General features: G+C 48.6%; 1 protein-coding gene across 1 annotated transcript; it reads right to left on the bottom strand.

The window, feature by feature from the left end:
- Positions 1 to 12,855: 12,855 nt before the first annotated feature.
- LOC119919753 (tesmin-like) lies at positions 12,856 to 57,466 on the bottom strand. Its single transcript, XM_038740421.1, has 10 exons — positions 57,441 to 57,466; positions 46,942 to 47,426; positions 45,446 to 45,604; positions 42,490 to 42,612; positions 39,390 to 39,528; positions 38,393 to 38,466; positions 37,013 to 37,101; positions 22,153 to 22,255; positions 14,382 to 14,539; positions 12,856 to 13,131 (listed from the first exon to the last, which is right to left on the bottom strand). Exons 2-10 carry the CDS (start codon positions 47,356 to 47,358, stop codon positions 12,969 to 12,971), a joined length of 1,425 nt encoding a protein of 474 aa, XP_038596349.1. The 5' UTR covers positions 47,359 to 47,426; positions 57,441 to 57,466; the 3' UTR covers positions 12,856 to 12,968.
- Between the last annotated feature and the right edge of the window lie 14,385 nt (positions 57,467 to 71,851).

The following is a 71,851-nucleotide window of genomic DNA, read 5'->3' as shown; positions in this document are numbered from 1 at the left end:
TATCCCGACTGGATTACTGCATCAGCCTCCTTTCTGACCTCCCAACCTCCTGCCTCTCCCCACTTCAGTCCATACTTCACTCTGCTGCCAGCTTATCTTTCTACAGGAACGTTCAGGGCATGTCACCCCCCTCCTCAAAAATCTCTAGTGGTTGCCTATCCACCTCTCTATCAAACAAAAACACCTCAATATTGGCTTCAAAGTTCCCCATCACCTTGCCTCTTCTTACCTCATCTCCCTTCTCTCCTTTTACAGCCCGGCCCACACACTAAGCTCCTCTGGTGCTAACCTTCTCACAGTGCCTCAGTCTCACCTACCATGCTGCTGACCCCTGGCCCATGTCCTACCTCTGGCCTGGAATGCCCTCCCTCCTCAAATCTGCCAAACAATCACTCTTCTCCCCTTCAGAGCCCTACTGAAGGCGCACCTCCTTCAAGAAGCCTTCCCAGACTAAACCCCTTTTTCCTCAGCTTCCCCACCCTTCTGTGTCACCTCGACTTGCTCTGTTTGCTCTTCCCCACTCTCCCCGCCCTAATTCTATTCATTTATAGATGCCTGTTCACTTGTTTTGTTGTCTGTCTCCCCCTTCTCGACTGTAAGCCCCATGTGGGCAGGGATTGTCTCTATTGCTGAATTGTACTTTCCAAGCGCTTAGTACAGTGCTCTGCACACAGTAAGTGCTCAATAAATACGATTGAATGAATGGTAGCTCCCAGGGGAGTGGGTACTCCCCTCCATGTCTGAGAGTGGTAGTTCCTACGGGAGGGGCAACCCCCACTACATTGCAACTGCCATGGCAGAGAGGCGGCCATTTTCTTCCCCTTCCCTAGTTCCCTGTGCCAGGATCAGGGTGTTGGCTGTATAACCACAGGAGAAGCAGCGGGACTCAGTGGAAACAGCCTGGGCTTTGGAGTCGGAGGTCGTGGGTTCAAATTCCGGCTCCGCCAACTGTCAGCTGTGTGACTTTGGGTAAGTCACTTAACTTCTCTGGGCCTCAGTTCCCTCATCTGTAAAATGGGGATTAAAACTGTGAGCCCCCTGTGGGACAACCTGATCACCTTGTAACCTCCCCAGCGCTTAGAACAGTGCTTTGCACATAGTAAGCGCTTAACAAATACCATCATTAGTATTATTGTTATTAACCCCTCCACCGGGTGACCAAGGCCCTGGTTTGTACATTATTACATTTCAAAAGCCGCCCGGCTTCTCAGGCTATTTACTCCTTTCCTCTGGCCTCTTTACTCCCAAGCCCCCCCTTTCTAGACTGTGAGCCTGCTGTTAGGTAGGGACCGTCCCTATATGTTGTCAACTTGTACTTCCCAAGTGCTTAGTACAGTGCTCTGCACACAGTAAGCGCTCAATAAATACGATTGAATGAATGAATGAAGCCCACTGAGACAATTCAGCCTTCTCCTCAGGATTGCCCTGAACACTGAACTCTTCACTCTCCACGCCCCAGGAACAATTCAGCTATCGTTCTAGTTACTGGCCTTTTTCCACTCAACGGCCCAAGAGCAATTCAAACATCATCATCATCATCATCATCATCATCAATCGTATTTATTGAGCGCTTACAATGTGCAGAGCACTGTACTAAGCGCTTGGGAAGTACAAATTGGCAACATATAGAGACAGTCCCTACCCAACAGTGGGCTCACAGTCTAAAAGGGGGAGACAGAGACCAAACATACTAACAAAATAAAATAAATAGAATAGATATGTACAAATAAATTAAATAAATAAATAGAGTTAAAAAATATGTACAAACATATATACATATATACAGGTGCTGTGGGGAAAGGAGGGAGGTAAGATGGGGGGATGGAGAGGGGGACGAGGGGGAGAGGAAGGAAGGGGCTCAGGCTGGGAAGGCCTCCTGTAGGAGGTGAGCTCTCAGCAGGGCCTTGAAGGGAGGAAGAGAGCTAGCTTGGCAGATGGGCAGAGGGAGGGCATTCCAGGCCCGGGGGAGGACGTGGGCCAGGGGTCGATGGCGGGACAGGCGGGAGCGAGGTACGGTGAGGAGATCAGCGGTGGAGGAGCGGAGGGTGCGGACTGGGCTGTAGAAGGAGAGAAGGGAGGTGAGGTAGGAGGGGGCGAGGTGATGGACAGCCTTGAAGCCCAGGGTGAGGAGTTTCTGCCTGATGCGCAGATTGATTGGTAGCCACTGGAAATTTTTGAGGAGGGCAGTGATATGCTCAGAGCGTTTCTGGACAAAGATAATCCGGGCAGCAGCATGAAGTATGGATTGAAGTGGAGAGAGACACGAGGATGGGAGATCGGAGAGGAGGCTGATGCAGTAGTCCAGACGGGATAGGATGAGATCTCCTTTGGGTAACACTGGATTAAGTTCTTAGAGAGAAGCAGCGTGGCTCAGTGGAAAGAGCCCGGGCTTTGGAGTCAGAGGTCATGGGCTCAAATCCCAGTTCTGCCAATTGTCAGCTGTGTGACTTTGGGCAAGTCACTTAACTTCTCTGTGCCTCAGTAACCTCATCTGTCAAATGGGAATTAAGACTGTGAGCCCCCCATGGGACAACCTGATCACCTTGTAACCTCCCCAGCACTTAGAACAGTGCTTTGCACGTAGTAAGCACTTAATAAATGCCATTATTATTATTATTATTATTATTATTATTATCATTTATTTTACTTGTACATATCTATTCTATTTATTTTATTTTGTTAATATGTTTGGTTTTTTTCTCTGTCTCCCCCTTCTAGACTGTGAGTCCACTGTTGGGTAGGGACTGTCTCTATATGTTGCCAACTTGTACTTCCCAAGCGCTTAGTACAGTGCTCTGCACACAGTAAGCGCTCAATAATTACGATTGATTGATTGATTGATTATTATTGCTGTCATTTATTAAATTGTAATTGCTGTTGGTTACCTCACTGACCTCAGCATGACCCTTCAATCCCCTCCACCCCCAACTCCTCGCAGCCTATCCCAGTCCTCTCTATCCACCTCATCTCCCCTCCTGCCCTCTGTCACCCAACTCCTCCCCTCCCCTTGCATCACCCCCATCCCTCCTCCCCACCCCATCCCTGTAATCTCTCTGTCCCAGCACCAGCCCTCATCCCCTCTCCCCGCGGGGCCCCCCACAATTCCTCCCCCTCCCCCTGTGTGGACCCCCTTCAACTCAATCCCATCCAACCCTTCCCCCCTTCCCCGCCCCATCACTGTCCTTCTGGCCCAACACCACCCCTTGTACCCCTCCCCTCAAGCCGGCCCCCATCAACTCACTCCCATCCAAATACCCCCCACCCCTTGCGCTGCCCCCTACCCCCTGCAAGCCCCCCTCCACAGCTGCTGCCAAGTTTGTCCTATGGAACACCTGCTCCATCATGGGGAAGCTCCCCTTCATCCTTGACCTGTCCCTGTCACTCCTCCTCCTCGCTATCACTGAAACCTGGTTCTCCCCAGACAACACGGTGTTCCCTACTGCTTTCTCCAGAGGAGTCTCATCTTCTCCCACTCCCCCAGACTCACTGGGAAAGGAGGAGGTGTTGGCTTCCTTCTTGCGCCCCAGTGCCGCTTTCACACCATTCCACCTCCCCCATTCCTTTCTTTCCCTTCTTTGAAGCCTATATCATCTGCCTCTACCACCCACTCCATCATCATCATCATCAATTGTATTTATTGAGCGCTTCCTGTGTGCAGAGCACTGTACTAAGCGCTTGGGAAGTACAAATTGGCAACATATAGAGACAGTCCCTACCCAACAGTGGGCTCACAGATTCTAGAAGCTGTCATCTACCACCTCCCAGGTCCCACTCCTAACTCCTTTAACCATTTTGATCCCTTTCTAACATTCCTTCTCTCTTTCTCCATGCCCTCTTTGATCCTTAGGGACTTCAATGTTCATTCATTCATTCATATTTATTGAGTGCTTGGAAAGTACAGCACTGTACTAAGCGCTTGGAAAGTACAATTTGGCAACAGATAGAGACAATCCCTACCCAACAATGGGCTCACAGTCTAGAAGGGCATCCATATCCATATAGATGTTCCTGCTGACCATCCTGCTGCCTGCCTTCTATCACTCCTTAACTCCACTGACCTCCTGCCCCACCCCGCTTCACCCACACATCAACTTGGACACACACTCAATTTCATCATCTTACCACTGCACAATCTCTGCTCTCACCAACTCTGAAATCCTTCTGACACAAACTCCTCACTTGCCCCCCTCCCACATACCTCATCCCCATAAATCTGTATTATTCCCCCACAGAGACCTCTGATCCCTGGACCCCATCCAATTTTCTCAACTCATCATGCCCCACTTAGCCTCCATACCCAAACTATCCACCCTTGATGACCAAATAGATGTTCTCAACACCATTCACTCTACTGAACTCAACTCACTCGCTCTTCTGTCCCTTCATCGATCTTGTACCACTAACCCACAGCCCTGAGTCACCTGCATGGTCTGCCTCCCTGACTCTTGTACTTGAGCCTCAGAGCGCTGCTGGCAGAAATCTAATATCAGGCCAATTTTGTCCACTTTAAGTTTATTCTTGCATGCTTTAACTCTGTCCTCACCTTTTCCAGGCAAAACTATTTCCCTACCCTTATTGACGCCCAGGCCCATCACACTCACCAGTTGCTCCAGACATTTAACTCCCTCCTCAGTCCCCTTGTCCCCCTGCCTTCCCCCTCCCTTGCCCCCAGTGGCCTGACCACCTACTTTATTAAGAAAATTGACACCATCAGGTGTGAGCTCCCTAAAATCACCCCTGCCCCTCCCTCAGTCCCTCCCCCTTCCGGCACCCTCTTCCACTCTCCCATCCTTCCCAGCAGTTTCTCTAGAGGAGAGCTCCTGCCTCCTCTCAAAAGCCACCCCCTCCACATGGACATCGGACCCCATTCCTTTGCACCTTATCAAAACTCTCACCCCCTCCCTATTTCCCTCCCTAACAGTCATCCTCAACCGTTCGCTCTCCAATGGCTTCTTCCTCACTGCTTTCAAACATACCCATTTCTCCCTTATCCTTCCTTTGACCCCACAGCTCCCTCCAGTTTCTGCCCCATCTCTCTCCTACCGTTCCTCTCAAAATCCCTTGAGCGAGTTGTCTACATACGCTGTCTCAAATTCCAATCCTCCAATTCTCTCCTTGACCCCCTCCAATCTGGCTTCCATCCCCTTTACTCCACAGAAACTGCCCTCTCAAAGGTCACCAGTGATCTCCTTGCCAAATCCAATGGCCTCTACTCCATCCTAATCCTCCTCGATCTCTCAGCTGCCTTCGACACTGTCGATCACCCCCTTCTCCTGGAAACATTATCCAACCTTGGCTTCACTGACTCTGCCCTCTCTTGGTTCTCCTCTTGTCTCTCTGGCTGCTCATTCTCAGTCTCCTTCACAGGCGCCTCCTCTGTCTCCCATCCCCAAACTGTGGGGAGGGTCCCTCAAGATTCAGTTCCGGGTCCCCTTCTATTCTCCATCTACACCCACTCCCTTGGAGAACTCATTCGCTCCTGTGGCTTCAACTACTACCTCTATGTGGATGATACCCAAATCTACATCTCCAACCCTGATCTCTCTCCCTCTCTGCAGTCTCACATTTCCTTCTGCCTTCAAGACTTCTCTACTTGGATGTCCTCCCATCACCTCAAACTTAATATGTCTAAAACAGAACTTCTTATCTTCCCATCCAAACCCCGTCCTCCTCCTGACTTTTCCTTCACTGTACATGGCACCACCATGCTTCCTGTCTCACAAGCTGGTAACCTTGGTGTTATTCTTGACTCCTCTCTGTCATTCAACCCACATATTCTATCTGTCACCAAATCCTGTCTGTCCCACCTTCACAACACCGCTAAAATCTACTCTTTCCTCTCCCTCCATACTGCTGCCATGTTAACAGAATCATTCATCCTATCCCATCTGAATTATCGCATCAGCCTCCTTGCTGACCTTTGAGCCTCCTGTCTCTCCCCATTCCAGTCCATACTTCACTCTGCTGCCTGGATCATTTTTCTACAAAAACGTTCTGGACACGTCACCCTACTCCTCAAAAAAACTCCAGTGGTTGCCCATCCACCTCCGTATTATACAAAAACTCCTCTCCATTGGCTTTAAAGCAGTCCATCATCTTACCCCCTCCTACCTTAACTCGCTTCTCTCCTTCTACAACCCAGCCCACACATTTCGCTCCTCTAGTGCTAACCCTCTTACTGTGCCTCTCATCATCATCATCATCAATCGTATTTATTGAGCGCTTACTGTGTGCAGAGCACTGTACTAAGCGCTTGGGAAGTACAAGTTGGCAACACATAGAGACAGTCCCTACCCAACAGTGGGCTCACAGTCTAAAAGGGGGAGACAGAGAACAAAACCAAAAAGGGGAAAAAGGTTCCCCTTTTAGACTGTGAGCCCACTGTTGGGTAGGGACTGTCTCTATGTGATGCCAATTTGTACTTCCCAAGCGCTTAGTACAGTGCTCTGCACATAGTAAGCACTCAATAAATACGATTGATTGATTGATTGATTGAAAACCAAACATACTAACAAAATAAAATAAATAAAATAGATATGTACAAGTAAAATAAATAGAGTAATAAATATGTACAAACATATATACATATATACAGGTGCTGTGGGGAAGGGAAGGAGGTAAGATGGGGGGATGGAGAGGGGGATGAGGGGGAGAGGAAGGAAGGGGCTCAGTCTGGAAAGGCTCTCTCGCCTTTCCCGCCTCTGTACCCTCACCCACCATGTTACCCCGGCCTGGAACACCTTCCTTCCCTAAATCTGATAGGCCATAGCATTCCCCACGTTCAGTGCCCTTCTAAAATCACACTGTGGTGAGCCCACAGTAAGCTGCCTTTTTTAGTGACTGACCATGATCCCATGAACAACAAGAGGGAAGAGACTTTGTGAAGCCACTGATAGACTCTACCTGAGGCAAGTGATTGCTGGCCTATGGGGGCAGAGCATGGAGGGAGGCATGGCTTTCTCTCCCTGTTCTACCCAGTAATGGGCCTGGACCAATCAATGACTGCCATAGAGAGCCACAACTGTGATGCCTAAGCCAGATAAAAGGCGGTTATTTTGAATCGCACAGAGGCACCCAAAGGGGGCACCTGGAGGCACACAGAAAGCAGGAGTGCATTTGAAAGCAGCAGGAGAGCAGCACTTGGAAGCAGAAAGAAGCATTGGCAGAACATGCTCCTTTGACCACAGACTGGTATTGGACCCTTGGTGGAGTGGGGTGAGTGAGTGTGTGTATGTGTCACTCCCTTGCACACTGGTAAAACTAAGTAAAAATTTTTTCGCATTAACCTTGGTGATCAGAGGTGTGGTTTGAACTCTACTGCGTGTCACCGAGGCTCCCCTGGCCCAGGAAGGTCCTGGTTGGTACAAACCGGGGGCTTGCGACGCCCACCTCTCCAACAATCCTTCCCCAATTAGTTCCCAGCACACAAAATGATAGCCTCATCTGCCATCTCCAGCACCTAAGCACTAAGCATGAGAAGCAGCGTGGCTCAGTGGAAAGAGCCCAAGGCCCCAGGCTTTGGAGTCAGAGGTCATGGGTTCAAATCCCGGCTCCACCACTGGTCAGCTGTGTGACTTAGGGCAAGTCACTTAACTTCTCTGTGCCTCAGTTCCCTCATCTGTCAAATGGGGATGAAGACTGTGAGCCCCCCGTGGGACAAACCTGATCACCTTGTAACCTCCCCAGCGCTTAGAACAGTGCTTTGCACATAGTAAGCGCTTAATAAATGCCATCATTATTATTATTATTATTTAAACCCAACCTAAGCACTGTGTGTGTGTGTGCGTGTGTGTGTGTACTATTCAATTTCACACTCCGTGACTTGGTTTGGTTTCCCCATTCGTGACTATTTTCATGTCTGTCACCCTCATTACAGTGTAAGTACCTTGTGTGCAGGGAATGTGTCACTTCTCTACTGGGTACTTCCCAGCTCTTAGTACAGTGCACTGCAACCAGTAGAATGCTCAATAACTACTATGACCAATGTAGGAAGGACCACATCTTTCAGGTCATATGTCTGTAAAAACTGTCCCCTTGCTGGCCTGCACTATTTATTTCATCTGGTGCCTGCTGCTGTTTCCCTTTCTCCTTCTCTGAGGTTTGATTTTCCAAAAGGCTATGTTCTAAGAGAGTCACCCCATTCCTAACTGGGCGATCTGTTCCTTGTCCCACTTATGGTGCGCATGAGACTTGATTGTGCCCCTTGGGATCGGTTCAACCTTCATAATATAGCTAAAATCTGCCCTTTCCTCTCTATCCAAACTGCTCTCACGTTAATCCAAATACTGATCCTATCCCGCCTTGATTACTGTATCAGCCTCCTAGCTGACCTCCCTGCTTCCTGCCTCTCCCCACTCCAGTCCATACTTCATTCTGCTGCCTGGATAATTTTTCTACAAAAACCTACTGGCCATGCTTCTCCACTCCTCAAAAACGTCCAGTGGTTGCCCATCCACCTCCGCATCAAACAGAAACTCCTATCAGCTTCAAATCACTCAGTCCCTTTGCCCCCTCCTACCTCACCTCACTGCTCTCGTACTGCAACCCTGCCAGCATTCATTCATTCAATCGTATTTATTGAGCACTTACTGTGTGCAGAGCACTGTACTAAGCGCTTGGGAAGTACAAGTGAACAACATATAGAGACGGTCCCTACCCAACAACGGGCTCACAGTCTAGAAGGTGGTGAGAGACAACAAAACAAAACATGTAGACAGGTGTCAAAGTCATCGGAATAAACAGAATTAAAGCTAAATGCACATCATTAACAAAATAAATAGAATAGTAAATATGTACAAGTAAAATAGAGTAATAAATCTGTACAAATATATACAAGTGCTGTGGGGAGGGCCAGGAGGTAGGGTTGGGGGGATGGGGAGGAGGAGAGGAAACAGGGTGCTCAGTGTGGGAAGGCCTCCTGGAGGAGGAGAGCTCTCAGTAGGGCTTTGAAGGGAGGAAGAGCACTAGCTTGGCAGATGTGTGGAGGGAGGGCATTCCAGGCCAGTGGAAGGACGTGGGCCAGGGGTCGACAGCGGGACAGACGAGGACAAGGCACAGTGAGGAGGTTAGCGGAAGAGGAGCGGAGGGTGCGGGCTAGGTTGTAGAAGAAGGGAGGTGAGGTAGGAGGGGGTGAGGTGATGGACAGCCTTGAAGCCGAGAGCGAGGAGTTTTTGCTTGATTCGTAGGTTGACAGGCAGCCACTGGAGATTTTTGAGGGGAGTAACATGCTCAGAGCGCGCTTCACTCCTCTAATGCCACTAATCTCCAATCCTCTAATCTTCACTCCAGCACACTTCACTCCTCTAATGCCAACCTTCTCACTGTACCTCGATCTCGTCACCAACCTTTCCTTGCCCACATCTTGCCTCTGGCCTGGAATGCACTCCCTCTTCATATCTGACAGACCAGCCCGTTGTTGGGTAGGGATTGTCTATACTTGTTGCCGAATTGTACTTTCCGAGCACTTAATACAGCGCTCTGCACACAGTAAGCGCTCAATAAATATGATTGAATGAATGAACCACCACTCTCCCCTCCTTCAAAGCCTTACACCTCCTCCAAAAGACCTTCCCTGACTAAGCCTTCCTTTCCTCTTCTACTCCCTTCTGAATTGCTCTGACTTACTCCTTTTGCTCTTCCCCCTCCCAGCCCCACAGCATTTATGTTGTACAAAGCCATAATATAATTTATTTCTATTAATATCTGTGTCCTCCTCTAGACTATAACCTCATCGTGGGCAGGGAATGTGTCTGTCACACTGTATTCATTCATTCAATCGTATTTATTGAGCACTTACTGTGTGCAGAGCACTGTACTAAGCGCTTGGGAAGTACAAGTTGGCAACATATGGAGACAGTCCCTACCCAACAACCGGCTCACAGTCTAGAAGCAGGAGACAGGCAACAAAACAAAACATGTAGACAGGTGTCGTCAGAACAAATAGAATTAAAGCTAAATGCACATCATTAACAAAATAAATAGAATAGTAAATATGTACACCCCCTCCAGGAGGCCTTCCCAGACTGAGCCCCTTCCTTCTGCTCCCCCTCCTCCCCCTCCCCATTCCCCCCGCCTTACCTCCTTCCCTTCCCCACAGCACCTGTATATATGTACATATGTTTGTACGTATTTATTACTGTATTTATTTATTTATTTATTTATTTTACTTGTACATATCTATTCTATTTATTTTATTTTGTTAGTATGTTTGGTTTTGTTCTCTGTCTCCCCCTTTTAGACTGTGAGCCCACTGTTGTGTAGGGACTGTCTCTATATGTTGCCAATTTGTACTTCCCAAGCGCTTAGTACAGTGCTCTGCACATAGTAAGCGCTCAATAAATACGATTGATGATGATTTATTTTACTTGTACATATTTATTCGATTTATTTTATTTTGTTAATATGTTTTGTTGTCTGTCTCCCCCCTTCTAGACTGTGAGCCCACTGTTGGGTAGGGACCGTCTCTATATGTTGCCAACTTGTACTTCCCAAGCACTTAGTACAGTGCTCTGCACACAGTAAGCACTCAATAAATACGATTGAATGAATGAATAAATGAAAAAGGGGGCTCAGTCCGGGAAGGCCTCCTGGAGGATGTGAGCTCTCAGTAGGGCTTTGAAGGGAGGAAGAGAGCTAGCTTGGCAGATGAGTGGAGGGAAGGCATTCAAGGCCAGGGGGAGGATTGTTGTTGTGTTGTACTCTCCCAAGCGCTCTGCACACGGTAAGTGCTCAACAAATATAATTGACTGACTAGGGGCCAGGTTGTGTGAACAAACAGAATAAGGTGACAGGATTTCACATAGAAAGGGCCTCCTGGGGGTTGTCCTGGAAGGTTAGGGACAGAGGGAGAACTAGCATTGTTTCACTAGAATTTGTTAGTTGTTGGATGGCTTTACCCAGAAAAAAGCATGTTTATAACAGAGTTTTAAACCACATCTTCTATCTTTTCTGGAAACACAAAGAAATGAACTTGTGACAACTTCCGTATTATCTAACACTTTTATTTCAATCATAGCCATAAAATTGAAACATCTGAACTTTACAAGCGGTGGGTGGATTACTATGTCCCCTCGTATCTCTAGCCTCTTGAGAGGCTCTACGGGAAACCAGGGCGATGCTTTCCCAGGGACGTTTGATTTCCCTTGCCATTCCCCATGCTCTTGGGGTGGGAGCTGGTGCCTCGCAGTTGCAGGGAACCGCTGAAACCCGGAGGAATGCCAAACTGAGTTTGATATTGCCTCAGCATCACCTTACCTGGTCCCGGAAGAGAACGGAGTTATTCCAGTTAGGGGCTTGGACCATGTTTTTCTATTTGAGGCCATTAGCCACTTGAACCGCATTTCTTTCTCCTACGGAACTTTAACAAGCTACTTCCATTAACCAATCCCACTTGCTTGCTGGTGCCAATCTATGTGCTTCCAACAGCAATAATGCATATCAAAAACAATGATTAAATGACTTGGGAAAATGTAACCCTTTTCCAAATACGTGCAGAGATTCCAATCAAGAATCAGCTGCTGGAACGAGTGTGATTCCAAGCCACAGTTCCCTGGAGGAGTTGCCATTAGTATCTGCAGACTTTGGAAGGTGCCCTATAAGATCAACCCCCATGGCAGTGCTGACCTAGACATTAGGGAGGGACCTCACCCAATTTCTCGAGCTAGGGCAGGGAGCAAATGAGGTGGAGCGAGAGCAGAGCTGTTTTCTGGGGTGGGAGAACCGGGCAGTCACCCAAGACCACCGATATTAAGGGTGGGTCCTGTACTTCCTGTTCCTTCGGGGACAATTAGCTGGACTCAACGTCCCTCAGGCTTGACTTGAACTTGGACCAGAACTACTGCAGAGGCAACCCCCACTGCTGGTCTGGCCACCTGGGGGTTGGGGGGAGGTGGGTGGTGGCTCACCCAAGGCAACCACAGATCTAGAATCGGTTCTGGGCTGGAGATGGGGGAGGTCAGAATGGTAGGAAAAGAGGGATGGAGGGGTGATGGTCCAACTGGGGAAAATCGCTGGTGGGACCCGCCCACCCCCAGGACCAAGGTGTCATCGGCCCGACAGGGCCAATGATGAGCCAGCATTTCAAAGTGGAGCTGCTGGGACTCCTATTGATAGGGAAGTTTCAGAACCAGGGAATGAACACAGATGAATGAATTGGACCATTTGCAAGGCCATTTTCCCACAGGCTTGAGAGGCAAACAGAACCTCAAGATCTCCTGTGAGCTCTGGGTATCTTCTGGCTCCAGAGGGAAGCTCTGGCCACACGCGCTCCAGATCAGCCAAGAGCCAGCCTTGCTCCGTACCCCATCCAAAACCCTTTCCTGGATCTTGGCTTAGGGTCCACTTCCAAGGACCCTGCTCCTAGGGAGTCAACAGCCCGCCAGAGCTAAGAGGCTGTGGCAGTCCCGGAGGAGCCTCCGAGGTGCTCCTGTGGCCACAGGAGCTGTGGCAAGAGAGGAGAGCAGTGGTCTGGGCCACGGTCTTGAGAGACTTGGTCCAATCACGTGACTGCCAGCCGGGACCGAGCGCCTTGCAGACTGGCCAGCCGGCCCGAGCACAGATAGCACCCGCTGGGCTTCGTTCCCTGAGTGGCCCCGTTGGTCAGCGGCCATTCCAATGGGTCTGACCAGGAGTGTAGAGAGTGACTGAGCCCATCTCCCTCCAGAACCCTGGGGGGCTGGCGGGTGGCCCAGTCTGGAGACCGTCCGGGAGGCGCTCCTCCCCATTGAGGAAAGCCTTCCTCTGCTGAGACTCTCTGGGAGGAGGCCTCGAGAGCTGCCAGAGGGCAGGAAATCCGAGCACAGTGCTCCGCCCCGGGAATTATGCCCCTGAGGCCTTTGGGGCAGGGCTTGTCTGAGAATCATGTGAAACTAACAACTTATCAAATATCATCAGGCTTTCTGATCTCTGATGTCCTCTTCACCATAAACCGTATTCGCCTCTCCACCACTCCAAACCTTCGGGGGACTCAGCTACATATGGAAGATCTGCGATACACATTTCCCAAACTCCTCCAGGATCAACTGCTCTGCTACATGCTTTGGGTAGTTTGCTTCCTCAGCCTCTTGCCCCCGGGCCAGAAGTCGAACACAGGTGGTTTCCACTGCTTCCCAGGAGATGCACAGTGGGGGTGACCTGTCAGAAACCAACTGGTTACATGGCTGGCATTTGAAACACACACATGAGGAAAAAATGCCTAGAACACCGACCAGATGAGCGATTCCTGCAAGCGCACATGTCTGACGCTGAGTTCCTGAAACTCAACGAGGAGAGTGGCACCTCACAGAAAAGATTTTCCTTTCCCCTTGAGGCACTGGGTACCAGGAAGTCTGCAGGCTTCCTGGCAGCCCCCTAGCAGGTTGGAAACATCCTAGGAATCGCCCATCTGTGAAAGGACCAGAAAACTCAAAACTCAGAAAAACCCTATTGTACAGAGCAATGCTAGCTGACTTAACATGTCCTCTGGCTGCTAAACCAGCTCTCTTGGGCAGGATTTATATTAATGTCTGTTCCTCACCCTCCACCCCCCCAGATTATAAGATCGTTGTGGGCAGGGAGTATGTTTGTTTATTGTTATATTGTATTCTCCCAAGCATTTAGTACAGTGCTCTGCACACAGTAAGTTCTCAATAAATATGATTGACTGACTCACTCACTCTCCTAAAATCTGGGTTCCTCCAGAGATGCCTAGCCAGATGTTTTTGAGGTCGATCCCCCCCGCTAGATTGAGAGCAAGGAATCGTGCCTACTCTACTGTACGCTCTCTCCCCAGTGCCTAGGACAGTGTTCTGCACAACAGTAAGCACTCAAGAAATAACCACCGATTGCCAGACCTAGGTCCTGGGAGGTTTGCTTCCTTGCAGTGGCTTTAATGAGGTAACAGAAGGTTTGCTCCAGAGAGGCCCCCTGCTCTGCATGAACTGCACCCTAGCACTACGGCCTTGGGTCATAATTGAGGTAGCTGGGCACTTGGGGCAGGGGGTGGCTGCCAAACCCTGGTGGAGTCACCTGCCCCGGGCGATGGCCTCGGTAGAAAGGGATTACTGGGGACGCCAGAAGACGGTGAAACGAGCATGCTCCATGTGACCTAGAAGGGGCTAAAAGGGAGCTTCCCTCAGCCGGCCGCATCCACGAAGACATCCCTGAAAGAGGGACAGCAGTCAGCTCTGCCCAAGGACAGACAGACACACAGACAAAGAGACAGACCCAACGCGCGGGAACCGAAGGACTGTACATCGGAGGACAAAGCACGTTCACATGGCAAAGAGTTTGTTGGGTGGCCAGCAAAGGCCAGTGGAATGCCAGACTGGGCAGGTCCCCTGAATCCCAGGTCAGGCCACTTCAACCTTCTTCCTTGATCTGAGCAAATATTTCAAGGTGCCTACCCGTGATTTTCATCTTTGGAAAGTTCTGCAGTCTCGGGTGATGAACTAAGATTGCTGCCTTCGTAACTCATAGTCGCTGCAGAGTTTGAATTGTTGGTGAGTACTTTTTGTGGGGGACTGCTATTGTCATGTTTGCCACCAGTGTACGTAGTTTTGGCCTAACAACACAAAATAACAGAATTAACTGAAAAAGTTGAGGTTCTTTTTTTTCCTTCAAAAACAAACAGAATCAATTTTGCATCCTCAGTTTTATCGGATTTGGGTGGTGGGAAGAGGAAAAGGTGAAAGGAGAAGAGTTCTATCAAACTAGCTGAGATCCCTGAACATTAATGGAATTTTATTGTTCCCTTCTCCCCCACTCCGCCCCCAGCCATCTTCTCTCTTCTCTCCCTACCCCTTCGCACCTCTCCCTGGCAGCTGTCAACTTCACAGCAGGCCAGGTTACATTTGTTCTAAACCTGACCTCTGATGCTTGGCTGAGCAGGAGAAACGCTGTCCCCCCTCCCCCCACCTGCCCAATGACACCTGAGCTCCAATTGACCCCTGCTCCTGCCCAGGCATCAGTGGATCCAACTATGGTATTTACTGAGAGCTCACTGTGGGCAGAGCTTACTGGCTACTTTGGGAAGGACCCAAGCAGCAGCAGCAGCAGCAGGGCAACTGAGGCCTTCTCAACTTGTAGAATGTGAACTGCCGGAACTGCGGCTGGGAATTCTGTGCCTGCTGGTCCTTTCTTTCATATTTCTGGTTGCTTTTCCTCCTAGATCTGTCACCAACCCCCATCCCTCCACTCCTTCTTCTTAGATCGGGAACCCCTAGGGGGTCAGGGGCTCTCCTCAAAGACTTCCCATGGTTATCCATTTATCTTCTCAAACAGGAATTCCTGACCCCTGGTTCACCACCAGTTCTGTCCATTACGCTGCAGCACAACACCCCTCGGCAATTCTTTACATCCAACTGCCGCCTTCCTGCCGTGCTCGCCCCGCCAGGGCCTCGTGCATGCTGGGCTGTGCAGGATTTCAGCAGTAACAGGGTGCAGCCTCTCCAGAATTTAGAATTTTGGGGAGCTTTGGACATGACTTGACTCTCAATGCTCTGGATGGCAGCACCTTTGCCACTGGACCTGTTGGACTCTGAACTTTTATGCTGTTTTGGGTTTATTTTACTTCACCTTTCCTTTCGTGTCTGACACCAAATCCTTTTCCACCACATTTTCAGATTGGGAGCCCCTGGGGGGCCAGGGATTGTCTCTTTCTCGTGCCTGGGTAATTGGCTTTTCTCAGAGCTAAGTACCGTGCTCTGCACACAGTGAGCACTTAAAAAAGACTGTTGCTGCTGCTGCTGCTGCTGCTGCTGCTACTACTACTACTACTACTACTACATCATCCTTCCACCTCATCTGTTACTTCCCAAATCACAATCTTCATTCCTTCCAAACTCACTCCTAACTATAGCCCACTCTCATCTCGCCTGCCTCCAAACTGTTTTTCTTTTTTCTTTTTTATGGTATTTGTTAAGCGCTAACTATGTGCCAGGCACTGTATTAAGTGCTGCGGTAGACACGAGCAAATCAGGTTGGACACAGTTCATATTCCACATGGGGCTCGCAGTCTTTATTCCCATTTTACCGATGAGGTAAATCCTCCTCACCTGCCTTCCCTTCCCCACACCCCCTCTCTGCAAAAATTTTCCATTCCCCCCCAGAGACCTCCGGTCCTTCAACCCTCTCCAATTTTCCAAAGTCATCATTTCCAATTTGGTTTCTGTATCCAACCTACCTTCTCTTGACTCCTTCAACTCCACCCTCTCCTCCAAACTCAACTCTCTCACTCCCCTCTCCCATTGCTGATCTCAGACTACCAACCCGCAGGCCTGGATCACCTACACAGTCCACTTCCTCTGCTTTTATGCTTGAGCTGTGGGGCACTGCTGGAGGAAATGCAGACATCAGGCCAATGGCCTCCATCTCAAACTCATCTTCACCTGCTATAACTCCGCCCTATCTTCCATGCAGCAACAACACTTCTCCAGCCTTATTGACTCCCACTCCCATTGCCCATGCCAGCTGTTTCAGACTTTTAGCTAATAATAATAATAACGATGGTATTTGTTAAGCGCTTACTATGTGCCAAGCACTGTTCTAGGCACTGGAATAGACACAAGGTAATCAGGTTGTCCCACGTGGGGCTCACGGTCTTCATCCCCATTTTAAAGATGAGGTAACGGAGGCACAGAGAAGTTAAGTGGCTTACCCAAGGTCATACAGCAGACAAGTAGCAGAGCTGCAATTAGAACCCACGTCCTCTGACTCCCAAGCCTGGGCTCTTTCCACTAAGCCATGCTGCTTCTCTCCTCAAACCCCTGTCCCCTTGCCTCTCCCATCTCTTGCCCCGAGTGAACTTTTCACCTATTTCATTGACAAAATTGAAACCATCCTCATTTTACTGATGAAAAAACTGACCCCAGAGAGATTCTGATTTACCCAAGGTCAAATGGCAGATAAGCGCCAAACCTTTCCCAACACCCTGAGTCATATCAACCCAACAGCCACCTTTATCACTTACATATGTATATCAAGTTTTGCAGCTAGTCAAGCAATCAATGGTATTCAGTGCTTTCTGTGTTCTAAGCACTTGGGAGAGTCCAATTCAATAGAGTTAGTAGGGACAATTCCTTCCCATAAGGAGCTTACAGACTAGAAAGGGAGACAGACATTAAAATCAATTACAGATAGGGGAACTGAGATAGTACCCAAACCCTGACTTTCCCATCATTGTAGACAGCACCACCATCCTTCCTGTCTCCCAAGCCCATTACCTTGGCAATATCCTTAACTCCTCTCTCTCATTCAACCCACATATTCAATCCATCACTAAATCCTGTCAGTTTGACCTTCACAACATCACTGAAATCCAGTGCCTGGCACACAGTAAGCGCTTAACAAATACTATCATAAGTAAAATCCACCCTTTTCCTCTCCATCCAAACTGCTACAACTTTAATCCAAGCAGTTATCCTATCCAGGCTTGATTACTGTATCAGCCTCTTTGCTGACCTACCTGCCTCCCATCTCTCTCCCCACTTCAGTCCATACTTCACTCTGCTGCCCAGATCATTTTTCTACATTCGGACCACGTTTCACCACTCCTCAAGGACCTCCAGTGACCATCCACCTCTGCATCAAACAGAAACTCCTCACCATCGGTTTCAAAGCACTCTTTGCACATAGTAAGCGCTTAACAAATACCATCATTATTATCATTATTATCACCTTGCCCCCACCTGCGTCACCTCGCTACTCTCCTACTGCAACCCAGCTTGCCCACTTGGCTCCTCTAATGCCAACTTCTCACTGTATCTTGATCTCTTCTATCTCACCCTCTCACCCACATCCTGCCTCTGGCCTGGAACGCCCTCCCTCCTCATGTCCAACAATTACTTCACCCAACTCAAAGCCTTACTGAAGGTACATCTCCTCAAAGAGGCCTTCCCTAGCTAAACCCTCCTTTTCTCTTCTCCAATTCCCTTCTGTGTTGCCTTGACTTGCTCCCTTTATTCATTCCCTCTCCCAGACCCACAGCACTTTTGTAATAATAATAATGGCATTTGTTAAGTGCTTACTATGTGCCAAGTACTGTTCTAAGCACTGAGCACTGTTCTAAGTACATATCTGTATTTTTATTTATTCATATTAATGTCTGTTTCCACCTCTAGACTGTAAGCTTGTTGTGGACAGGGAATGTGTCTGTTATACTCTTATACTGTACTCTCCCAAGTGTTTTGCATAGTGCTTTGTACACAGTAAGCGCTCAATAAATATGAGCCCACTGTGGGGTAGGGACCGTCTCTATATGTTGCCAACTTGTACTTCCCAAGCGCTTAGTACAGTGCTCTGCACACAGTAAGCGCTCAATAAATACGATTGATGGATTGATTGATTGATTGGCTGACTGACACCTCCTCCAAGAGGCCTTCCCTGACTAAGCCCTCATTTCCTTTTCTCTCACTCCTTTTTGCGTTGCTCTGACTTATTCCCTTTATTCATCCCTCCCTCCCAGACCCACAGCACTTATGTCCATATCTGTAATTTTATTTAATTACATTAATGTCTGTCTCCCTTTCTAGACTGTAAACTACATGAGTAAACTCCTTGAGTAAACTCCAGAGAAACAGCATGGCTCAGTGTAAAGAGCATGGGCTTAGGAGTCAGGGGACATGGGTTCTAATCCTGCCTCTGCCACTTGTCTGCTGTGTGACCTTGGGCAAGCCACTTAACTTCTCTGTGCCTCAGTGACCTCATCTGTAAAATGGGGATTAAGACAGTGAGCCCCATGTGGGACAACCTGATTACCTTGTATCTACCCCAGCACTTAGAACAGTGCTTGGCACATAGTAAGCGCTTAACAAATACCATAATTATTATTATTATTATTGTGGGCAGGGAATGTGCCTGTTATATTGTACTCTTCCAAGCTCTTAGTACAGTGCTCTGCATACAGTAAGCACTCAATAAATATGACTGACTGACTGACTGGTGTGGGGCTGGTGGTGGGGTGACTATCGAGTGCTTACAGGGTACAGATCAAGTGAATACATGATGCAGAAAGGAGGGTGAATAGGAGAAATAAGGGCTAAATCAGGGGAAGCCTCTTGAAGGAGATGTGATTTTAGGAAGGTTTTGAAGGTGGTGAGGGCAGTGGTCTGTCAGATGCGAAGGAGGAGAGGGTTCTAGGCCAGAGGGAAGATGTGGGCAAGGGTTAGCAGAGAGATAGATAGATAGTTATATTGCCAACTTGTACTTCCCAAGCGCTTAGTACAGTGCTCTGCACACAGTAAGTGCTCAATAAATACGATTGATTGATTGATTGATTGATCATGGTACAGAGAGTATAGACTGGAGTTAGAGGAGCGGAGTGTGCAGGCTGGGCTACAGTAAGAGATCAGTGAGGCGGGGCAGGAGGGAGCAAGCTGTGTGCTTTAAAGTTGCTTGTAAGGAGTTTCCGTTTGACGGTCAACCACTGGAGGTTCTTGAGGAGGGGGAAAGATGTCGACTGCTTGGTTTTTATTTAGGAAAATGATCCACCTCTCCACTTGTCATCAGCAGAATCAACATGAATTTTGGAGTCTGAGATCTTAGAAGACTTAATCAATTTTAAAAGCATTATAAATATATTCTCCTTTCAACCTCTTGGGTACCTGACCCTCTTCTTAGACCTCACTGTTCATTTTTTATTTCTCTCTCTTTTATGGTATTTGTTAAGCGCTTACTATGTGCCAGGCACTGTTCTAAGGGCAGGGGTAGATTCAAGCTAATCAGGTTGGACACAGTCCCTGACCCACATGGGGCTCCCAGTCTTAACCCCCCATTTTACAGATGAGGTAACTGAGGCCCAGAGAAGTGAAGTGACTTGCCCAAAGTCACACAGCACACAAGTGGTGGAGTTGGAATTAAAACCCAACTCCCCCCACCAAAAGTTCGATCTGGATCTTTTTGGTTTGGGATTAGTGCTGTATCAGCCTCCTCTCTGATCTCCCATTCTCCTGTCTCTCCCCACTTCAGTCTATACTTCACGCTGCTGCCCGGATCATCTTTGTGCAGAAACGCTCTGGGCATGTTACTCCCCTCCTCAAAAATCTCCAGTGGCTACCAGTCAACCTACGCATCAGGCAAAAACTCCTCACTCTCGGCTTCAAGGCTGTCCATCACCTCGCCCCCTCCTACCTCACCTCCCTTCTCTCCTTCTACAGCCCACCCCGCACGCTCCGCTCCTCTGCTGCTAATCTCCTCACCGTGCCTCGTTCTCGCCTGTCTCGCCTTTGACCCCCGGCCCACGTCCTCCCCCTGGCCTGGAATGCCCTCCCTCCGGACATCCGCCAAGCTAGCTCTCTTCCTCCCTTCAAAGCCCTACTGAGAGCTCACCTCCTCCAGGAGGCCTTCCCAGACTGAGCCCCCTCCTTCCTCTCCCCCTCCTCCCCCTCCCCATTCCCCCCGCCTTACCTCCTTCCCCTCCCCACAGCACCTGTATATATGTTTGTACATATTTATTACTCTATTTATCTTACTTGTACATATTTACTATTCTATTTATTTTATTTTGTTAATATGCTTTGTTTTGTTGTCTGTCTCCCCCTTCTAGACTGTGGACCCGCTGTTGGGTAGGGACCGTCTCTATATGTTGCCAACTTGTACTTCCCAGGCGCTTAGTACAATACTCTGCACATAGTAAGTGCTCAATAAATATGATTGAATGAATGAATGAATGAATGCTGGAGTCCAATAGTCTCAATCAAGCAAGTTGGGTTCACTTCCTCCTATTTGTGCTGTAATAATAATAATAATGATAATATGGCATTTGTTAAGCACTTACTATGTGTGAAGCAGTGTTCTAAGCGCTGGGGGGGGGGGTTACAAGGTGATCAGGTTGTCCCACGGGGGGTGCACAGTCTTTAATCCCCATTTTTCCAGATGAGGTAACTGAGGCTCAGAGAAGTTAAGTGACTTGCCCAAGGTCACACAGCAGACATGTGGCGGAGCCGGGATTCATGACCTCTGACTCCCAAGCCCCGGCTCTTTCCACTGAGCCATGCTGCTTACTTCAATAATAATTAATGATCATTATAGTATTTGTTAAGCACTTACTGTGTGCCAAGCACTGTACTAAGTGCCAGGGTAGATACAAGATAATCACATTGGACACAGTCCCTGTTCCAAGTGGGACTCACTGTCTAAGTAGGAGGGACTTCAATATCTGGCTCCCCCCCTAGACTATAAGATTCTTAAGGGCAGAGACTATATGCCAAGCAATAAACTTAGTGCCCTGCACTCAGTAAATGCTTATTGACTGATTGATTTTAATTAATATTAGAGAAGCTGCGTGGCCTAGTGGACAGAGCAAGGGCCTGGGAATCAGAAGGACCTGGGTTCTCCTCCTAACTCTACCACTTGTCTGCTATGTGACCTGGGGCAAGTCACTTCACTTCTCTGGGCCTCAGTTACTTCACCTGTAAAATGGGGATTGAGACTGTGAGCCCCATGTGGGACAGGGACTGTGTCCAATCTGATTAGTTTGTATCTACCCCAGCACTTAGTACAGTGCCTGGCATAATAATAATAATTGTGGTATTTGTTAAGCCTTTATTTACTAAGTGCCAGGCACTGTACTAAGCGCTAAGGTAGATACAAACTAATCGGGTTGGACATAGTCCCTGTGCCACGTGGGGCTCACAGTCTTAATCTCCATTTGACAGATGAAATAACTGAAGCCCAGAGAAGTGAATCGACTTGCCCAAGGTGACAGAGCAGACAAGTGGCAGAGCCGGAATTAGAACACAAGTCCTTCTAACTCCCAGGCCCCTGCTCTATCCATTAGGCCACACTGCGTCCCATTTGACATATAGTAAGTGCTTAACAAATACCATAAAAAATGACCCTACTTGCCAATAGGTAGTTGAGAGGATATGTTCATCAATGACTCCCCAAAACCCTTGCCCGGCAGATGTTGCGTGGATAGGGGGCACCAAAAAACTGAAAACTACAATAAAATCCCAAATGTTTTAGGTGAGTACAATTGAAAATGAGGGGCAACGTCCCCTCGAACGCCCCAGTCCGCCAGATGCACATGAGGGGAAATGCTGCTCAAGATGCTCTCCAAGGACCCTGGACCTTGCATTCAAGGGAAAGACAGGGCCCTGGAGGTGAAAAAAAATCTCAGGAACCTAAATCATGCTTGTTGTGGGTACTTCTTAAAGAAACAATAAACTGAAATCTTACCTTAATGGCTTCATTTTCTCCAGTGTTGCAATTCAGATTGTCATAAAAGATGTAGCAGCTGTCGTTGTTGTGCAAGTCACCATTGGCAAGACAATCGCAGCCCCTATCAATAAGACACTAATGAATTAAATTTATTAAGCACTAGGTGTCGCAGACTGAGGAAGATGCAAAATAACTGAATTAGACACAACTCCTGTCCAATATGGGGCTCACAACCTAAGGAGAGAAGACAGGTTTCTTATCCTCATTTTACAGATAAGGAAAGCGAGGCTCAGAGAAGTTAAGTGACTTGTACAAGGTCTCCAAGCCCCCTACACTTTCCATTAATCCACACTGCCCCTCTATACTCTATAAAAGCCAAAGACCCCAGTGTTGAGAGCTAAAGAGCTCATAGATACCTTAAATATCCAATTCTGAGCCCTGGCAGAAAACCTGCTCCATTTTGGGGTAATCATGTTGCAAAAAAGGGACATTTGTGTTCATAAAATCAAGAGTTATGTGGTATAGAAGGCTATCACTTTACTGGTTACACAGCTACGCAGCTCAATAAATCAGTCAATCAGTGCTATTTATGAAATGTTTACTGTGTGCAGAGCACTGTCTTAAGCACATGGGAAAGTAGAATAAAACACGTTGGTAGACACGTTCCTTGCCCACAAGGCATTTACAGTCTTGGTGGGAGATAGATGTTAATATAAATTACAGTTAGGGGAAATGGGAAAGCATAAAGATACTCATTCAATTGTATTTATTGAGCACTTACTGTGTGCAGAGCACTGTACTAAGCGTTTGGAAAGTACAATTCAGCAATAGAGACAATTTATTCATTCATTCAATCGTATTTATTGAGCGCTTACTGTGTGCAGAGCACTGCACTAAGCGCTTGAGAAGTACACGTTGGCAACATATAGAGACGGTCCCTACCCAATAACGGGCTCACAGTATAGAAGGGGGAGACAGATAACAAAACAAAACATGTGGACAGGTGTCAAGTCATCAGAACAAATAGAATTAAAGCTAAATGCACATCATTAACAAAATAAATAGAATAGTAAATATGTACAAGTAAAATAAATAGAGTAATTAATCTGTACAAACATATGTACAGGTGCTGTGGGGAGGGGAAGCAGGTAGGGTGGGGGGGGATGGGGAGGATGAGAGGAAAAGGGGGCTAAGTCTGGGAAGGCCTCCTGGAGGAGGTGAGCTCTCAGTAGGGCTTTGAAGGGAGGAGAGAGCTAGCTTGGCAGATATGTGGAGGGAGGGCATTCCAGGCCAGGGGGAGGACGTGGGCCAGGGGTCGACGGTGGGACAGGCGAGAACGAGGCCCAGTGAGGAGGTTAGCGGCAGTGGTGTGGGCTGGGCTGTAGAAGGAGAGATGGGAGGTGAGGTAGGAGGGGGTGAGGTGATGGACAGCCTTGAAGCCGAGAGTGAGGAGTTTTTGCTTGATGCGTAGGTTGCCAGGCAGCCACTGGAGATTTTTGAGGAGGGGAGTAACATGCCCAGAGCGCTTCTGCACAAACGTGATCTGGGCAGCAGCGTGAAGTATAGACTGAAGTGGGTAGAGACAGGATGGGAGGTCAGAGAGGAGGCTGATGCAGTAATCCAGTCGGGATAAAATGAGAAATTGAACCAGCAAGGTAGCAGTTTGGATGGAGAGGAAAGGGCGGATCTTGCAGAGGTGAGACCGGCAGGTTTTGGTGACGGCTTGGATGTGAGGAGTGAACGAGAGAGTGGAGTCGAGGATGATACCAAGGTTGCGGGCTTGTGAGACAGGAAGGATGGTAGTGCCATCCACAGTGACGGGAAAGTCAGGGAGAGGGCAAGGTTTGGGAGGGAAGATGAGTTCAGTCTTGGACATACTGGGTTTTAGATGGCGGGCAGACATCCAGATGGAGATGCCCTGAAGGCAGGAGGAGACACGAGCCTGAAGGGAGGGAGAGATGTCGGTTTCCTTCTCGCCCCACAATGTCGCTTTCGCACTATCCCTCCTCCCCCTTCCCTTTCGTTCCCTTCCTTTGAAGCCCACATTATTCGCCTCTACCATCCCCTCCAGATTCTTGTAGCCGTCATCTACCGCCCTCCCGGCCCCAATTCCAACTTCTTTAACGACTTTGACCCCTTCCTCACCTTCCTTCTCTCCTTCTCCATGCCCACTCTGATCCTCGGAGACTTCAATATCCACATGGATATCCCTAACCACTCCTCTGCCGCCCGCCTTCTATCTCTCCTTGATGCTGCCAACCTCTTCCTCCACCCCACCTCACCCACTCACCAACTTGGTCATACCCTCGACCTCATCATCTCCTACCGCTGCACTGTGTCCACTCTCACCAACTCTGTAATCCCTCTCTCTGATCATAATCTTCTCACCTGCCTCCTCACTCACACTCCTTTCCCCTGTAAATCCGTATTACTCCCTCACAGAGATCTCCGCTCTCTGGACCCCACCCATCTTTTAGAGCGCCTCACACCCCACCTCGCCGCCCTCTCCTCTCTACCCAGTCTTGATGATCAGATTACTGCTCTCAACTCTACCCTTTCTACTCAGCTAGACTCGCTCGCTCCCCTCTCCCTTCGCCGCTCTCGTACCACTAACCCACAGCCCTGGATCACTGCCACTGTCCGCCTCCTTCGCTCTTATGCTCGAGCTACCGAACGCTGCTGGCGAAAGTCTAAACACCATGCCAACCTCGTTCACTTCAAGTTTATCCTTTCCTGCCTTAACTCAGCCCTCTCTTCTGCCAGACAAAACTATTTCTCCTCCCTTATTGACACCCATGCCCATCACCCCCGCCAGCTCTTCCGTACATTCAACTCCCTTCTCAGGCCCCCCGGTTCCTCCCCCTCCTCCTTCCCTCACCCCCAACGATCTGGCCTCCTACTTCATTAACAAAATTAAATCCATCAGGTCCGACCTCCCCAAAGTCTCTTCCCCACTTTCTCCAACCCCCCCCGGCTCTCAACACTCTCTGCTACTCTCCCATCCTTCCCAGCGGTATCCTCAGAGGAACTCTCCTCCCTCCTCTCAAGTGCTACTCCGGCCACCTGTGCTTCTGACCCCATTCCCTCTCATTTTATGAAATCCCTCGCTCCATCCCTTCTCCCCTCCTTAACTTCCATCTTCAACCACTCACTCTCCACTGGTTCCTTCCCCTCTGCCTTCAAACATGCCCATGTCTCTCCCATCCTAAAAAAACCCTCTCTTGACCCCACCTCACCTTCTAGTTATCGTCCCATATCCCTCCTACCATTCCTTTCCAAACTCCTTGAACGAGTTGTCTACACACGCTGCCTAGAATTCCTCAACAACAACTCTCTCCTCGACCCCCTCCAGTCTGGCTTCCGTCCCCTTCATTCCACGGAAACTGCCCTCTCAAAGGTCACCAATGACCTCCTGCTTGCCAAATCCAACGGCTCCTACTCTGTCCTAATCCTCCTCGACCTCTCGGCTGCCTTTGACACTGTGGACCACCCCCTTCTCCTCAACACGCTATCTGACCTTGGCTTCACAGACTCCGTCCTCTCCTGGTTCTCCTCTTATCTCTCCGGTCGTTCTTTCTCAGTCTCTTTTGCAGGCTCCTCCTCCCGCTCCCATCCTCTTACTGTGGGGGTTCCCCAAGGTTCAGTGCTTGGTCCCCTTCTGTTCTCAATCTACACTCACTCCCTTGGTGACCTCATTCGCTCCCACGGCTTCAACTATCATCTCTACGCTGATGACACCCAGATCTACATCTCTGCCCCTGCTCTCTCCCCCTCCTTCCAGGCTCGCATCTCCTCCTGCCTTCAGGACATCTCCATCTGGATGTCTGCCCGCCACCTAAAGCTCAACATGTCGAAGACTGAGCTCCTTGTCTTCCCTCCCAAACCTTGTCCTCTCCCTGACTTTCCCATCTCTGTTGACGGCACTACCATCCTTCCCGTCTCACAAGCCCGCAACCTTGGTGTCATCCTCGACTCCGCTCTCTCATTCACCCCTCACATCCAAGCCGTCACCAAAACCTGCCGGTCTCAGCTCCGCAATATTGCCAAGATCCGCCCTTTCCTCTCCATCCAAACCGCTACCCTGCTCATTCAAGCTCTCATCCTATCCCGTCTGGACTACTGCACCAGCCTTCTCTCTGATCTCCCATCCTCGTGTCTCTCTCCACACTTCATGCTGCTGCCCGGATTATCTTTGTCCAGAAACGCTCTGGACATATTACTCCCCTCCTCAAAAACCTCCAATGGCTACCGATCAATCTGCGCATCAGGCAGAAACTCCTCACCCTGGGCTTCAAGGCTGTCCATCACCTCGCCCCCTCCTACCTCACCTCCCTTCTCTCCTTCTACTGCCCAGCCCGCACCCTCCGCTCCTCCACCGCTAATCTCCTCACTGTACCTCGTTCTCACCTGTCCCGCCATCGACCCCCGGCCCACGTCATCCCCCGGGCCTGGAATGCCCTCCCTCCGCCCCTCCGTCAAGCTAGCTCTCTTCCTCCCTTCAAGGCCCTGCTGAGAGCTCACCTCCTCCAGGAGGCCTTCCCAGACTGAGCCCCTTCTTTCCTCTCCCCCTTGTCCCCCTCTCCATGCCCCCGTCTTACCTCCTTCCCCTCCCCACAGCACCTGTATATATGTATATATGGTTGTACATATTTATTACTCTATTTATTTATTTATTTATTTATTTATTTTACTTGTACATTTCTATCCTATTTATTTTATTTTGTTGGTATGTTTGGTTCTGTTCTCTGTCTCCCCCTTTTAGACTGTGAGCCCACTGTTGGGTAGGGACTGTCTCTATCTGTTGCCAATTTGTACTTCCCAAGCGCTTAGTACAGTGCTCTGCACATAGTAAGCGCTCAATAAATACGATTGATTGATTGATTGATTGAGAGAGAGCAGGGGCAGAGATGTAGATTTGGGTGTCATCAGCGTAGAGATGATAGTTGAAACCGTGGGAGCAAATGAGTTCACCAAGGGAGTGAGTGTAGACAGAGAACAGAAGGGGAACAAGAACTGACCCTTGAGGAACCCCTACAGTAAGGGGATGGGAGTGGGAGGAGGAGCCTGCAAAGGAGACTGAAAATGAACAGCTGGAGAGGAGAACCAGGAGAGGACGGAGTCCGTGAAGCCAAGGTTGGATAGCGTGTTGAGGAGAAGGGGGTGGTCCACAGTGTCGAAGGCAGCTGAGAGGTCGAGGAGGATTAGGATAGAGTAGGGGCCGTTGGATTTGGCAAGAAGGAGGTCATTAGTGACCTTTGAGAGGGCAGTTTTGGTGCAGTGTCGGGGGCGGAAGCCAGATTGGAGGGGGTCAAGGAGAGAGTTGGCGTTGAGGATTTCGAGGCAGCGGGTGTAGACAACTCGTTCTAGGAGTTTGGAAAGGAATGGTAGAAGGGGAGGTGGGGTCAAAAGAGGGTTTTTTTAGGATGGGGAAGATGTGGGCATGTTTGAAGGCAGAGGGGAAGGAACCAGTGGAGCGTGAGCGGTTGAAGATGGAAGTTAAGGAAGGGGGGAGAGGGAATGGGGTCTGAAGCACAGGTGGATGGAGACTGAGCCCCCTCCTTCCCTTCCCCCTCCTCATCCCCCCCGCCTTACCTCCTTCCCTTTCCCACAGCACCTGTATATATGTATGTACATATTTATTACTTTATTTATTTTACTTGTACATATCTATTCTATTTATTTTATTTTGTTAATATGTTTTGCTTTGTTCTCTGTCTCCCCCTTCTAGACTGTGAGCCCACTGTTGGGTAGGGACCGTCTCTATATGTTGCCAACTTGTACTTTCCAAGTGCTTAGTACAGTGCTCTGCACACAGTAAGCGCACAATAATTACGATTGATGATGATGATTTCGTGCCAGAGGTAGGATGTGGGCCAGGGGTCGACATCAGGACAGGCAAGAACGAGGTACAGTGAGAAGATTAGCACCAGAAGAGCGGAGTGTGAGGGCTGGGATGTAAAAGGAGAAGGGAGGTGAGGTAGGAGGGGGCAAGGTGATGGAGAGCTTTGAAGTCAATGGTGAGGAGTTTTTGCTCGATATGGAGGTTGATAAGCAAACACTGGAGATTTTTGAGGAGGGGGGAGATATCATCATCATCATCATCAATCGTATTTATTGAGCGCTTACTGTGTGCAGAGCACTGTACTAAGCGCTTGGGAAGTACAAGTTGGCAACATATAGAGACAGTCCCTACCCAACAGTGGGCTCACAGTCTAAAAGGGGGAGACAGAAAACAAAATCAAACATACTAACAAAATAAAATAAATAGAATAGATAGGTACAAGTAAAATAAATAAATAAATAGAGAAACAAATATGTACAAACATATATACATATATATAGGTGCTGTGGGGAAGGGAAGGAGGTAAGATGGGGGGGATGGAGAGGGGGACGAGGGGGAGAGGAAGGAAGGGGCTCAGTCTGGGAAGGCCTCCTGGAGGAGGTGAGCTCTCAGTAGGGCCTTGAAGGGAGGAAGAGAGCTAGCTTGGCGGAGGGGCAGAGGGAGGGCATTCCAGGCCCGGGGGATGACGTGGGCCAGGGGTCGATGGCGGGACAGGCGAGAACGAGGTACAGTGAGGAGATTAGCAGCAGAGGAGTGGAGGGTGCGGGGTGGGCTGTAGAAGGAGAGAAGGGAGGTGAGGTAGGAGGGGGCGAGGTGATGGACAGCCTTGAAGCCCAAGGTGAGGAGTTTCTGCCTGATGCGTAGGTTGATTGGTAGCCACTGGAGATTTTTGAGGAGGGGAGTAACATGCCCAGAGCGTTTCTGGACAAAGACAATCCGGGCAGCAGCATGAAGTATGGATTGAAGTGGGGAGAGACAAGAGGATGGGAGATCAGAGAGAAGGCTGATGCAGTAGTCCAGACGGCATAGGATGAGAACTTGAACGAGGAGGGTAGCGGTGTGGATGGAGAGGAAAGGGCGGATCTTGGCAATGTTGCGGAGCTGAGACCGGCAGGTTTTGGTGACGGCTTGGATGTGAGGGGTGAACGAGAGAGCGGAGTCGAGGATGACACCAAGGCTGCGGGTTTGTGAGACGGAAAGGGTGGTAGTGCCGTCAACAGAGATGGGAAAGTCAGGGAGAGGGCAGGGTTTGGGAGGGAAGACAAGGAGTTCAGTCTTGGACATGTTGAGTTTGAGGTGGCAGGCAGACATCCAGATGGAGATGTCCTGAAGGCAGGAGAAGATGCGAGCCTGGAGAGAGGGGAAGAGAGCAGGGGCAGAGATGTAGATCTGGGTGTCATCAGCGTAGAGATGATAGTTGAAGCCGTGGGAGCGAATGAGGTCACCAAGGGAGTGCGTGTAGATCGAGAACAGAAGGGGACCAAGCACTGAACCTTGGGGAACCCCCACAGTAAGGGGATGGGAGGGGGAGGAGGAGCCTGCAAAAGAGACTGAGAATGAACGACCGGAGAGATAAGAGGAGAACCAGGAGAGGACGGAGTCTGTGAAGCCAAGGTCAGATAGCATGTTGAGGAGAAGGGGATGGTCCACAGTGTCGAAGGCAGCTCAGAGGTCGAGGAGGATTAGGATAGAGTATGAGCCGTTGGATTTGGCAAGCAGGAGGTCATTGGTGACCTGTGAGAGGGCAGTTTCCGTGGAATGAAGGGGACGGAAGCCAGACTGGAGGGGGTCGAGGAGAGAGTTGGTGTTGAGGAGTTCGAGGCAGCGCGTGTAGACAACTCGTTCAAGGAGTTTGGAAAGGAATGGTAGGAGGGATATGGGGCGATAACTAGAAGGTGAGGTGGGGTCAAGAGAGGGTTTTTTTAGGATGGGAGAGACATGGGCATGTTTGAAGGCAGAGGGGAAGGAACCAGTGGAGAGTGAGCGGTTGAAGATGGAAGTTAAGGAGGGGAGAAGGGATGGAGCGAGAGATTTCATGAGATGAGAGGGAATGGGGTCAAAAGCACAGGTGGCCGGAGTAGCACTTGAGAGGAGGGAGGAGAGCTCCTCTGAGGATACTGCTGGGAAGGATGGGAGAGTAGCGGAGAGTGTTGAGATCCGGGGGGTTGGAGAAGGGGGGGGAAGTGACTTTGGGGAGGTCAGACCTGATAGATTGAATTTTGTCAATGAAGTAGGAGGCCAGATCGTTGGGGGTGAGGGAAGGAGGAGGGGGAGGAACCGGGGGCCTGAGAAGGGAGTTGAATGTATGGAAGAGCTGGCGGGGGTGATGGGCATGGGTGTCAATAAGGGAGGAGAAATAGTTTTGTCTGGCAGAGGAGAGGGCTGAGTTAAAGCATGAAAGGATAAACTTGAAGTGAACGAGGTTGGCATGGTGTTTAGACTTTCGCCAGCAGCGTTCGGCAGCTCGAGCATAAGAGCGAAGGAGGCGGACAGTGGCAGTGATCCAGGGCTGTGGGTTAGTGGTGTGAGAGCGGCGAAGGGAAAGCGGAGCGAGTGAGTCTAGCTGAGTAGAAAGGGTAGAGTTGAGAGCAGTAATCTGATCATCAAGACTGGGTAGAGAGGAGAGGGTGGCGAGGTGGGGTGTGAGGCGCTCCGAAAGATGGATGGAGTCAAGAGAGCGGAGATCTCTGTGAGGGAGTAATACGGATTTACAGGGGAAAGGAGTGTGAGTGAGGAGGCAGGTGAGAAGATTATGATCAGAGAGAGGGATTACAGAGTTGGTGATGGTGGACACAGTGCAGCGATAGGAGATGATGAGGTCGAGGGTATGACCAAGTTGGTGAGTGGGTGAGGTGGGGTGGAGGAAGAGGTTGGCAGCGTCGAGGAGAGATAGAAGGCAGGCGGCAGAGGAGTCATCAGGGATATCCATGTGGATGTTGAAGTCTCCGAGGATCAGAGTGGGCATGGAGAAGGAGAGAAGGAAGGTGAGGAAGGGGTCAAAGTCGTTAAAGAAGTTTTAAGTGGGGCCGGGAGGGCGGTAGATGATGGCTACAAGAATCTGGAGGGGGTGGTAGAGGTGAATAATGTGGGCTTCAAAGGAAGGGAACGAAACGGAAGGGGGAGGAGGGATAGTGCAAAAGTGCCCAGCACGTTTCTGTAGGAAGATAATCCAGGCAGCAGGTGAAGTATAGACTGAAGTGGGGTGAGGCAAGAGGTTGGAAGGTCAGAAAGGATGCTGATGCAGTAATCCAGTCGGGATAGATATTTACGTAAGTATTGTGGGGCTGGGGGTGGGGTTAATATCAAGGGCTTATGGGCTACATAGCCAACTTCATAGTTAATGCAGAACGGTAGTGCAGAAAGGGGAAGGTAAAGGGCTTTGTCTGGGTAAGACACTTGGTGGAGATGTGATTTTAGGAGGGTTTTGAAGGTGGGGAGACCAGTGGTCTATTGGATATGAAGGGGGTGGGGATTCCAGGGTAGCGGGAGAACTTTGGCAAGGGGTCGATGGCGATACAAAAGAGATTGAGGTACAGAGAGTAGGTTGGCATTAGAGAAGTGGAGCGTGCAGTCTGGGTTGTAGTAGGAGAGTAGTGAGGTGAGGTAAGAGGGAAAGAGCTGATTGAGTGCCCTAAAGCTGATGGTGAGGAGCTTCTGTTTAATGCGGAGAACAACCATTGGAGGTTTTTGAGTAGTGAGAGATACAGACTGAATGGTTTTTCAGAAAAATGATCAGGCAGCAGAGTGAAACATGGACTGCAGGGGGGAAAGACAGGAAGCAGGGAGGTCAGCGAGGAGGCTGATGCAGTAGGCAAGGCAGAAAATGATGAGTGCTTGAATGGGTCTGGTAGTAAAAGTAGCATTTAATAAGTGCTCACTGTGTGCAGAGCACTGTACTAAGCACTGGGAAAGAATACACAGGTGGGTAGTAGACACTGTCCCTCATCAATTCCTAGTAGTTTAGTTGGAGAGGAAAGAGAAGATTCTAGAGATGTTGTGAAAGTGTTCATTAAATATGATTGATTGATTGAAACAAATTCAAGTCTCCCCCATTTAAAAAAAGAAAACAACTTTATTGACCCCGTTGCTCCTTCCCAGCTGAGATACTGTGGCACTTCTTCGGTGGTCCAGGGGTTGAGAACGAGGCTCTGTAGGCATTCATTCATTCATTTGTATTTCTTTGGTGCTTACTGTGTGCAGAGCAGTGTACTAAGTGCTTGGGAGAGTACAATAGAACAATATACAGATACATTCCCTGACCACAACAAGCTTACAGTCTAGAAGGTTTAAGCAGGCTGTCCTCTCCCTGCTCGGATTTATTTGTTAAGCACTTACTATGTGCTAGGTACTTTCCTAAGTGCCGGAGTAGGTACAAAGTAATCAGGCTGGACATAGTCTAGGTCCCACACGGGCCTCAGAGCCTCAATCTGCATTTTACAGGTAATAATAACCGCATTTGTTAAGTGCTTATTATGCGCCAAGCACTGTTCTAAGCACTGGGGTAGATATCACGTAATCAGGTTGTCCTACTTGGGGCTCACAGTCTCAATCCTCATTTTCCAGATGAGGTAACTGAGGCACAGAGAAGTTAAATGGCTTGCCTAAGGTCACACAGCAGACGGTGGAGCTGGGATTAGAACCCACGTCCTCTGTCTCCAAGCCCATGCTCTTTCCACTAAGCCACACTGTTTCTCTAACCTAGACCCAGAGAAGTGAAGTGACTTGCACAAGGTCACGCAGCAGACGTAGTGAAGTCAGAATTAGAACCCAGGTCCTTCTGACTCCCGGGCCTGGACTCTTTCCACTAGGCCACACTCTTCAACTGCTCGGAGATCTTGGCAGGTTTGCCATCGGGTCCCGGGGCTCTGCCAATTTTCCCCGGCTCCGATGGCTGCAGTGTTGGCCTCGGGAGTTGGGTCACATGCCAGGTCTTGGCCCGTCAGAAAGATTCCTGGGTTTGGAAGGGCCTTGTCTCCCGTGGCCGGAGGTGTAAGGGAGGGGAGCATGAAATGACGTGGGCATCCGTCTCTCGGGGACTCCTTCCCTCGCCTCCTGGGATGGGGCTGGAGCCGCCTCCCACGGCTGTAAATCTCAGGCTGTGGGACATCTTTAATGATGTGCGGAAGTTCTTGGTTTCATGGAAGTGTGCGTAGGCCTGGAATCCTTCTGCTTTCTTCCCACCACTTTTGCGCACATTCCTTAACTTGACTAGCGTGCCACAAAGCAGGTTTAAGCCTCATTCCTGGGGCTGCAAAATCCTGGGACACTGCAAAAGAAGCAGCACGCTTCTTTTGCCGAGAAGCAGCATGGCGTAGTGGATGGAGCATGGGCCCGAGAGTCTGAAGGTCATGGGTTCTAATCCCGGCTCTGCCACTTGTCTGTTGTGTGACCTTGGGCAAGTCACTTCACTGCTCTGTGCCTCAGTTACCTCATCTGTAAAATGGGGGTTGAGGCTGTGAGCCCCACATGGGACAGGGACTGTATCCAACCAGAGTTGCCTGTATACAGACACATACTGTACACTGTAGTAAGCACATAGTAAGAGCTTAATAAATACCACAAATATTATTATTGTTATTATTATTAACAATGATGATAATAATAGAAGCTTTCTAGTGCAGTAGTTGTTTCACTGTACAAGCAAAGCCTAGTATGTACGTTCAAAAACTGTCTAAAAAAACACCTTAAACTTCTAATACTTCCTGATGTCACAGGGATGACACATCTGATGGAGGTGAGCCTCAGTAGGCACAAAGAATGGCCTGGGTTGTGTCTTATTTTCTATTTTTAGTCAAATTTTTTATTTGATCTGACACTTTTTTAGGCTGGGGGGAGGGAGGTGTTAGGGGCAAAGCTCTCTGTGGCACTGCTGCAGGAGAAAGTTGTCTCAAAATAAAAAGGCCTAGTAAATGACTATTCTATCGGCGTGACATTTCATGCAGGCCCGTGATGAAGGTCTCTGACAAGCTAATGCTATCCGTGGCATCAGTACCCCCTGAGTGGCACCTTGGGTAACTTCTGTGTCCATATTACCAGCAGAAGCCAGTTACGATCTTGCTCTCGCAACATCCTCCCTGTCTCCCAAGCCCGTAACCCTTGGCGTGATCCTCAACACATCTCTCTCATCCAACCCACGTACTCAATCTCTCACCAAATCCTGTCAGTTCTACTTTTACACCATCTCTAGATTTCGCCCTTTCCTCCCCATCCAGACTGCTACCACACTGATCTACCATGGCCTAGTGAGCGGAAAGAGCCTGGGATTGAGAGTCAGAGGACCTGGGATCTAATCTCAGCTCCACCACTTGTCTGCTGTGTGACCTTGGGCCAGTCATGCCACTTCTCTGGGCCTCAGTTTCCCCATCTGTAAAAACAGAGATTAAACCATACTCCCTCCTACTGAGACTGTGAGCCCCCTGTGGACAGGGACTACGTCCAACCTGATTATCTTGTATTTACCCCAGGGCTTAGTACCATGCTTGGCACACAGTAAGCACTTAATACCTCAATAATCATTATTATAATTATTGATCCAAGATCTTATTTCCCACCTTGCTTACTGTATCAGCCTCCTCGCTGACTTCCCTGCCTCCTGTCTCTCCCCTCTCCAGTCCATACTTCATTTGACTGCCCGGATCATTTTTTCTAAAAGAGCTGTTCAGTCCATGTCTCCCCACTGGCCCAAACCTCAAGGGGTTGCCCACCGATCTCCACATTAAACAACAACTCCTTATCATCAGCTTTAAGGCACTCAATCAGCTTGCTCCCTCTGACCTGACTTCGCTGATCTCATACTACAACCCAACCCGCACACTTTGCTCCTCTAACGCCAACCTATTCCCTGGTACCTTGTTCTCATCTATCCCGCCCACATCCTCCCTCGGGCCTGGAACTCCCTCCTCCTTCAGTGAGTCAGTCAACTGTATTTATTAAGTGCTTGCTGTGTGAAGACCACTGTATTAAGCACTTTGGAGAGTACAATATAACAATATAACAGACACAGTCCAGAATCCAGTTATGATCTTGCTTTCACAACACCCTCCCAGTCTCCCAAGCCCATAACCTTGGCATGATTCTCAACACATCTCTCTCATCCAACCCACACATTCACTCTCTCACTGAATCCTGTTAGTTCTACTTTTACAACATCTCTAGAATCCACCCTTTCCTCTCCATCCAGACTGCTCACAATGAGCTTACAGTCTAGAGGGGGAGACAGACATTGATAGAAATAAATAAAATAACAGATAGGTACATAAGTGCTGTGTGATTAGGAGGGAGGATGAATAAAGGAAGCAAGTCAGGGTGACGCAAAAGGGAGTGGGAGAAGAGGACAGGAGGGCGTAGTCAGGGAAGGCCTCTTGGAAGAGATGTGCCTTCAATAAGGCTTTGAAGTTGGGGACAGTAATTGTCTGGCAGATATGAAGAGGGAGGGCGTTCCAAGTCAGAGGCAGGAGGTGGGCAAGAAAGAGGTCGGCAGCAAGATAGGCAAGACTGAGGTACAGTGAGTAGGTTGGCATTAGAGGAGCAAAGTGAGCGGGCTGGGTTGTAGTAGAAGAGTAGCATGGAGAGGTAGGAGGGGGCAATGTGATTGAGCGCTTTAAAGCCAATAGTGAGGAGTTTCTGTTTGATGCGGAGGTGGATGGGCAACCACTGGAGGTTCTTGAGGAGGGGGAAACATGGCCTGAACGTTTCTGTACAGAAACGATCTGGGCAGCAGAGTGAAGTATGGATAGAGTGGAGAGAGACAGGAGGCAGGGAGGTCAGCAAAGAGGATGATATGGTAATCAAGATGGGCTAGGATAAGTGCTTGGATTAACGTGGCAGCAGTTTGGATAGAGGGGAAAGGGTGGATTTTAGCGATGTTGTGAGGGTTGAACCAACAGGATTTAATGATGGATTGAATATGTGGGCTGAACGAGACAGAGGAGTCAAGGACAACGCCAAGGATACAGGCTAGTGAGATGGGAGGGATGGTGGTGCTGTCCACGGTGATGGGAAAGTCAGAGAGGAATGGAAGGAGGGAGATGGGGCGATAACTGGAGGGAGCCGCGGGGTCAAGGGAGGGTTTTTTCCGGATATAGACCTCCAGTCTCCCCACCTTAAACACCCTCCTCAAACCACAACTCCTCCAAGAGGTCTTCCCTGAACAAGCCCTCATTTCCCCTATTTGCCCTGCCCTATGTGTCAACTATGCACTTAGCTGTGCATCCCTGAAGCACTTTGATACCTGAGTCCCACAGCGTTTCCATCGACATCCTTATAGTCTGCAATTTCCCAGACCTGAGATTGACTTTAATGTCTGTCTTTCCCTCTAGACTGTATGCTTGTTGTGGGCAGGGAACACGTCTACCAATTCTGTTGTGCTGTACTCTCCCAAGCGCTTAGTACAGTGCTCTGCACACAATAAGCGCTCAATAAATACGACTGATTGATTGATTTCACCTCTCCCACGTGTCTCCCTTTCTTACTCCCCCTATTTGTTCTTTCTCTTTCTTCCTCTAACTCTTTTTGACTTCCCCGATCCCCCTTCCTACTCCCTTTGCCATCCCAGGGTACCAAGCTCACTGTTGGCACTCTGACTGCTGACCAACTTGAACTTGTAGTAATGTCCCATTCACCTTCTGAAACTTATTTCCATCCATGAGACCTTCACGTGGATTCGCATTCAAATGGTCAAAAAACGTTGTTTTATGCTATCTGCTAAGTGCTTACCATGTCAAACACTGGTCTAAATGCTGAGGTGTATACAAGTTAGTTAGGTTGGACACAGCCCCTGTCCCAAATGGGGCTCACAGTCTCAATAAGAAGGAGAACAGGAGAACTGGGACACAGAGAAGTGAAGTGACTTGCCCAAGGTCACACAGCAGACACGTGGCGGAGCCAAGACTAGAACGCAGATCCTCTCCCAGGCTCTTGCTCTTTCCGTTAGACTATGCTGCTTCTCCAACATTATCACATCACAAATGTGCCACATACCACATGAGGTTTTTTTAAGTGAAATCAATGGCAAATAATTGTTTGAAAAGCTATTACCTGGCTGTTTTTTCTGGTGGGCATTTATGACTTAATTCTGACAGATTTATGGCTCCCAGAGTTTCTGATGCTGAGGCTCCACGATCCAGCTGTAGAAAATGAAAAAAGGAGTTCAATAAACACGAATGCTGATGTTGAGGTTGAGAAAAAACTGGGAAAGCCCAATCAGTGGCATTTATTGAGCACCTACTGAGTGCAAAGCATTGTACTTCCTGCTTGGGAGCACAGCAGAAGCAAGATACACACTTTCCCTGCCCTCAAGGATCTTATAGACTTTCACCTCGCTGCTCTCCTACTCAAAACCCAGCCCTCAAGCTGCGCTCCTCTAATGCTAACCTTTTCACTGTACCTCCATCTCATCTATCTCACCGCCGACCTCTCGCCCACATCCTGCCTCTGGCCTGGAACGCCCTCCCTCTTCATATCTAATGGAAGATTACTCCCCCCCCCCCCGCCGCCTTCAAAGCTTTATTGAAGGCGCATCTCCTCCAAGAGGCCTTCCCTGACTTAGCCCTCATTTCCTTTTCTCCGACTCCCTTTTGTGTTGCTGTTTTGCTCCCTTCATTCACCGCCCAATCAGCCCCGCGGCACTTATGTGCACATCCATAATTTCTTTACGTATATTAATGTCTGTCTCCCCTTCTACACTGTAAGCTCGTGGTGGGCCAGGAATGTGCCTATTACATTATATTGTACTCTCCTAAGCGCTTAGTAGAGTGCTCTGCACACAGGAAGCACGCAATAAATATGAGTGATTGATTACAGTCTAATGGGGTGGACAGACGCAGATTATTTACCAAGGGTGGAAGGATGATTCCTCTCACAGAGATGGGAAAGAAATGGGGTTTCCTGCCATGCCTTAACAGGCAACCCTTCGGAGTTCCAAGAGGACCCTGATCCCAGCTGTAAACTGCCATGGGCATGAATGAGGACCTTGGGGTTCCAACTCTGCATCCAATCTCAGTTGATGTGTCACTGGAATCTGTCTCTAGAATGGATGCTCCTGTGGACAGGGAACGTGTCTACTAACTCTGTTGTATTGTCCTCTCCCAAGAGCTTAATCTGGTGCTCTGTACACAGTAAGTGCTCAATAAGTACTGATTGAATGATTAACTGAAACATCCCGAGGAGCTGTGCCTTCGCTGGGCCCCAATCTGTTCCGCTTGGAGAGGCACAGAAATGGTTCTGCTCCAGCTGTCTCTCCCCTGATGCCAATGTTAAAGCTGTGAATTAAAGGCCCATTTTTTGGGTGGAGGGGGCGAAGCCAGGGGGTGTGGGTAGGGTCCCATGTCTTATCCAGTGGCTAGAAATTCACAAGATACTGCATATGAACTCTAAACATTTGCTTTCTAAAAGTCGAGTCATCCAAAAAGGTCTCACCTGTTTTGAGGGGACTTTCGGTTCAGATGGGGTCATCAAAATTCGTCTTAATACAGAAACCTCAGGTTTACCCTCTGCAAGAAAAGCATAATAAAAATGAACTTACAGAATTCAAATTCCTCTTCCTCTGGCAAATGGAAAAATTCTTGGGAGATCTGGATGAACCTTCTTGCAAAAGGGCTGAGTTACAAGTGTACAATGTGACTCCCACTCTTCAGTATTCTGTTTCTTTCTCAAGGGAATTTCAAGGACTGAGACGATGGGGGCAACTTTGTTGTCCAAAGACACAGATGTGCACTGATAAAGTCATGTAAAAAGCTGAAAACAGAGGACATTCAAAAACCCTTCACAGAGATTCTTTTCCTGTTGGACGATGTGACATGAAACACTCATTTCCACCTCAGGAGCTCCACAGCCAGCCTCAGGGTAGCTGGCAGCATGGCTTATGAGAAGCAGCGTGTCTTAGTGGAAAGGGCCCAGGTTTGGGAGTCAGAGGTCATGGGTTCTAATCCCAACTCCTCCACCTGTCTGCTGTGTGACTTTGGGCAAGTCACTTAACTTCTCTGTGCCTCAGTTCCCTCATCTTTAAAATGGGGATTAAGACCGTGAGCCCCATGTGAGACAACCTGATTACCTTGTAACTACCCCAGTAACTGCTTAACAAATACCATCATCATTATTGTTATTATCTTACATGGGCCCGTAGGGCCTGAGAGAGGGAGGGACGGAGGGAAGACTACTGTCTCCACTTGCTCTCCTGATGGACTTTCCTGCAGGGAGGTGACGGCAGTCAGAGTTTTTCTGGGCAGAAAGAAACGATTCCAAGAGGGGCAGTTTGGCGCTTGAATCCGCCCCAACTCCCTTGTAAAGGGCACAATCTTCTTCTTGCTGGGATTCTTCGTTTGATCGCCACCTTCCCCACCAGCCCTGATACCAAACAGAGAGGAGATGAGAGGAAAGGAGAGAGGAGAGGAGAGGAAACTGATAACTGACTCACTTGAAATTCTCACTTGCTTGGAACCTGACTGAAAGCGACCACGCCAATACTGTCTCTGAGGAACCAGATGTTTGCTTCGTTGTCCTTTGCCAGACCTCTCTGGACCTAGCTGCACCTCCCTTTCCGAAGGACAGATCACCTGAAAGATAAAAGCCATCACTGTCTTTTTTTTCTTTTCAACAGGACAACTCTATGCTTCAGGTATAAACACCTTACAAGAACCTTGAATCCGCTAAAATTATTTTCACTTAGAATAGACCATCTAAACAGAGGATGATCAAATAGTTCTGTGCCATATTCGCATTCCCCACTGATGAGTTTCTATTTTTAATGGTCATATTTTCTTTCAGGATCAAGCTTTCAGACTCATTTAGCAGCACTGTTCTAATTCTTCATTCATTCTTTCATTCATTCAATCGTATTTATTGAGCGCTTACTGTGTGCAGAGCACTGTACTAAGCCCTTGAAAAGTACAATTCAGCAACAAATAGAGACAATCCCGGCCCACAATGGGCTCACAGTCTAGAAGTGGGGAGACGGACATCAAAACAAGACCAAAAAAAAGCAAGGTTAATTCTTCCTGACGAATCGTGTGACTGCACAGGCTAAGTGGCGCACGGTTCTGAAACTATCGGCATTGATGCCAACTGTACTGGGATGGGACCTATCGTGTCTTCCGCTCGCTGAGTAGAGGGCTGGACAGGACACTTGGGAGGCCCACGGAGGAAGTCAAAGATAACCAACTACTCTGGAGGAGCTTGCGGTCTAACAGGAGAGACCGTAGTCATGAATTGACATCTGGGCCATCATTTCCTGTGCTCGCTTGTCAACCTGCCGAGCCCCTCCCCATCACTCTGGCACAAGGGCCTGGGAGGGAGACGGCTCATGGCAAACAAGGTCTTGAGGGCTCCCGTACTGGAAGGTTGCTCCTCCCAGCCCACCTTGATATAGAAAGCTTCATGCAGAGGCCAAAGGCCTACTCCCCATGGATACGACACTCTGCAGCTGGTATCCCGGTCAGATCGGGAGGATCCCAGTCATGGCTGAAACCCTGCCCTTAGCTGGAGGCTGCCCCAGGCCATCTGAGAAACAGCGCGGCTTAGTGGAACGAGCCCGGGCTTGGGAGTCAGAGGTCGTGAGTTCTAATCCCGGCTCTGCCACTTACCAGCTGTGTAACTTTGGGTAAGTCACTTAACTTCTCTATGCCTCAGTTACCTCATCTGTAAAATGGGGTCAAGACTGTGAGCCCCACGTGGGACAACCTGATTGCCTTGTATCTCCCCCAGCACTTTCAACAGTGCTTGACGCAAAGTAGGCGCTTAACAAATACAGCGTGGCTCAGTGGAAAGAGCGCGGGCTTTGGAGTCAGAGTTCAGGGGTTCAAATCCCGGCTCCACCAATTGTCAGCTGTGTGACTTTGGGCAAGTCACTTAACTTCTCTGTGCCTCAGTTACCTTATCTGTAAAATGGAGATTAAGACTGTGAGCCCCCCGTGGGACACCCTGATCACCTTGTAACCTCCCCAGTGCTTAGAACAGTGCTTTGCACATAGTAAGCACTTAATAAAGCCATCATTATTAAATACTATCATTATTATCTGAAGCTATCGGCCACGTCATACGTGGTCCCGAGGCTGTGGGTGACCAACGACCAATTGCTAAGGCAACATCCGACTCATAATTTGGGTGAACGGAGGAGCAAAAAAATGCTACAAAGAGAGTACGCTGAGAAGCAGCGTGGCTCAGTGGAAAGAGCCCGGGCTTTGGAGTCAGAGGTCATGGGTTCAAACCCCAGCTCTGCCACTTGTCAGCTGTGTGACTTTAGGCAAGTCACTCAACTTCCCTGTGCCTCAGTTCTCTCATCTGTAAAATGGGGATTAAGACTGTGAGCCCCACGTGGGACAATCTGATGACCTTGTATCCCCCCAGTGCTTAAAACAGTGCTTTGCACATAGTAAGCACTTAATAAATGCTATCATTATTATTACTCTTATTGAACACCAGAAAAGCAATTTCATTTTGCCTCATTTTACTTTGACTAGTGGATGTCACCTTTGGTTCCCATACTATTATTATTATTATTAATCCCTTAACTGGGTCCAACTCTTCCACCTGTTTAAGGGGAGAAAAGGCTAATGTTAAACCTCAGGGTGGGGTGTGGCGAGAAGACTACCTGTCCCCACTGACACAAAGTACAAAGCTGTGATGTTTATTAAGCAAGGTACTAAGGTTGAGGTAGAAACAAGACAATCAGGTCGAATGCAGTCCCTGGCCCATATGGGGCTCACAGTCAATGTAGGAGGGAGAACATGCATTGAATCCCCATTTTACAGATGGGAAAACTGAGGCCCAGAGAAGGGACTTGCTCAAAGTCACACAGCAGGCCAGGGGCAGAGCCGGGATTAGATCCCAGCTCCTCTGATTCCTGGGCCTGTGCTCTTTCCATTAGGCCATGCTGTTTCTCACTCTCTCCCAGGGACTTGTGGGAAGGGATTATGTGCACCACTAAGGCCTCAGTTTCCCCAAATTCATTCATTCACTCGTATTTATTGAATAGTGTGTGCAGAGCACTGTACTAAGGGCTAGGGAGAGTCCAATATAACAATAAACAGACACATTCCCTGCCCACAACGAGTTTACAGTCTAGAGGGGGAGAAAGACAATATTAACAAATAAATTACGGATATCTGTACAAGTGCTGTGTGACTGGGAGGGGGGATGAATAAAGGGAGCAAGTCAGGGTGATGCAGAAAGGAGAGGGGAAAGAGGAAACGGAGCTTAATCAGGGAAGGCCTCCTGGAGGAGGTGTGCCTTCAATAAGGCTTTGAAGGGGGAAGAATAATTGTCAGATCTGAGGAGGGAGGGCGTTCCAGGCCAGAAGGAGGATGTGTGCGAGGGGTTGGTGGCAAGATAGATGAGATCTAGGTACAGTGAGAAGGTTAGCATCTTCTGCCAAATGGTCAGAAACAGTGAGGAAAAAAGCTGTTTTGGCAGCTGGAAGAAATCAATGAACATACTATAATATTTAACTGGGGCAATCAAAACATGCTTATTTTCTCTTTGTATCACCTTTGGCATTAATTAACACTGGCATGGAATACCTTATGGTGTGAAGAACTGGCATCATCCACTGTCTCTTGAAATGGTGAACACACACCAGAGGCACCTTGACCACGTGGATTCTGGGTGTCACTTGCAGCATTATTAACTTTTTCCATGTTATCCTAGGGGGAAAAAAATCACATTGGAGATGCAAACTTGTGAACCTTGCTTTACACTGCTACTTTGAGAATTACTGACTATCCCCCTCCCCCCCTCCCCAGAGCCCCTCGATTCCCACTTAAGCACTTCCGTGTCACCTAAGCAGTTGGATACCCTCTTGGCTACCCTGGCACTTATGTCATGCCTTCACACTCTATTGCCTCTTCCTAATTGCAATTTATTTTAGTGTCTGTCTCCCCTGCTAGATTGTAAACTCCTTGAGGGCAGAGGTCCCATCTAATAAATCTATTGTGCTCGATCAAGCCCTTAGTACAGGGCTCTCCACCTAGTAATGCCAAGTGGTTGTCCTTCCACCTCCACATCAAACAAAAACTCCTAGCCATAGGCTTTAAAACACTCAATTATCTTGTCCCCTCCTACCTCACCTCGCTACTCTCCTACTACAAACCAGCCCGCACACTTCGTTCCTCTAATGCCAACCTTATCGCTGTACTCGATCTCATCTGTCTAAGCGCCCACCCCTCGCCCATGTCCTGCCTCTGGCCTGGAACGCCCTACCTTCTCAAATTCGACAGACAATTTCTCTCCCCCTCTTTAGAGCCTTACTGAAGGCACATCTCTTCCAAGAGGCTTTCCCTGACTAAGCCCTCCTTTCCTCTTCTCCCGCTCCCTTCTGCATCACCCCGACCTGCTCCTTTTATTCATCCCAGCCCCACTTATGTACATATCTGTAATATATTTATTTCTATTAATGTCTGCCTCACCCTCTAGACTGTAAGCTCATTGTGGGCAGGGAATGTGCTTGTTTATTGCTATATTGTACTCTCCCAAGTGCTTTGTACAGTACTCTGCACACCATAAGCGCTCAATAAATAAGACTGACTGAATGAATAATAGGCATTCAATCAATCAATGGTATTTATTGAGTGTTTTCTGTGTGCAGGGCACTGTACCAAGTGCTTGGGAGACTACAGTACAACAGAGTAGGTAGATACCTACCCATAAGAAGCTTACAGACAAGAGAGGGAGACAGGCACTGAAATAATAATAATAGTATTTGTTAGGCACTTACTATGTGCCAAAAACTGGATTAAATTCTGGGGTAGATACAAGATAATCAGGTCCCACATGGGCCCTCAGTCTCAGTCTAGGAGGGAGAACAGATGTTAAATCCCAAGTGCAGAGGTGACAAAGAAAGGAGGGCAAATAGGAGAAATGTGGGCTTAGTCCAGGAAGGGGAAAGACATGTGATTTGAGTAGTAGGGCTTTGAAGATGGGGGAGGGCTTCTCTGTTGGATAAGGATGGGGAGGGCACTCCAGGCCAAAGAGAGGCCATGGGCAAGGGGTCGGTGACAAGATGGACACAATCAAGGTACGGTGAGTACGCTGGCATTTGAGGAGTGAAGTGTGTGGGCTGGGTTGTAGTAGGAGATCAGCGGGGTAAAATAGGAGGGGGAGAGCCAACTGAGTGCGTTAAAGCTGGTGATGCAGAGTTTCTTTTGTTAGCAGCTGATTGGCAACCATCTGAGGTTTTCGGAGGAGAGAGGAGACGTGGACTGAGTGTTGTTGTTTTTTTTAGAAAAATGATCTGAGCAGCTGAGGGAAGTAAGCTGAAGAAAGGAAGCTGAGGGAAGCTGATTGGAGAAGAGAGACAGGAGGCAGGGCGATCAGCAAGGGGGCTGATACAGTAATCGAGGTGGGATAGGATGAGAGCTTGGATCAGCGTGCTAGTAACTGGGACGGAGAGGAAAGGGTGGGTTCCAGGGATGTTGTAGAGGTAGAACCAACAGGGTTTGGTGACAGACTGAACGTGCACTCAAAAATGACCGAATGATTGCATAAATCAGCCAAACTCTCATTATCACAGTGGCACCAATTTTCAAACCCACAGAGGACATGGAGGGAAAGGCAGCCCCCTCTGCGGTTCTCTGAACAAAGGGAGCTTGCGCTAGGCCAGCTCCTCCTTCCCTGGCGGAATTGCCGGCCCAGACGGAATACAACAAATGCTGCCAAGATAGGGGTGCGTTTCTGCTGGGTGCAGTTGCCTGAGACCTGTGGTGGCCTGTAGTACCCCTGAGCCAAGATGGAAACCATCGGGCGTGAGCTTTCCTTTATCTTCCCCTTAGCTCCCCGGACCAAGATCCCTCCAACCCCCCCATTCACTCGCTCATCCTTCCCAGCTGCCTCCCAAAAGATCACCCATCTCTTTTCGAAAACTACCCTCTCCACCTGCAACTTGGACCCCACCCCTTCGCACCCAATTAAAACATTTGCACCGACCCTTCTTCCCTGCTAGTTTTAACAGCTCACTCTCCAATGGATCCTTCCCCTCCACTTTCAAACAGGCCTAGTGCAAAGAGCCCAGGCCTGGGTGTCAGAGGATCTGGGTTCTAATGCTGGTTCCGCCGCTTGTCTGCTGGGTGACCTAGGGCAAGTTGCTTCGCTTCTCCGTGCCTTGGTTTCCTCATTTGTAAAATGGGGATTCGATCCCTGTTCTCCCTCCTACTTTGACTCGTGAGCCCCACGTGGGCGAGGGACTGTGTCTGTCCTGATCACCTTGTACATACTCCAGCATTTAGTACAGTGCCTGACACAAAGTAAGCATATAACCTATACCACAATTATTACTGTTTCTGTTAAAAATATTAAACCTCTTGGCTATTGCCACAAAAACCTATACAATAACATGTATACGGGTACCCACACCCATTTATCTGTCTTTTGGCTCAAAGATGTCACTTCTGACAAAGACCCTTCATACGAATAATTTGAACACATTTGTTTTCTAATTACAAATTGCAACCTATGGACTCTGTGAGAACACTGCAAGTTTACCATCATAAGCGGATTCCTTGAATAGTTATGGAGGTTCAAAAGCGATCTGACACTCAGGAGTGGAGTGGCGGGATACACAACAGACTGTCCCACCAAACTTTCTTCTACACGCTGTGGCAAATCCATCTCTTGGCAGTTGGATGGCAGGCAGAGGAATGTCTAAAAGAAAGGAAAATGAATCTGTTCTGTGGTTAATATGTAAAATGAAGTGTGCCACCGCGCAACCGATACTGCTGAATAAAAATCCCCTTGAATAATAATAATAAATAATGATGGCATTTATTAAGTGCTTACTACGTGCAAAGCACTGTTCTAAGCGCTGGGGAAGTTACAAGGTAATCAGGTTGTCCCATGTGGGGCTCACAGTCTTAACCCCCATTTTACAGATGAGGGAACTGAGGTCCAGAGAAGCGAAGTGACTTGCCCAAAGTCACCCAGCTGACAATTGGCACGGCTGGGATTTGAACCCGTGACCTCTGACTCCAAAGCCCGGGCTCTTTCCACGGAGCCACGCTGCTTCTCCATTTTAGACTGTGAGCCCACTGTTGGGTAGGGACTGTCTCTATATGTTGCCAATTTGTACTTCCCAAGCGCTTAGTACAGTGCTCTGCACATAGTAAGCGCTCAATAAATACGATTGATGATGATTGAAGAATCTAATGCTAGTCGTTGTAGGTCAAAAACTCCTTACAGTTGGCTTTAAAGCGCTCAAATCACCTTGCCCCCTCCTACCTCACCTCGCTATTCTCTTACTACAACCCAGCCCGCCCACTTCATTCCTTTAAAGCCAACCTTCTCACCGTGCCTTCGTTTCGTCCTCTTGCCGCCGAGCTCTCGCCTATGTCCTGCCTCCGGCCTGGGATGCCCTCCCTCTTGATATCTGACAGACAATTACTCTCCCTGCCCCCCACCCCCTCAAAGCCTTAGTGAAGGCCCATCTCCTCCAAGAGGCCTTCCCCGGCTAAGCCCTCCTTTCCTCTTCTCACTCCCTTCTGCGTCACCCCGAGTTGCTCCCTGTATTCATCCCTCCCTCCCACCCCCACAGCACTTTTGTACATATCTGTAATTTCATTTATTTCTATTAGTGTCTGTCTCCCCCTCTAGACTGTAAGCTTGTTGTGGGCAGGGAATGTGTCCGTCTACTGTTCTATTTTACTCTCCCAAGCGCTTAGTACAGTGCTTTGCATCATCATCATCATCAATCATATTTATTGAGCGCTGTGTGCAGAGCACTGTACTAAGCGCTTGGGAAGTACAAATCGGCAATATATAGAGACAGTCCCTACCCAACAGTGGGCTCACAGTCTAAAAGGTGGGCTCACAGTCTGTGTACTTTGCACACAGTAAGTTTTCAATAAATCCGAATGAATGAATGAATGAAGGTGCTGGTCCTAGGGGACCCCCAGAACCTCTCATACCTATCTGCACCCACCCAACTCTACTGTGGGAAAGGTTCAGCCAGAGGCACGTTTGAACTTAACTAGCTTCAGTCTTACCGGCATCTCTTGGGGAGGGCGAGGTGCACCTTCTTGAGCTGGAACCCTAGGCAGACCGCTGTTAGGACGGTCCATCTGAGTCACTGAGGAAGGCAGCGATTCGTCGTTGGAGGAATGAGGTGGAGAAGAAAGAGATTCCTCTACAGATATTAGGTGTTGGAGTTTTAAAAACTCTTCAAAAACATCATTGTCGTCAAAATCGTTAACGGGGTTGAAATGAGATAGCACGACTTCTTTGTCGTCATCCGCTGACAGGTACAAATCCTTAAAGAAATTAAATTTCTCCTCGTAGGTCTCCCCCATTGCACCGTGCAGGACGGTGTTGTCCAAAAGGGCCTGACTGTCTCTTTCGAACGTTCCCGCCTGCATTATGTCTTCCAGGTCCGCGATCTCGTCGAAGGGAAGGCGGTCGTCCATTGCGGCCGAGGAGCTGGGCCTGGCCGAGCTGGACGGCGAGGGAAGCTCCACCGCAGCCCGGCCGGCACCTGCGATACAAGCGAGGGGCGGTCAGGGCGGCCCTAGGCGGGGTCGGCAGCTTTCCCCGGGCGGACCGGTGCAAGCCACCGGCCTCCGGCGCGGCAGAAAAGGGCACTGAGCGGGAAAAGGGAGGCGGCAGGCCGGTTGGGTGCGGCGCGACAGGCGAGGGGAGGGAGCGAGGCAGGCGGTTGGGTGGGGCGCGGGGGGCGGAGCCGGTTGAGGGGCAATAGGAGGGGATGGGAGGGGTTTGCGGGGGCCCGCGGGGTTGCAGAAGGGTGCACCGGGGGGAAGGGAGGAGGTTGGGTGGCGTGCGGGGGCGGGGTGGGGGTTGGGAAGCTTTTTAAGAGTGGCTCAGAGTGGAAGAGGGAGGGAGGGATGGGAGGGGGCCCCCCTAGCAGAACGGTTCCAGCCTCAGGAGGTCACGGAGGTCAATCCGTCAATATCAATCCATCGCATTTACCGAGCGCTTACTGTGTGCACAGCACTGCACCCAGCGCTGGGGGAGCCCAAGTCGGCAACGCATGGGCGGAGGAGCAGCGTGGCTCAGCGGAAAGAAGCTTTGGAGTCACAGGTCGGCGGTTCGAATCCCGCCTCCGCCCCGTGGCTGCTGGGTGAGCTCGGGCAAGTCACTTTTAACTTCTCTGGGCTGGAAAGTGGGGATTAAGACTGTGGGACAACCTGATCGCTTTGTATCCATCCCCCCGGCGCTTAGAACGGTGCTTTGCACAGAGTAAGCGCTTAACAAATGCCAACATTATTATTATTATTATTAACATATAGAGACAGTCCCTACCCAACAGTGGGCTCACAGTCTAGAAGGGGGAGACAGAGAACAAAACCAAACACACCAACAAAATAAAATCAATAGAATAGATGTGTACAAGTAAAATAAATAAATAAATAGAGTAATCATCATCATCAATCGTATTTATTGAGCGCTTACTATGTGCAGAGCACTGTACTAAGCGCTTGGGAAGTACAAATTGGCAACATATAGAGACAGTCCCTACCCAACAGTGGGCTCGCAGTCTAAAAGGGGGAGACAGAGAACAAAACCAAACATACTAGCAAAATAAAATAAATAGAATAGATATGTACAAGTAAAATAAATAAATAAATAAATAGAGTAATAAATATGTACAAACATATATACATATATACAGGTGCTGTGGGGAAGGGAAGGAGGTAAGATGGGGGAGGCAGAGGGGGACGAGGGGGAGAGGAAGGAGGGGGCTCAGTCTGGGAAGGCCTCCTGGAGGAGGTGAGCTCTCAGTAGGGCCTTGAAGGGAGGAAGAGAGCTAGCTTGGCGGATGGGCAGAGGGAGGGCATTCCAGGCCCGGGGGATGACGTGGCCCGGGGGTCGATGGCGGGACAGGCGAGAACGAGGTACGGTGAGGAGATTAGCAGCGGAGGGTGCGGGCCGGGCTGGAGAAGGACAGAGGGGAGGTGAGGTAGGAGGGGGCGAGGTGATGGACAGCCTGGAAGCCCAGGGTGAGGAGTTTCTGCCTGATGCGCAGATTGATTGATTGATTGGTAGCCAACAAATGCCAACATTATTATTGTTAACATATAGAGACAGTCCCTACCCAACAGTGGGCTCACAGTCTAAAAGGGGGAGACAGAGAACAAAACCAAACATACTAACAAAATAAAATGAATAGAATAGATATGTACAAGTAAAATAAATAAATAAATAAATAGAGTAATAAATATGTACAGACATATATACAGGTGCTGTGGAGAAGGGAAGGGTCCTTTCCTTCAACCCCGTTCTGCGTCACCCTGACTTGCTCCCTTTATTCACGCCCCCGGCCCCACGGCAATTCTGCACATAGCCATAGTTGATTGATTTCTAACGATGCCTGTCTCCCCCCTCTAGACTGTGAGCTCGTCGTGGGCGAGGAAAGCGTGCGTTCATTGCTCAGTGTAGTCTCCCAGGAGCTTAACACAGTGCTCTGCATATAGTGACCGCTCAGTAAATACGATGTTGCCTGACCATCCCCCTCCGACGCCGTAAAACGGTGCTCTCCCGAGCCCTGACTCCGGCCCGAGGCAGGTCCTGGATCAATCAATCAATCAATCGTATTTATTGAGCGCTTACTGTGCGCAGAGCACTGTACTAAGCGCTTGGGAAGTACAAGTTGGCAACATATAGAGACAGTCCCTACCCAACAGTGGACTCACAGTCTATAAGAGAGAAGAGGAGCAGCGTGGCTCAGTGGAAAGAGCCCGGGCTTTGGAGTCAGAGGTCATGGGTTCAAATCCCGGCTCCACCACAAGTCTGCTGTGTGACCTTGGGCAAGTCACTTAACTTCTCTGAGCCTGTTACCTCATCTGTAAAAATGGGGATTAAGACTTTGAGCCCCACGTGGGACAACTTGATCACATTGTATCCCCCCCCAGCGCTTAGAACAGTGCTTTGCACATAGTAAGCGCTTAACAAATGCCATCATTATTATTATTATTATTATTATTAAAAGAGAGAAGAGAAGCAGCGTGGCTCAGTGGAAAGAGCCCGGGCTTTGGAGTCAGAGGTCATGGGTTCAAATCCCAGCTCCGCCAATTGTCAGCCATGTGACTTTGGGCAAGTCACTTCACTTCTCTGGGCCTCAGTTCCCTCATCTGGAAAATGGGGATGAAGACTGTGAGCCCCACATAGGACAACCTCATCACCTTGTATCCCCCCAGCGCTTACAACAGTGCTTTGCACATAGTAAGCGCTTAATAAATGCCATCATTATTATTAAAAGGGGGAGACGGAGAACAAAACCAAACATACTAACAAAATAAAATAAATAGAATAGATATGTACAAGTAAAATAAATAAATAAATAGAGTAATAAATATGTACAAACATATACATATATACGGGTGCTGTGGGGAAGGGAAGGAGGTAAGATGGGGGGATGGAGAGGGGGACGAGGGGAAGAGGAAGGAAGGGGCTCAGTCTGGGAAGGCCTCCTGGAGGAGGTGAGCTCAGTAGGGCCTTGAAGGGAGGAAGAGAGCTAGCTTGGCGGATGGGCAGAGGGAGGGCATTCCAGGCCCGGGGGATGACGTGGGCCGGGGGTCGATGGCAGGACAGGCGAGAACGAGGTACGGGGAGGAGATTAGCAGCAGAGGAGCGGAGGGTGCCGGGTGGGCTGTAGAAGGAGAGAAGGGAGGTGAGGTAGGAGGGGGCGAGGTGATGGACAGCCTTGAAGCCCAGGGTGAGGAGTTTCTGCCTGATGTGTAGGTTGATTGGTAGCCACTGGAGATTTTTGAGGAGGGGAGTAATATGCCCAGAGCGTTTCTGGACAAAGATAATCCGGGCAGCAGCATGAAGTATGGATTGAAGTGGGGAGAGACACGAGGATGGGAGTTCAGAGAGAAGGCTGATGCAGTAGTCCAGCCGGGATAGGATGAGAGCTTGAATGAGCAGGGTAGCGGTATGGATGGAGAGGAAAGGGAAGGTCATCTCTCGACCCCTTGTCTACATCCTCTCTCTGGCCTGCAATTCCCTCCCCTTTCATATCCCACAGACGGGCACTCTCCCCACCTTCATAGCCCTCCTAAAATCACACCTCCTCGAAAAGGTCTTCCCCGACTAAGCCCTCATTGCCCCTCTCTGCCCTGCCCTCTACATCACTCATGCACTTGGCTGGGTACCCCTTAAGCATTTACTCAGCCCAGCCCCACAGCTCTTATGTACCTGTCCTTATACACTACTATTTCCCTATCAGTCATTTTTTTTAATGTCTGTCTTCCCTTGTAGACTGTAAATTTCTTGTGGGCTGGTATCATGTCTACCAATTCTATTGTATTGTATATTCTCAAAGGCTAAGTACAGTGCTCTGCTCCCCAGTAAGTACTCAATGACTACCACTGATTGATCCCTTTCCTCTGATGGGACAAACAGGAAAGAAAAGCAGTGTGGTCTAGTGGAAGGAGCATGGGCCAGGGAATCAGAAGGATCTGGGTTCTTATTCCGACTCCACTGCTTGTCTGCTGTGTGACCTTGGGCAAGTCACTTCACTGGGCCTCAGTACCCTCCTCTGTAAAATGGGGTTTGAGAATGTGAGCCCCACATGGGACAGGGATTGGGTCCAACGCGATTTGCTTGTATCCACTCCAGCGCTTAGTACAGTGCTTGGCACATAGTAAGCACTTAAAAAATGCTATTATTATTATTATTATTCTCTATGTCTCGGTTATCTCATCTGCAAAACGGGGATTAAGACTGTGAGCTCCATGTGCGACATGAACTGAATCCAATCTGAATAGCTTGTATCTGCTCCAGCGCTTAGTACAGCAACTTGCACATAGTAAACGTTTAGCAAACACCATTAAAAAAAAAGAAATCATATTTGTTCAGTTTTGTTACCTAAGAAGCCTGCCCCCTGCTGTTCTACCTGTTCTATGAGAAGCAGCGTGGCTCAGCAGACAGAGCACGGACTTTGGAGTCAGAGGTCATGGGTTCAAATCCTACCTCTGCCAATTGTCAGCTGTGTGACTTTGGGCAAGTCACAACTTCTCTGGGCCTCAGTTACCTCAACTGTAAAATGGGGCTTAAGGCTGTGAGCCCCCCGTGGGACAACCTGATCACTTTGTAACCTCCCCAGTGCTTGGAACAGTGCTTTGCACATAGTAAGTGCTTAATAAATGTTGCCAACTTGTACTTCCCAAGCGCTTAGTACAGTGCTCTGCACACAGTAAGCGCTCAATAAATACGATTGATAGATTACCATTATTATCATTACCTATGCCAGCAGCTCAGGCAGATCTGCAGATAGTACAGTGCTCTGCACACAGTAAGCGCTCAATAAATATGATTTATTTATCAGAGAAGCAGCGTGGCTCAGTGGAAAGAGCCCGGGCTTTGGAGTCAGAGGGCATGGGTTTGAATCCCGGCTCCGCCACTTGTCAGCTGTGTGACTTTGGGCAAGTCACTTCACTTCTCTGGGCCTCAGTTCCCTCATCTGGAAAATGGGGATTAAGTCTGTGAGCCCCACGTGGGACAACTTGATTACCTTGTATCTACCCCAGCGCTTAGAACAGTGCTTTGCACATAGTAAGCGCTTAATAAATGCCATCATTATTATTATGATTGATTGATCACCATTATTATTATTACCTATGCCGGCAGATCTGCAGATCAATCATATTTATTGAGCACTTACTGTGTGCAGAGCACTGTACTAAGCGCTTAAATTAAAATCCAGCTGCATTGGCCGGGAATCGAACCAGAGTCTCCAGCATGGGAGGCGAGAATGCTACCGCTGAACCACCAACGCCCCCTGGTCAGGCCCAGTAATAGTCTGGAAACTGCTGAATGCACAAATGTGGAAATTGAAGGAGTAACTCACAGACTACAGCTTGAACTCCGATTAACCCTGGACACACAGCATCGGCATGTCATCCCTTGAACTTAAAGTACTGGAGTGTTACCTTTAATTGAGCGAGGGTGAGGGGTGGGGGTAGAGAGAATGGGATTTGCAAAGGGTTCAATTTGCTCCAAGTCTGTGCAGAGAAGTATGCTTGATTGTGTGGGGTCTGTTAATGGGGGAGGGGACAGGGATTGTTCAGTCAATCAGCGGTATTTATTGAGCGTTGACTGTGCAGAGCACTGAACTAATGGGTTGGGAGAGTACAATAAAAACAGAGTTGGTAGTCGAGTTTCCAGGTTAGAGGGGGAGACAGACGTTAAAATAAACAAACTGAGGTAATGTACATAAGTCCCCTGGGGAGTCAGGGTGGGGTGAGTAATCAAGTGAGAAGCAGCGTGGCTTAGTGGAAAGGGCATCGGTCCGGGAGTCAGAGGACCAGGGTTCTAAAGCCGGCTCTGCCAGTTGCTTGCTGTGTGGCCTTGGGCAAGTCACTTAACTGCTCTGGGCTTCAGTTCTCCTGTTCTCCCTCCTACTTAGACTGCACACCCCATGCGGGATGGGTACTGTGTCCAACCTAATTAACTTGTACCTATAGTACAAGTTAATGTACCTAGAGAAGCACTGTGGCTCAGTGGGAAGAGCCCGGGCTTTGGAGTCAGAGGTCATGGGTTCAAATCCCGACTCTGCCAATTGTCATCATCATCAATCGTATTTATTGAGCGCTTACTGTGTGCAGAGCACTGTACTAAGCGCTTGGGAAGTACAAGTTGGCAACATATAGAGACAGTCCCTACCCAACAGTGGGCTCACAGTCTAAAAGGGGGAGACAGAGAACAAAACCAAACATACTAACAAAATAAAATTGTCAGCTGTGTGACTTTGGACTTAACTTCTCTGGGCCGCAGTTACCTCATCTGTAAAATAGGGATGAAGACTGTGAGCCCCCCGTGGGACAACCTGATCACCTTGTATCCTCCCCAGCACTTAGAACAGTGCTTTGCACATAGTAAGTGCTTAATAAATGCTATCATTATTATTATTATTGTTATTATTGTTATTATTACCCCAGGGCTTAGAACAGTGTTTGACGCATAGTAAGCACTTAACAAATTCCTTAAAAAAAAGTACTTAAAGGGTCCTGATCATCTGTGTAGAGACAGTATATATGTATATATACGTATATATATGTATATATATGTATATATGTATATATGTTTGTACATATTTATTGCTCTATTTATTTATTTATTTTGCTTGTACATATCTATTCTATTTATTTTATTTTGTTAGTATGTTTGGTTTTGTCTCCCCCTTTTAGACTGTGAGCCCACTGTTGGGTAGGGACTGTCTCTATATGTTGCCAACTTGTACTTCCCAAGCGCTTAGTACAGTGCTCTGCACACAGTAAGCGCTCAATAAATACGATTGATGATGATGATGATGATGAGTAGGTGAAGCCATGGGAGCCAATGAGTTTTCCGAAGCACTGAGTGTAGAGGGAGATTAGAAGGGTTGAAGTTCTGTTGTATGGGTCTTTGCTTGCTGGATTATGCCCCAGCAGGTGGAAGCAGTGTGGCTTAATGGAAAGAGCCTGGGTTTGGGAGTTAGAGGACTTAGGTTCTAATCCCGGCTCTGCCACTTGTCTGCTGTGTGACCTTGGGCAAGTCACTTAACTTCTCTGTGCCTCAATTACCCCATCTGTAAAATGGGGATTAAGACTGTGAGCCCTGTGTGGGACAGGGACTGTGTCCAACCCAATTATCTCATATCTACCTCAGCGCTTAGTACAGTGCGTGGCACATGGTAAATGCTTAACAAATGCAATTTAAAAAAAAAAACAAAACCCTTCACTTCTCCGGGCTTCAGTTTCCTCATCTGTAAAATGGGAGTTCAATACCTGGTCTCCCTCCTTCTGAGACTGGGAGCCCCATGTGCGACAGGGGCCGTATCCAACCTGATGATCCTGCCTGTACCCCAGCATTTAGTACAGTGCTTGGCACCTAGCAAGTATGCAACAAACACCACAGTGATTACTCTTATGGTAGTTCTGGGAGGACCGAGGGGGACCGACCTCAGACATGGAGTAGTCTCCTGCTGAAAATGAGTGAGAAGGTGAGCACGCAGAGGTGTTTCACATGCAGGACCTATTGACGGATCAAGTGACAACAGCACGGAGCTGACAACGCTGGGCCAGGGGGCCATGATCCAGCTGGCAGTTGCTTTGGAAGCTGCTGAGGTTTTGACTGCCCCCCTAAACCAGCTGTAGTCAGGATTCTTGAGGAACTAAAGGGTTAACGTTGAGGATGGGAAACAAAGTCTGTGAAGAAGAGGGAGTGGCAGATTTATGGTGGCAGAGCAAACTAAGAAAGCTAGGCCAGGAAAAAAAGGTACCTATGGAGGGGTAGAGGGGTCCTTAGGTCTAGCCCACACCCTCCACTCCTCTGCCCCTAATCTCCTCACCATGCCTCGTTCTCGCCTGTCCCGCCGTCGACCCCCAGCCCACGTCATCCCCCGGGCCTGGAATGCCAACATCCGCCAAGCTAGCTCTCTTCCTCCCTTCAAGGCCCTACTGAGATCGCACCTCCTCCAGGAGGCCTTCCCAGACTGAGCCCCCTCCTTCATCTCCCCCTCGTCCCCCTCTCCATCCCCCCGTCTTACCTCCTTCCCTTCCCCACAGCACCTGTATATATGTATATTTGTTTGCACATATTTATTACTCTATTTATTTTACTTGTACATATCTATTCTATTTATTTTATTTTGTTAATATGTTTGGTTTTGTTCTCTGTTTCCCCCTTCTAGACTGTGAGCCCACTGTTGGGTAGGGACTGTCTCTATTTGTTGCCAACTTGTACTTCCCAAGCACTTAGTACAGTGCTCTGCACACAGTAAGCGCTCAATAAATACAATTGATTGACTGATTGATTGGCCCCAAGCCTTATTGAAGGCACATCTCCTCCAAGTGGCCCTCCCTGAGTAAGCCCTCATTTCCTCTTTCCCAGTTCCTTTTGCGTCACCCTGGCACTTGGATTTGCTCCCTTTATTCACCCCTCCAGGAGCCCCACAGCACTTATGTCCATATCCGTAATCGATTTATTTATATTAATGTCTGTTTCCTCCTCTAGACTATAAGATCATTGTGGGCAGGGAACGTGTCTAGTAAATAATAATAATGATGGCATTTGTTAAGCGCTTACTATGTGCCAAGCACTGCTCTAAGCACTGGGGTAGATACGAGGTAATCAGGTTGTCCCACGTTGGGCTCACAGTATTAATCCCCATTTTACAGATGAGGTAACTGAGGCACAGAGAAGTTAAAAGGCTTTCCCAAGGTCGCACAGCAGACAAGTGCAGAGCCGGGGTTAGAACCCAAGTTCTTTGACTCCCAAGCCCATACTCTTGCCAGTAGGCCATGCTGCTTCTCCTAGGCCATGCTGCTACCAACTCTGTTCTAATGTACTCTCCCAAGCATCTGGTACAGGGCTCTGCACACAGGAAGCGCTCAATAAATACTATTGAGGGATCATTAGAGATAAAGCTAGCAGAGCTAACCAGGGACTAGTTGTGAGAAGGCAGGCAAGGTAGTGGAGAAAGTAGAGTAAGGGTCACCCATAGCTCCACCCAAAAAGTCGTGGCCTCCACCGGACCCAAAACCTGGCCCAACAGGGATGCCACAAAAGGGAGGTCTGGAGGAGGGGTGGAAGAGGAGGAGCTGGGATGGCATTGACGAGGACCAGGCCGACCCAGAAGGCCAAGAGGGAGGGATCTAAGGAAGCAGCATCACAGCAGGAGATGGGGAATGAAGCATAAAAGAACTGAATGCAGAGCTGATTGGGGCCCATCTGTCGGTGGTGCACATCGACGTGGGGCCTCAATAAAAGATGACTGTACTTCCTTCCACCCAGCGACTTGGGGTTTTCCTTGACTCGACCCCGACTCGGCATCGCGACATCCAACCCTCAGTGATTCTCATGCCATTTGCCACACAACTATTTCCGAAGTTTAAGTTAAGCTCAACTTAAACTCCCAGTAACTCCGCCTCCCCCTGCCCCATCTCTCACGCCCGATGACCTCGTCATCTACTTCACTGAAAATACCTTCCTAGACCATTACCCCCCCCAAACACCGCATCCACTGGCTCATCCTTCCCAGCCTCCTCCCAAGAGGAGATCACCAGTCGGCTTTCGAAATCTACTCCTTCCACCCGCATCTCCGACTCCATCCCTTTGCAACATATTTGAAGCACGGCTGCCCACTTTTCTTCCCTCCCTCACTGCTTTCTTTAACGGCCCACGCTCCAATTGCTCCCTCCGCTCCGCTTTCAAACAAACCCACATATCTCCTATCCTAAAAAACCCTCCCTCCTTCCCACTGCCCCTTCCAGCTACTGTCCCATCTCCCTCCTAGCATTCCTGTCAAGTCTCCTTGAAAGAGTTGTTTACTCCCACTACCTCCACTTTCTCTCCTCCAACTCACTTCTAGACCTGCTGCAATTTGGCTTCTGCCCCTCCACTCCTCTGAAACCTCTCTCTCTAAAGTCACTCATGACCTCCTCCTCCTTCTTGCCAAATCCTATAGACCCTACTCCATACTACTTCTTGACCCTCCCCTGTCTTTGGCACTGTCGACCACCCCCTTCTCCTGGAAACATTACCTGACCTTGGCTTCACTGGCACCGTTCTCTCCTGGTTCTTCTCCTATCTCTCTGGCTGCTCGCTCTGTCTCTTTTGCAGGCTCCTCCTCTGTGTGTCCCGCCCCGCAACTGTGGCGGGTCCCTCAAGGTTCCGTTTTGTTATTTTTTTATGGTATTTGTTAATCCCTTATTAATGTGTCAAATACTGTTCTAAGCTCTGGGATGGATTCAGATGAATTAAGTTGGACACAGTCCCTGTCCCACAATGGGCTCACAGTCTAAGAAGTGCTGAGTCTCCTTCTATTCTCCATTTGTAACAACTCCTTTGGGGAGCTCATTCACTCCCACAACTTCATCTTTATGTGAATGATTCCCAACTCTCCCTCTCCAGTCCTTACCTCTCTCCTTCTCTGCAGTCTCACATCTCCTCCGACTTTCAGGACATCTCTACCCATATGTCCAACCTTCACCTCAAACTCAGCATTGTCCAAAACTGAATTTCTCATCTTCCCTCTCACACTATCTCATAATAATACTAATATTACATAATTATATTATATTGTCATTATATTAATCATCACATAGTTAATCATTATATTAATCATTATTATTCTTATGGCATTTGTTAAATGTTTACTGTGAACCAAGCACTGTACTAAGAGCTGGGCTAGGTACAAGATAATCAGGTCCTACATGGGACTCAGAGTCTAAGTAGGAGGGAGAACAGGTATTGAATCCCCATTTTTCAGATGAGGGATCTGAGGCACAGGGAAGTTAAGTGACTTGCCCAAGGTCACACAGCAGGTAAGTAGCAGAGCCAGGATTACTGTTGACACAACCACCACTCTTGCTGTCTCACAGCCCACAACCTTGGCATCATCCTTGACTCATTGCTCTCTTGCAACCCACATATTCAGTCCGTCACTAAATCTTGTCGATTCTGCCTCCGTAACGTCGCCAAAATCTGTTCCTTCCTCTCCATCCAAACTGCTATCACACTTGTCATATCTTGTTTCAACTACTGCGTCAGCCTCCTCACTGACCTCCTTGCCTCCAGCTTCTCCCCTCTCCAGTTCATACTTCATTCTGCTACCCGGATCATTTTTCTACAAAAATCACTGTACACAGGTCTCCCCCTTCCTCGGGTGCCTCCAATTGCTGCCCATCCCTCTCTGCACCAAGTAGAAAATCCTCGTCATCAAGTTCAAGGCCCATAGTCAGCTCTCCCCCCTTATCCGGGCTCCGCTTCCACTACAACCAAGCCTGGAAACTTCATTCCTCTGCCCTCTGCCCATCCGCCAAGCTAGCTCTCTTCCTCCCTTCAAGGCCCTACTGGGAGCTCACCTCCTCCAGGAGGCCTTCCCAGACTGAGCCCCTTCCTTCCTCTCCCCCTCGTCCCCCTCTCCATCCCCCCCATCTTACCTCCTTCCCTTCCCCACAGCACCTGTATATATGTGTATATGTTTGTACATATTTATTACTCTATTTATTTTACTTGAACATATCTATTCTATTTATTTTATTTTGTTAGTATGTTTGGTTTTGTTCTCTGTCTCCCCCTTTTAGACTGTGAGCCCACTGTTGGGTAGGGACTGTCTCTATATGTTGCCAACTTATACTTCCCAAGCACTTAGTACAGTGCTGTGCACACAGTAAGCACTCAATAAATACGATTGATTGATTGATTCCTCTAACATCAACCTATTCGGTGTCCCTCACTCTCTCCTCCGCAGCTGTCGAGTCCTTGCTCACGCCTTCCCTCCTGCCTGGAACTCTGTCCCCCTACATATTTGACAGCCCAGCACTCTCCCCATCTGCAAAGTCCTTCTGAAATCATACCTCCTCCTGGAAGCCTTACCTGAGTAGCCTTTCATTCTCCCCCGCCCACTATATTTTCTCTCCCTACTGCCTCACCCATGCGGGTAGTCCCACCCCCTAAGCACTTAGGTACTCCCCCACCCATCCCTTACCCCCACAGCACTTACGTACATCTCCTTATACTTTGCTGTTTCCCTTACTTGTAGTTTATTTTCATGTCTGCCTCCCCCATTAGACTATAAGCTCCTTGAGGACAGGAATTGGGTCTACCCACTGTATTATACTCTCCCACATGCTTGGTACAGTGCTCTGCACACAGTAAGCACTCAGTAAATACCACTGATTGATTACCCCATTGTTGAATGAGACACTGACATCAGCAGGAGGTAGTATGGCCTAGGAGAGCACAGGCATAGGAGTCAGGAGACCAGGGTCCTAGCTCCTGCTCTGCCCCTGACCTGCTTGTGTGACTCCAGACAAATCATCGAACCTCTCTGGGCCTCCATTTCCTCATCTGGAAACCGGGCAGAAGAGAGACTGTGAACCCTGTGCGGGCCAAGGACTGTTTCTGATCAAAGAAATAGGAATCTATCCCAGTGCTTAGACTTTAGTAAGTGCTTAATAAAGGCAGCAATTATCAATAGCAGCTGCTCAGATCGTTGGGGTCTTTACTGGGAAGCCAGCTGAGGTCTTTGGGCCAGAGGACAGATTATGCTTCATCATCATCATCATCAATAGTATTTATTGAGCGCTTACTGTGTGCAGAGCACTGTACTCAGCGCTTGGGAAGTATAAATTGGCAACATATAGAGACAGTCCCTACCCAACAGTGGACTCACAGTCTAAAAGGGGGAGACAAAACCAAACATGCTAACAAAATAAAATAAATAGAATAGATATGTACAAGTAAAATAAATAAAAAAATAAATAGAGTATTAAATATGTACAAACATATATACATATATACAGGTGCTGTGCAACTTCATCCGGTTTGGGTGAAAGGGGTCGGGGGGGCGGTGTGCACTTGTCAGTTGTAGTTGCATATTGTGAAGGCCTGAAGCACATGAAGCTGCTCAGTCTATTCCATGTTAGCCAAGAAAGCTTGGGGACAGGGGACCACTTTTCCCCAGAATCTTCTTTTTTTGAGCCAAGCCAAAGGAAGGACACGGAGTCTGAAGAAAAAGAAACTTCCCCTAATGCTGAACTGGCTTATCTGGTTTCCTGCTCTCCCACTGCCTGGATCTGGGTCAGTCCTCTAGCTGTCTGTTGCCACCCCTGCCACCGCTGCTGCCTTCTGCTCCTCCAGTCGGGGATTCTTATTACCGGAGAAGAGCTGTTGTGTTTGCTCAGGAAGGTTTTGCAATTTTTGCTGGTCAGAGAGTTATTTCTCCTTCCCAGTTTGGGTACATTTGGGTGAAGACCCCCAAATCCATACCCCCTATAAAGGATCTTCCCCCTCTCACCAGTGGTTTCCCCTCCTTGCTCTTTTCTGGCCTTTGCCTCCACTCCTAGCAGTTGGGTTTTTTAAAAAAAAAAATTGGTATTTGTTAAGTACTTATTATGTGCCAGGCACTGTTTTAAGCGCTGTTCTAAGGTAGATGCAAGATAATCAGGTTGGACATAGTCCCTGTCCCACGTGGGGCTCACAGTCTCAATCTTCATTTTACAGATGAGGTAACTGAGGCCCAAAACAGTGAAGTGACTTGCCCAAGTTTGCACAGTAGACAAGTGGCGGAACTTGGATTAGACCCCAAGGCCTTCTGACTCCCAGAACCGTGCTCTATCCACTAAGCCATGCTGCTTCTGAGGAGTCATTTTGACATTTGAATTAGCTTCCTCTTGCTCAGCTCAGTTTGGCGGTGTCTCTTTTCCTGATCTCGCTGACCTTCCTCCCTGTCTTTTTCTTCTCACTGGAGGGCCCCAGCCCTCGCTCGGATGCTCTATTGGCCTGACATCCGATGGCCACCCTTAGCGCTCAAGTGTACTGACTTCCATGCTCATTCCTCAGTGAATGTATAAGTAAATATTCAGCAAGGCCTCCCTGATATGCTTGTAGTCCTGCTAGATGAACTACATTCTTTGCTCCTCTGAAACCCTTGCTCCCTCTATTTCTAAATCATTTATGTCTGTTTATCTCACCCATTAAGTGTCTGAAAGCAAGCACCATGGGTTTTGCTTCTGGGGTACTCTCCCAAGCACTTAATACACAGCTTTGCACATGAGCTGTGCTTAGTAAAATGTCTCTCTACAGTAATAATAATAACAATAATAATAATAACTATGGTATTTGCTAAGCACTTACTGTGTGCCAGGTACTGTACTAAGTGCTGGGGTGGATATAAGCAAATTGGGTAGGACACAATCCCTGTTCCACTTGGGGCTCACAGCCTCTATCCCCATTTTACAGATGAGGTAACTGAGGTACAAAGAAATCAAGTGACTTGCCCAAGGCCACACAGCAGACAATTACAAGAGTTGGGATTAGAACCCATGACCTTCTGACTAGCAGGCCTGTACTCTATCCACTATGCTGGGCTGCTTCTCCGAGTAGTAGTAGTAGTAATAATAATAATAATAATGGCATTTATTAAGTGCTTACTATGTGCAAAGCACTGTTCTAAGCACTGGGGAGGTTACAACGTGACCAGGTTGTCCCATGGGGGGCTCACAGTCTTAATCCCCATTTTACAGATGAGGTAACTGAGGCACAGAGAAGTTAAGTCACTTGCCCAAAGTCACACAGCTGACAACTGGTGGAGCCGGGGTTTGAACCCATGACCTCTGACTCCAAAGCCCATGCTCTTTCCACTGAGCCACACTGCTTCTCAGTAGTAGTGGTAGTAGTATTAGTAGTAGTATTAGTAATAGTATTTATTTAATTATTTATGATATCTGTTAAGTGTTTACTCTGTGCCAGGCACTGTACTAAGCACTGGGTAGATCCAAGGTAATCAGGTTGGACGTAGTCCCTGTCCCACATAATAATGATGGTATTTGTTAAGCGCTTACTATGTGCCAAGCACTGTTCTAAGCGCTGGGGGGGATACAAGGTAATCAAGGTTGTCCCACGTGGGGCTCACAGTCTTAATCCCCATTTTACAGATGAGGGAACTGAGGCACAGAGAAGTGACTTGGCCAAAGTCACAAAGCTGACAAGTGGCGGAGCCGGAATTAGAACCCATGACCTCTGACTCCCAAGCCCGTGCTCTTTCCACTGAGCCACACTGCTTCTCGTGGGGTTCACAGTCTTAATCTACATTTGACAGATGGGATAACTGAGGCACAGAGAAGTGAAGTGACTTGCCCAAGGTCACACAGCAGACTTCTGACTCCCAGGCTAGGCCACACTGCTTCTTCAGTGTCTACCATTCATTCATTCATTCAATCATATTTACTGAGCGCTTACTGTGTTCAGAGCACTGTATTCAGCACTTGGGGAGTACAAATCAGCAACATATAGAGACGGTCCCTACCCAACAACAGGCTCACAGTCTAGAAGGGGGAGACAGGCAACAAAAGAAAACAGGTCTACCGACTGCAAAGTCCTGTAACAATAATAATTGTGGTATTTGTTAAGCACTTACTATAGACTCCAGTCTATATTACGGAATAGACTCCCCTAATAGACTGTAAACTCATTATGGGCAGGGAGTGTATCTGCTAATTCTGTTGTATGGCAATTGTATTGCTAATTCTGTTGTATTGTACTCTCCCAAGCGCTTAGTACAGTTCTCTGCCCTTTTCATTCATTCATTCAGTTGTATTTATTGACCATTTACTGTGTGCAGTGCATTGTATCAAGCACTTGGGAGAGTACAGTATAACAATAAACAGACACATTCCCTGCCCACAATGAGCTCGCTTAATAAATGCCATTGGTTGATTGATTGATTGATTGATATGCCGAGCACTGTACTAAGTGCTGGGGGACATACAGGGTAATCAGGTCCACGTGGGGCTCACAGTCTAAGTAGGAAGGAGAACAGGGATTGAATCCCCATTTTGCAGTTGTAGGAACTGATTGATATGCCAAGCACTGTACTAAGTGCTGGGGGAGATACGGGATAATCAGGTCCACATGGGGCTCACAGTCTAAGTAGGAAGGAGAACAGGGATTAAATCCCCATTTTGCAGTTGTAGGAACTGATTGATATGCCAAGCACTGTACTAAGTGCTGGGGGAGATACGGGATAATCAGGTCCACATGGGGCTCACAGTCTAAATAGGAAGGAGAACAGGGATTAAATCCCCATTTTGCAGTTGTAGGAACTGAAGCCCAGAGAAGCTATATGACTTGCCCAAGATCACACAATAGGCAAGTGGTAGAGCCAAGATTAGAACCCAGGGCCTCTGAATGCCCAGACTCAAACTGAATGATGGCAAAAAAGTACACAGATAATAATAATAATAATAATAATAATAATAATAACTGTGGTATTTGTTAAGCACTTACTGTGTGCCAGGGACTGTACTAAGCACTGGGGTGGGTCCAAGCAAATCGGGGTGGACACAGCCCCTGCCCCACATGGGGCTCTCAGTCTCAATCCCCATTTTCCAGATGAGGTAACTGAGGCACAGAAAAGTGAAGTGACTTGCCCAAGGTCACACGGCAGACAAGGGGCAGAGTCAGGATTAGAACCCGTGACCTTCTAACTTCCAGGCCTGTGCTCTGCTCTGCACACAGTAAGCGCTCGATAAATACAACTGAGTGAATGAATGAATGGTGACAGACACACAAGGAGAATTGGAACAAAAGAATAAAAGGTACGGATGATACGACAAGAACAGCATTCATCCATTCATTCAATCGTATTTATTGAGTGCTCACTGTGTACAGAGCACTGAACTAGTGCTTGGAAAGTACAATACAGCAATAAAGAGAAACAGTCCCTGCCCACAACGGGCTCACAATCTTGGGCGGGGGCGGGGGGGGACAGACATCAATACAAGTAAACAGTTATAGATATATACATATATACATTAGTCTCTGGGGTGGGAGAGGGAGAAGAGCAAAAGGGGGAGGAGCAAAAGGGGGCGGAGAGCAAAAGGAGCAGGATTTCAGGCTCTTAAAGGCTCAGATCAACAATCACAGCAGCGTGACTTAGTGGCAAGAGCCCGGGCTTGGGAGTCGGAGGTCGTGGGTTCTAATTCCGCTCCGCCACTTGTCAGCTGTGTGACCTTGGGCAAGTCACTAAACTTCCCTGGGCCTCAGTACCTCATCTGTAAAATGGGGATGAAGACTGTGAGCCCCACGTGGGACAACCTGATACCTTGTATCTACCCCAGCGCTTAGAACAGTGCTTGGCACATAGTAAGCGCTTAACAAATACCAACATTATTATTACAGAAGTCAAAGCTGCAGTTGTGGCCTTGGTCAAACTACGCATCAGGCAAAAACTCCTCACCCTCGGCTTCAAGGCTCTCCATCACCTCACCCTCTCCTACCTCACCTCCCTTCTCTCCCTCTACAGCCCAGCCACACCCTCCGCTCCAGTGCCGCTAAGATCCTCACTGTGCCTCGTTCTCGCCTGTCCCGCCATCGACCCCCGGCCCACGTCATCCCCCTGGCCTGGAATGCCCTCAATCAATCAATCAATCGTATTTATTGAGTGCTTACTGTGTGCAGAGCACTGTACTAAGCGCTTGGGAAGTACAAGTTGGCAACATATAGAGACAGTCCCTACCCAACAGTGGGCCCACAGTCTAGAAGGGGGAGACAGAGAACAAAACTAAACATATTAACAAAATAGAATAGATATTTACAAGTAAAATAGAGTAATAAATATGTACAAACATATATACATATATACAGGTGCTGTGGGGAAGGGAAGGGGGTAAGATGGGGGGGATGGAGAGGGGGATGGGGGGAGAGGAAGGAGGGTGCTCAGTCTGGGAAGGCCTCCTGGAGGAGGTGAGCTCTCAGTAGGGCCTTGAAGGGAGGAAGAGAGCTAGCTTGGCGGATGGGCAGAGGGAGGCCATTCCAGGCCCGGGGGAGGACGTGGGCCGGGGGTCGACGGTGGGACAGGCGAGAACGAGGCACGGTGAGGAGAATAGCGGCAGAGGAGCGGAGGATGCGGGCTGGGCTGTAGATGGAGAGAAGGGAGGTGAGGTGGGGGGGGTGAGGTGATGAGAGCCTTGAAGCCCAGGGTGAGGAGTTTCTGCCTGATGCACAGATTGATTGGTAGCCACTGGAGGCTCCCTCCGCACATCCGCCAAGCTAGCTCTCTTCCTCCCTTCAAAGCCCTACTGAGAGCTCACCTCCTCCAGGAGGCCTTCCCAGACTGAGCCAGAAGCAGCATGGCTCAGTGGAAAGAGCACGGGCTCTGGAGTCAGAGGTCATGGGTTCGAACCCTGGCTCCATCACGTGTCTGCTGTGTGACCTTGGGCAAGTCATCATCATCATCATCAATCGTATTTATTGAGCACTTACTGTGTGCAGAGCACTGTACTAAGCGCTTGGGAAGTACAATTTGGCAACATATAGAGACAGTCCCTACCCAACAGTGGGCTCACAGTCTAAAAGGGGGAGACAGAGAACAAAACCAAACATACTTACAAAATAAAATAAATAGAATAGATATGTACAAGTAAAATAAATCGATAAATAAATAGAGTAATAAATATGTACAAACATATATACATATATACAGATGCTGTGGGGAAGGGAAGGAGGTAAAATGGGGGGGATGGAGAGGGGGACCAGGGGGAGAGGAAGGAAGGGGCTCAGTCTGGGAAGGCCTCCTGGAGGAGGTGAGCTCTCAGTAGGGCCTTGAAGGGAGGAAGAGAGCTAACTTGGCAGATGGGCAGAGGGAGGGCATTCCAGGCCGGGGGGATGACGTGGGCCGGGGGTTGATGGCGGGACAGGCGAGAACGAGGTACGGTGAGGAGATTAGCAGCAGAGAAGCGGAGGGTGCGGGCTGGGCTGTAGAAGGAGAGAAGGGAGGTGAGGTAGGAGGGGGCGAGGTGATGGACAGCCTTGAAGCCGAGGGTCAGGAGTTTCTGCCTGATGCGCAGATTGATTGGTAGCCACTGGAGATTTTTGAGGAGGGGAGTAATATGCCCAGAGCGTTTCTGGACAAAGATAATCCGGGCAGCAGCATGAAGTATGGATTGAAGTGGGGAGAGACACAAGGATGGGAGATCAGAGAGGAGGCTGATGCAGTAGTCCAGACGGGATAGGATGAGAGCTTGAACGAGCAGGGTAGCGGTATGGATGGAGAGGAAAGGGCAGATCTTGGCAATGTTGCAGAGCTGAGACCGGCAGGTTTTGGTGACGGCTTGGATGTGAGGGGTGAATGAGAGAGCGGAGTCCAGGATGACACCAAGGTTGCGGGCTAGTGAGACGGGAAGGATGGTAGTGCCATCAACAGAGATGGGAAAGTCAGGGAGAGGGCAGGGTTTGGGAGGGAAGACAAGGAGTTCAGTCTTCGACATGTTGAGCTTTAGGTGGCGGGCAGACATCCAGATGGAGATGCCCTGAAGGCAGGAGGAGATGCGAGCCTGGAGAGAGGGGAAGAGAGCAGGGGCAGAGATGTAGATCTGGGTGTCATCAGCGTAGAGATGATAGTTGAAGCCGTGGGAGCGAATGAGATCACCAAGGAAGTGCGTGTTGATCGAGAACAGAAGGGGACCAAGCACTGAACCTTGGGGAACCCCCACAGTAAGAGGATGGGAGGCGGAGGAGGAGCCTGCAAAAGAGACTGAGAAAGAACAACCGAAGAGATAAGAGGAGAACCAGGAGAGGACGGAGTCTGTGAAGCCAAGGTCAGATAGCGTGTTGAGGAGACGGGGGTGGTCCACAGTGTCGAAGGCAGCTGAGAGGTCGAGGAGGATTAGAACAGAGTAGGAGCCGTTGGATTTGGCAAGCAGGAGGTCATTGGTGACCTTTGAGAGGGCAGTTTCCGTGGAATGTAGGGGACGGAAGCCAGACTGGAGGGGGTCGAGGAGAGAGTTGGTGTTGAGGAATTCGAGGCAGCGAGTGTAGACAACTCGTTCAAGGAGTTTGGAAAGGAATGGCGGGAGGGATATGGGGCGATAACTAGAAGGTGAGGTCACTTAACTTCTCGGAGCCTCAGTTACCTCATCTGTAAAATGGGGATGAAGCCTGTGAGCCCCATGCGGGACAACCTGATTACCTTGTACCCCCCCCCCCCTCCCCGCGCTTAGAACAGTGCTTTGCACATAGTAAGTGCTTAACAAGTGCCATCATTATTATTATTATTATTCCTCTCCCCCCTCCCTCTCCCCCTCCTCCCCCTCCCCATCCCTCCGCCTTACCTCCTTCCCCTCCCCACAGCACCTGTAGATATGTATATATGTTTGTACATATTTATTACTCTATTTTATTTGTGCATATTTGTTTTATTTATTTTATTTTGTTAATATGTTTTGTTTTTTTGTCTGTCTCCCCCTTCTAGACTCTGAGCCCGCTGTTGGGTAGGGACCATCTCTATATGTTGCCAACTTGTACTTCCCAAGTGCTTAGTACAGTGCTCTGCACACAGTAAGCGCTCAATAAATACGATTGAATGAATTAATTTTGTTAATATGTTTCGTTGTCTGTCTCCCCCTTCTAGACTGTGAGCCCGCTGTTGGGTAGGGACCAGCTCTATATGTTGCCAACTTGTACTTTCCAAGCGCTTAGTACAGTGCTCTGCACACAGTAAGCGCTCAAAAAATACGAATGAATGAGTGAATTTTGTTAATGTGTTTTGTTCTCTGTCTCCCCCATCTAGACTGTGAGCCCACTGTTGGGTAGGGACCGTCTCTATATGTTGCCAACTTGTACTTCCCAAGCGCTTAGTACAGTGCTCTGCACACAGTAAGCGCTCAATAAATACGAATGAATGAATGAATGGACTTAGGGGATAATAATAATAATAATGGCATTTATTAAGCACTTACTATGTGCAAAGCACTGTTCTAAGCGCTAGGGAGGATACAAGGTGATCAAGTTGTCCCACAGGGGGCTCACAGTCTTAACCCCCATTTTACAGATGAGGGAGCTGAGGCACAGAGAAGTTAAGTGACTTGCCCAAAGTCACACAGCTGACAATTGGCGGAGCCGGGATTTGAACCCGTGACCTCTGACTCCAAAGCCCGGGCTCTTTCCCCTGAGCATATGGATACAAGGGCATAAGTGATCAAGTAGGGAGAGAAAAGTGGATCCAGAGATGAAGGATTAGTCAGGAAAGGCTCCCTGGAGGAGGTGTGATTTTTGTAGGGCTTTGAAGATGGGGAGAGCGGTAGTCTGTTGGATGTGAACGGGGAGGGAGTTCCAGGCCAAAGGGAGAATGTGGACAAGGGGTCAGCAGTGAGAGAGATGAGAGCGAAGCACAGTTGAGTAGGTTGGTGTTAGAGGAGTGGAGTATGTGGGCTGAGTTGTAGTGGGAGAAAGGATAAGTAGCGGAGAGAGCTGCTTGGGTGCTTTAAAACCAATGGTCAGGAGTTTCTGCTTGATGTGGAGAGGGATGAGCAACCATTGGAGGTGTTGGAGGAGCTGGGGGTGAAGGCAGAATGGTGTGTTAAAAAAAATTCTGAGCAAAAGAGTGACATGTGGACTTGAGAGGGGAGAAGATGGAAGCAGGGAGGTCATCGAGGAGGCTGAAGCTGTAGTGGAGACAGGATCCAAGCAGTGCTTGGATGAGCATGCTAGAGGTTTGGGTGGAGAGGAAGGGGTGAATTCTGGAGATATTTTAAAGATGGAACCAACAGGATTTAGTGACCGACTGAATATGTAAGTTGAGAAGCAGGGTGGCTCAGTGGAAAGAGCCCGGGGCTTTGGAGTCAGGGGTCATGGGTTCAAATTCTGACTCCACCGCTTGTCAGCTGTGTGACTTTGGGCAAGTCACTTAACTTCTCTGGGCCTCAGTTCCCTCATCTGTAAAATGGGGATGAAGACTGTGAGCCCCCCGTGGGACAATCTGATCACCTTGTAACCTCCCCAGCACTGAGAACAGTGCTTTGCACATAGTAAGTGCTTAATAAATGCCATTATTATTATTATTAGAGAGCTGAGTCAAGGAAAGTAGTAATAGTAGTAGTAGAAGAATTTATTAAGCACTTACTGTATAAAGTTTTTTTAATTTTTTTTAGATTGGGAGCCCCATATGGGACAGGGACTGTGTCTGATCTGACTTTCATCTAATAATAATGATGATGGTATTTGTTAAGCGCTTACTAGGTGCCAAGCACTGTTCTAAGTGCTGGGGTAGATACAAGGTTATCAGGTTGTCCAACGTGGAGCTCACAGTCTGGCACTTAGAACAGTGCTTTGCACATAGTAAGTGCTTAATGCTATTATTATTATTATTATTATTATTAATCCCCATTTTACAGATGAGGTAACTGACTGAGGCACAGAGAAGTAAAGTGACATCCCCAAAGTCACACAGCTGACAAGTAGCAGAGTCAGGTTAAGAACCCACAACCTCTGACTCCCAAGCCTGTGCTCTTTCCACTAAGCCATGCTGCAGTACTTAGTACAGTGGTTGGCATGTAGTAAGCCCTCAAGATAAACCCCAATTGTTATTATTATTATTATTATTATTATTAGAGCACTGTACTAAGCAGTGGGAGAGAATGTGTGATTGAATGAATGAATGAACATAGTCTCTTGGTATGGTAGCTCTAATAATAATAATAATTACGGTACTTCCTAAGCACCTACTCCGAGAAGCAGTGTAGTTCCGTGGAAAGAGCCCAGGCTTGGGAGTCGGAGGTCATGGGGTCTAATCCCGCTCTGCCACTTGTCTGCTGTGACTTTGGGCAAGTCACTTCATTTCTCAGTTACCTCATCTGTAAAATGGGAATTAAGACTGTGAGCCCCATGTGGGACAATCTGATTACCTTGTATCCCCCAGCACTTAGAACAGTGCTTAGCATGTAGTAAGCTCTTAACAAATGCCATCATCATCATTATTATTATTATTATTATTATTACAGGCCAAGTGCTGGGGTAGGTACAGTATATTCGGGTTGGACAGTCCCTGTCCCCCTCGTCCCCCTCTCCATCCCCCCCATCTTACCTCCTTCCCTTCCCCACAGCACCTGTATATATGTATATATGTTTGTACATATTTATTACTCTATTTATTTATTTATTTTACTTGTACATATCTATTCTATTTATTTTATTTTGTTAGTATGTTTGGTTTTGTTCTCTGTCTCCCCCTTTTAGACTGTGAGCCCACTGTTGGGTAGGGACTGTCTCTATATGTTGCCAACTTGTACTTCCCAAGCGCTTAGTACAGTGCTCTGCACACAGTAAGCGCTCAATAAATACGATTGATGATGACGATTGATGACATAGGGCTCACAGTCTAAGTAGGAGTGAAAGAACAGGTAAATCCCCAATTTACAGGTGAGGAAACTGAGGCCCAGAGTAGTGAAGTGACTTGTCCAAGGTCACCCAGTAGACTAGTGGCAGAGCTGGGATTAGAACCCAGGTCTTCTGACTCCCAGGCCCGGGCTTTTTCCCCTAGGCCACAGTTGCTCCTATACTCACCTTAACGCAGCCACACTGTATGGGGCATGTGAGGAGAATGAGCAACAGTGGGAGGCCCAAACAGTTGTTGTGTGTTGAGTTGAAGCTGGGAAATGGAAAACTAGGAAACCAGAGGAAGCATTTCTTAAGTGGAGATAAAACAAAGCCTCAGACAATGCCGCATCCCAGCCAAAAACTGGGAGTTTATTGCTGAGGACAACCCCGCGTGGCACCTGGCCATCCAGAGGGGAGTAACTCTCTGTGAGCCGAAGCTTCGTCTACAGAAAGTACAAGTGGCCTAGCTGCCAATGCCTGCTCTGTCAGGCTCCTGAAATGTTTGAGCCAGGTCCCTCCCACCCTGTATATGATGATGATGATGATGATGATGATGGCATTTTTGTTCAGTGCTTACTGTGCCAAGCACTGTACTAAGCGCTGGGGCAGATACGAGGTAATCAGGGTGTCTGACGTGGGGCTCACAGGCTTCATCCCCATTTTCCAGATGAGGAAACTTGAGGCCCAGAGAAATGAAGTGACTTGCCCAAGGTCACACAGCAGAAAAGTGGCGGAGCCGGGATTAGAACCCTTTTAGACTGTGAGTCATCATCATCATCATCATCATCAATCGTATTTATTGAGCGCTTACTATGTGCAGAGCACTGTACTAAGCGCTTGGGAAGCACAAATTGGCAACATATAGAGACGGTCCCTACCCAACAGTGGGCTCACAGTCTAAAAGGGGGAGACAGAGAACAAAACCAAGCATACTAACAAAATAAATTCTATAAATAGAATAGATATGTACAAGTAAAATAAATAGAGTAATAAATATGTACAAACATATATACATATATACAGGTGTCCACAGTCCACTGTTGGGTAGGGACTATATATGTTGCCAACTTATACTTCCCAAGTGCTTAGTACAGTGCTCTGCACAAAGCGCTCAATAAATATGATTGATGATGATTAGAACCCACGACCTTCTGACTCCCAGGCCCGTGCTCTGCTCTGCACACAGTAAGCGCTCAATAAATACGATCGAGTGGAATGAATGAATGGTGACAGACACACAAGGAGAATTGGAACGAAAGAATAAAAGGCACGGATGATACGACAAGAACAGCATTCATC

This window comes from Tachyglossus aculeatus, chromosome X1 (assembly GCF_015852505.1).
Source record: "Tachyglossus aculeatus isolate mTacAcu1 chromosome X1, mTacAcu1.pri, whole genome shotgun sequence".
In the NCBI taxonomy this organism is placed as follows: Eukaryota; Metazoa; Chordata; class Mammalia; order Monotremata; family Tachyglossidae; genus Tachyglossus; species Tachyglossus aculeatus.
Note: the sequence above shows the minus strand (reverse complement) of the source record. Positions and strands in the feature narration are given on the sequence as shown.

What these genes read in the sequence shown, in the direction of transcription:
- LOC119919753 (XM_038740421.1), bottom strand. Translation starts at nt 47,358, where the DNA reads ATGGACGACCGCCTTCCCTTCGACGAGATCGCGGACCTGGAAGACATA. An exon ending in CGAAAGTCCCCTCAAAACAG is followed by an intron (nt 37,102 to 38,392) that starts GTGAGACCTTTT and finishes CATTTTCTACAG; the next exon opens with CTGGATCGTGGAGCCTCAGC. An exon ending in GAGAAAATGAAGCCATTAAG is followed by an intron (nt 14,540 to 22,152) that starts GTAAGATTTCAG and finishes TTGTGTTGTTAG; the next exon opens with GCCAAAACTACGTACACTGG.